General features: G+C 46.6%; 1 protein-coding gene and 1 long non-coding RNA gene across 7 annotated transcripts; one reads left to right on the top strand and one right to left on the bottom strand.

The window, feature by feature from the left end:
- Window positions 1-38,689: 38,689 nt before the first annotated feature.
- MFSD2A (major facilitator superfamily domain containing 2A) lies at window positions 38,690-52,986 on the bottom strand. 5 transcript variants are annotated; one of them, XM_044237914.1, is made up of 14 exons: window positions 52,978-52,986; window positions 50,477-50,608; window positions 48,412-48,536; window positions 43,385-43,508; window positions 43,169-43,247; window positions 42,658-42,815; window positions 42,129-42,219; window positions 41,889-42,010; window positions 41,595-41,678; window positions 41,036-41,119; window positions 40,825-40,937; window positions 40,250-40,393; window positions 39,982-40,158; window positions 38,690-39,156 (listed from the first exon to the last, which is right to left on the bottom strand). In XM_044237914.1, the coding sequence occupies exons 3-14, from the start codon at window positions 48,417-48,419 to the stop codon at window positions 39,093-39,095; spliced, it is 1,248 nt and encodes a 415-aa protein (XP_044093849.1). In that variant the 5' UTR covers window positions 48,420-48,536; window positions 50,477-50,608; window positions 52,978-52,986; the 3' UTR covers window positions 38,690-39,092. The 5 variants fall into 5 exon arrangements, with proteins under 5 accessions (XP_044093849.1, XP_044093845.1, XP_044093848.1 ...); XM_044237910.1 differs by lacking the exon at window positions 52,978-52,986 and adding an exon at window positions 52,054-52,184; XM_044237913.1 differs by lacking the exon at window positions 52,978-52,986 and adding an exon at window positions 52,054-52,184 and having other exon boundaries at window positions 39,982-40,057.
- Window positions 52,497-67,090, top strand: LOC122899806. 2 transcript variants are annotated; one of them, XR_006383147.1, is made up of 3 exons: window positions 52,497-52,581; window positions 62,383-62,506; window positions 66,503-67,090. It is a non-coding gene; the product is annotated as an uncharacterized LOC122899806 (long non-coding RNA). The 2 variants fall into 2 exon arrangements; XR_006383146.1 differs by lacking the exon at window positions 52,497-52,581 and adding an exon at window positions 61,193-61,418.
- The last annotated feature ends 3,832 nt before the right edge of the window (window positions 67,091-70,922 follow it).

Raw genomic sequence — 70,922 nt, 5'->3', positions numbered from 1 at the left:
ATGTAACCATCGAACCAACATGGCAAGAAACCTTTCTATAGCAATCGCAGGTCTTAGTTGATAGTTTTGACTTCATCACTTTACATATCCATTATCCATTCCATATTCTCTGTCTTCAACCAGTGCCTCAGTTCATCAAGGTCACAGCAATTGGAAAAGAAAGAGGGCATGAAGGAAACATGCATGAAGGAAACTGCCTTAAAGAATCTGATCAAGAAGTGGCATATATCGGGGCACCTGGGTGGCTCAGTGGGTTAAGCCGCTGCCTTCGGCTCAGGTCATGATCTCAGGGTCCTGGGATCGAGCCCCGCATCGGGCTCTCTGCTCGGCGGGGAATCTGCTTCCCTCTCTCTCTCTGCCTGCCTCTCTACCTACTTGTGATCTCTCTCTGTGTCAAATAAATAAAATCTTAAAAAAAAAGAAGTGGCATCTATCACTTGCACTACATTGCATGAACTAGAATATAATCACATAGCTTGTAGTTGGTGTTATGAGGTTTTTCTTCTTCTCCTTCTCCTCCTCTTCCTCCTCTTTCTCCCCCTCCTCCTCCTCCTTCCTCTTACTCTTTCTCTTCCTCCTCTTCTCCTTCTTCAAGTTAAGCCCATCATGGAGCTTGAACTCAGAACCCTGAGATCAAGACCTGAGCTAAGATCAAGAGTCAGATGTTTAACCAGCTGAGCCACCCAGGTGCCCCAGGGCTATGAGTTTTCTATAAGTGACTCAAACCTCTCTTGAGGGATTGAAGATCTTACCTGTCCTGCCTATAAAATATTCCTGTAACTTTCTGCACTAAACATGGCAGGAGTAAGAAGACCTCTAAGGATCCCCTGGATTATACCCATTATCCTCCCTTCCTATAGCATAGTAACAGTTCTTGATAATAGGCTCATTCACCCCAGCCACCCATCATAATCCAAGACATGCAGGTAAAGTTTAACAATAGGCTCTCCAAGCCCTGATTTGTAGCATTTGCCCATTTCTGTAGTATAAATACTCCCATCGTGGCCAACTTTGAACTAACAATATCTCACTAAATGTAGAGTTGAGAAAAAAGCACTGTGGTATATGGAATAATGGCTCTCCAAAGATACCATATTCTAATCTCTGGAACCTGTGAATATACAACCTTTCATGGCAAAGAGACTTAGCAGATGAAATTAAGGGTACTGAGATGGGGAGATGTCCAGGTAGGCCCAATACAATCAACATGGAACCTTATGAGGAAAGAAGGAAGCAGGAAGTCAGTGTTAGAAAAAGAGATGTGACAATGAAAGCAGAAGTCTTAGTGATATGACCAAGGAATATAGGCAGCCTTCAGAAACTGGAAAAGGTATGCAACCAATTTTCCTCAGAGCTTCTAGCAGGAACACACCTGTGCTAACACCTTGATCTTAGCCCTAGAAGACACACGTTCGATTTCGGATCTTCTGAGCTCTAATAAATTTGTGTGAAGCCACTAAACTTGTGGTAGTTTGTTACAGCAACAGTAGGAAACTGACATGGGCACCCAGTCAACTCCTGCAAGCCTGTGTGAGCTGCCTCTAGAACACGATCGAATTCACTTTTTTTCTTTTTTATCTCTTACCTAGTAACAAGACAAGCCCAAATTGGCAAATGGCAGCCTTAATGTGCAATCCAGTGGTACTATTTTCATGTCCTCTGGTGGAAGCATGCCTCCCTTGAGTAATAGAACTTGTGAAGAGCCATGCTCAGAATCTCAGAGACATGAAGATCAACATTTAAGAGTCAGGTAGGACAGAATTGCCACTCCATATTTACCCTCTCTTCCTATGTTCCATCTATTTTGGCTCTATGCGAAAGGCTACTGCACATTTGCTTACCAGTTCACAACGTACAGTGCTTCCTGTAGAACTTAAGCCTCACAAGGTGTTGTCTCTTATTTATGGCCATGTATTAGGCACCTTTTGTGCCTGTCAGTGCACCTTCCTACTCCTGCCATTGCTGTGGCTACCAGGTGCTTGTAGGTGTGACCTGACAGCCCACAGCTTCCACTGCTTTCTCCAGATATCTCGCTTTCTGCCCCAGGGCTTCTTTCATGGAATTTGCCTTATGGGTTGTCTGTGGGAACCTGCGCCATGATTTTGATGCTCATATCAACCTGAAAGTGCCAACTTGAGAGCTCAAAGGAGTTAATCAGCAATTGGGAAACCCTTTGACCAAGGAAGGACCCGAGCTGGTGATTAAATATTCCCTCTTCCTTCCCTGGTTGGATAGTTATGAGGCACATTCTACAGTGCTGAAGAATATCTCCAGCAGAATCAAGACCCACATGCCCAAAGCAGTGACCTTCTGGATCAGTTGTCTTTGTATTGGCTTTCCTGCTTTGTCTGTTTTACCCTTCCTAGTCTCTGACTCCTGCTCATTAGAATCTCTCCTGAAAATAAACCACTTGTTTGCAAGTTCTTGTCTCAGACTCTGCTTTTGAGGGAAACTAAGTCTAAAAGATTTGGTAGTAGAAGTGACCCTAGAAAGCAGATTCTCAGCATAGGATTCTAGAACTGGATCAGACCTCAATGAGAATCCCATTCCTAGAGATTCGTGCAGTAGTGATAACCCTTGACAGTGCAGTAGTCTCATAATTACTAAAATTCTTACCTGTGGCATACTGTAATAAGGTGTACAAGAAAAGTGAAGCATTGACTTAAGAGACAGAGGTAACATTTGAATGGCTTGTGGCAATGGTATTATAAGGATTATCGTGTCAGCTGGCTTTAGTTAATGGCTTTTGAAGTCTGGGGGAAAGGTAACAGGTTAGCTATCAACATAAATATCTACAACTAGAGCTATATATCTGTATATTTCAACCCTGGCTTGATTGTTACACTGAACTGAACTTACTCACTTCTTCAACAGTCATTTCTTTCTGTCCCTTCCCTAACTTCTCTGCTGCATGTGATAGTTCCTAAAAGTTCATTCTTAGGTTCTTTATTCCTTATTCTTTCCATTGATGAATTACCCTTGTCTCGTGTCTTTAGTTATTATGTAGTTTCTTTTCAGTGTCCCTCTGGTGTGTTTGCCATCCTTTTATTTTGCTTTAGGTTCTTGAACATCTTGCTGCAAATACACTAAATGACATTGGACAGTGTGTCAGTAAATTGCCACAAGATGGCAGCCTTGCTAATTTTGGCTGCGTTGAAGAGTTACCAACTCCTTTAAGTTGGAGGGAATAGGAGTGACTTCTAAAAAGACTTTAATCTTATTTATTTAGTCAGAGAGAGTGACCACAGGCAGATAGAGTGGCAGGCAGAGGCAGAGGGAGAAGCAGGCTCCCTGCTGAGCAAGGAGTGCGATGTGGGACTCTATCCCAGGACCCTGGGATCATGACCTGAGCCGAAGGCAGCTGCTTAACCAACTGAGCCACCCAGGCATCCCTAATCTTACTTATTTAACATTTGTTAAAAGTCTGCTCAATACCTGGTCTTTTAATATATTAGTATTGGGTTTTTTAAAAATTTCACCGAAGTTAAGATAATCCCCTTTGCAGATGAGAAAATCGAGTTAAAAATGGTTAAATTGCCCAAAGTCAGGACCTAGATTTTAAACCAGTTTTCTGACTCCAAACCCAATTCTCTTTCCATTCCGTAAGTGAATCTCAAGCTGCAACAGTATTATTTAGAGGTTTCTGTTTTTGTTTTTGTTTTAATTACAACTAACTGAAAACCACCTTGAGCCAGTTTAACAACACAATAAAGCTTTTGGGAATGCCTCATGGAAGCCTAAAAGGAAATGATGTCCTGGCTTTAAAAGAGAGAATAGAGCCAGGAATTGGAAAGCCTTCAAGATTTAGGGGAGGAAGGACAGAAAAATGGGGGGAGAGGAAGAGAAAGGGAAAGCTGGTGTGGCCTCAGAGACTAAACTCTGCCCCATTCCTCATTCAACTAGAATAGTCCCATTTTTAATACATTTTATATATTGGGGTCCCCATGTCAGATTCTGTTTGAAAAATAAGGATGAGGTATATTAGTACTTTTAAACCACTGGTGTAATATATGAAGCCATTCCCACATTATTGGACATTTAAGGCTATTGAGGTTTTCCTAATTTTTCACTCTAGTAAGTTAAATTGTGATGTATATTCTTTCATATTGTACTAGACAGTGCATGAAGCCATCTAGTATGTCCATTTCTCCTGGCCCTTATAACTTCCCTTAAGGGAGGAAAGGTGAGGAGTGTAGCCTTGGGCGATTTTAGCCTGTGCCCAAAGGGCTTTGCTGCTTCGGCCTTCCCTGATGGTCAGCCAGTCCAGAAACATTTAGTGCACATCTAATGCCAGGTACTACTGAGCACTGTGGACAAAATAGTGGATAAAATAGGTCCCGTCTGTCATCATGGAACCTAGTAGGGAAGTCGGACAAGAAACAGTCCAGTAATTACAAGAATCAGAAGCTAAGTGCTGCATCAGAGAAATTCAGAAGGTTAAGGAAATACACAACATAGGGAGCTAACCTAATCTGGGGGTGGGGGGTTATGGAAGACTGCCCTGAGGAAATGTTATTAAATCTGAGACTTGTGGTTTATGAGATTGAGCCCCATGTCCAGCTCCCCACTGGGGTGGAGGCTGCTTCAGATTTTTTCTCTCTCCTTCTTCTGCCCCTCTCCGCTCACACATGTGCTCTCGCTCTCTCTCTTAAAAAAAAAAAAAAAAAGATAAAGAGGATATGGAAGGTACACAAAAGAGCCAATATGAAATCCAACAAGCATATGTTGATTAGAGCTTGGTCCAATTGCTTGCAACTCATTCTTGTTCACTGTGGTTTTTAGCTCCAGTGTCTAGGCTCTTGGTTCCAGCCCCTGAATCATCCTTTCTTTCTCCTAAGAAAATGCAGTGAGCAACTGGGTAGCCTCAAGGCCTTTCCAGCCCTCTGCCATGCAGTTCCAAAGTCAATGCCAATGTTTTAGGCTTTTGTTATGGCAACATCCATACCAAAGTGTTTCATTATGGCTACATAGTGAATCACCCCCAAATTTAGAAGCTGTATAAATTTGAGTCCTCTCAGAAGCAGATGCCAAGGATGGAATCAGAAGTCCAAGGAGGCAATGCCTGTGAAAGATAAAGATAAGAGGAAGCCAGAGTAGACAGGGACAATCTTCAGCCATGATATGGGACTGACACCTGTAACACGAAGATTGGGTAGAAAATGGTTCAGAGTTGCATTTTCTGAAGCAGAGTAGGGAACCTCTGAAGGAGCATTGGCCAGGCTAATTTCGCATTACAGTCCCACAGGAGGGAGAAACAGCCCAGCTTCAGTATGCCCACTGGGCTTACTCATCAGCTGGGACTAATCCAGGGAGAGTGTGCCTTGGCATGAATGCTGTGGCAAACCCCAAAAGTATGACATTTGGCAAATGACAGCTGCCTATGCTCTTCACAGCAGTTCCTTTCTGAAAGGTAAATCTAAGAGCTCATGCACACAGTCCATCCCTTGCCCTGCTTGGGATTCAGTCTTCTATACATCTTTGGAAAGCAGCTCCTCCTTCCAGGCCTCTCTTATTGAAGGAAAACTTAGAAGAGGGAGGTTAATTGGTTGAACTATAGCCCCCATTGCTGCAGATGGTTGAATTGTCTTTTTTTTTAATTAGAGACTCTCATTATATATTACAGGTAGTAATCCCTTTTCAATTCTATGCATTGCAAACATTTTTCCAATTCATCCTTTGACTTATTTTCCCTTATTAAAAAAATGGAGTTTTTGAGGTCTAATAAACCTAACTTTTCCTTGGTCTTCTGAGTTTTTCTCCTGTTTGAAATGTCTTTCTAAATCTTAAATTGTATGATTAGACAGCAAAATATTTTCTTAAAATTTAATTTTTTTAACTTTTTAAATTTAATGTACCCAGAAGTTATTTCTGAATGTAGTGAGTTTGGGAGTCCAATCTTATTTTCTTGCTGGTGGATGGCTAATTGTGCCAGGGCCATTTATTAAATTTACTAAATAAACCACACCTTCCTCACTGAATTAGCATACCATTTTGTCATTCCTAAAATCTTCGTGTACACATGTACACATGTCTGAACTCAGTCTATTTTTATGCTAACATTCACTTTTTCATTATCAGTATTTTATTATTTTTTGATGATCAGAATACAGATACTATGAACAATTTTTTTTAAAGATTTTTTATTTATTTGACAAAGATCATAAGTAGGCAGAGAGGCAGGCAGAAAGAGAGGGGGAAGCAAGCAGGCTCCCTGCTGGGCAGAGAGCCCACTGCAGGACCTAATCCAGGGACCCTGAGATCATGACCTGAGCTGAAGGCAGAGACTTAACCCACTAAACCACCCAGGCGCCCCGCAATGCACAATTTATGCATAATTCTAAATATTGAAAATCTCTAAAAGTGACCTGGCTGTAATAATTTTTTTATGGCGGTAATAATTTTCTGAACAACTTTGCAATGTTCTAGCTTTAAAAATTACAATTAATTTGTTCATAGAAAGAGGATATCAAATACCAGTATCTTAAAACACTGATGAACTATTAGGTGTAAAACTTCACAGATTTATAGTTAAAATCAAGCATAATGCCTACACCATAAAATTTTCAAAACTTTGTATCCTATTAGCAAAGAATGAAAAAACTAGATCATACCATGCAAAAGATGTCACAGATGGCATACAGGGATCCAACACTAAGAAACAGTAGTTGTTTTGCTTTGTTTTAAGGTTTGATTCAATATATTCCTATTTAGAAAACTTTACCCAATATTAGAGAGTTAATATTTTCATCAAACATTTCCATGGAGCTTTTGTAAATATTGTCCATACTCTAGACCATGCTCTACCTTTGTTGAAAACAAATATCAAGTACCAAAGAATTAGTATTTTATTTACCACATTGTATGTATACCTCATAATTGGAGGACAATAATAGCAACACCTTGAAATATTCTATATGTTTGGAAATATTAAAACATATTCTTAAACTGATCAAATAAGACAGCTTATAGGAAATCAGAAAATACTTAGAACTGACTTAAAAAATACCATATATTGGATGCCTGGGTGACTCAGTTGGTTAACTGTCTGCCTTCAGCTCAGGTCACGATCCTGGGGTCCTGAGATAGAATCCTGCATCAGGCTCCCTGTTCAGTGGGGAGTCTGCTTCTCTCTCTGCCCCTCCCCACTGCTTGTGATCTCTCGCTTTCTCACACTGTCTCTCTCTTTCAAATAAATAAAATCTATTTTAAAAACACAATATATTGGGGCACCTGGGTGGCTCAGTGGGTTAAGCTGCTGCCTTCGGCTCAGGTCGTGATCTCGGGGTCCTGGGATCGAGCCCTGTGTCGGGCTCTCTGCTCAGCAGGGAGCCTGCTTCCTCCTCTCTCTCTGCCTGCCTCTCTGCCTGCCTCTCTGCCTGCTTGTGATCTCTCTCTGTCAAATAAATAAATAAAATCTTAAAAAAAAAAACCACCACAATATATTAAACCTTGTGGGATGTGCTTAATGCATATCCTTGAGTGTTCATATTAGAAGATAAATCAATTAGTTAAAAAGCTGAGTGTTGGATACTTGGCTGGCTCATTCCATATAACACACAACTGACTCTTAATCTTGGGGTCGTGAATTCAAGCCTCAAATTGGGTATACAGTTTGCTTAAAAATAAAATCTTAAAAAATATTGTAAATAAATAAATAACCAAGTGTTAAATTCAAGAAGTTAGACAAAGAACAACATAATTGACCCAAACAAATAGAAGTAATGAGATATAAAATAAGAGGAGAAACTAAATAAATAGGAAACAAATACATGTGATTAAAAAAAAGATTAGCATAGGCAAAAAGCTGATTCTTTGGGGAAAGTCACAAAATAGACAAAACTCTGGTGAAATGATGAAGGAAAGACACAAAAACAATTTAAGTAAAAAAGAAGACATAACAGATACAACAGAGACTGATGGAATAACATATTTTAAAACTATTTCCAAAAAAAACCCCAAACAAACTATTTACCATGGTTAAGCTCTAGCCAACATACCTCACATCCATCAAATATGCAGAAGACATTCAACCTCCTGCCAGAACATTTTCATCACATTATGGTGTCAGCTCAATGTACAGGGCCTCATCCTCTGAATGTGGTCAAGTTGTAGAGGAGGCTCATCAGATGTGGCTCCTTGGATGTGGTTCCTCTTGATCTGGAGATCTGTGAAATGAATAATCGAGTCATCTGTAACACAAACATGGTTTACATCAGTATTATGGGGTTAGGATAATTGCAATAAACATTAAAAGAGGTGGGGGGGTAGATAGGATACAGTCAGTGTTTCATAGCAATTCTGAAACTCCACACAATTTTGAAATCCCCAAACCCCATGAATATGTGTGTATTTCCTTGATTATGACCCAGTCCTGCTTCCTGGGAATGATTCTTTGTAGCGCTGAGCTGCTTTGTGGACCCGTGATTCTTCACTTTGAGTCATCCTTCCTTTCCTTTTTTTTTTTTTTTTTAAAAAAGACGTTATTTATTCATTTGAAAGAGAGAGGGAGAGGGAGAGAGAGAGAGAGCATGAGCAAGGTGGGGGCGGAGTGTTTGGGCAGAGGGAGAGGGAGAAATATTCCCTGCTAAGAAGGGAGCCTGATACAGGCTTATCCCAGGATTCTGGGAAAATGACTTGAGCCAAAGGCAGATGCTTAAACCGCTGAACCACCCAGGTACACTTCATCCTTCCTTTCTCATAAGAAGTGGCTCATAGTCCACTGGGTGATGTATGGAATTGTTGAGTCACTATATTGTACACCTGAAGTGAATATAACCCTGTATGCTAACTATACTGGAATTAACATTTTAAAAAGGATGTGGCTCATATTTGCTGCTGTGTAGACTTCACAGACTGCTTCTTGACCATGAAAGTGGGGAGTTTCCAGGGCTCTTTTCATTTTGAATTGGCCTTTTCACTTGAAGCTGGTGGTGTTTCCACCAGCTTCAAGGAACGTAGTTCTCTTACATTTTTATGGATTTTTTTTATGTTTTCTGTGAATTTTATTTATTTATTTCTTTCTTCAAGAAAGTCCACTTTCTACCTTGGTCTAAGATTCAGTATACAAAGGAAAAATACCCTTAAGCTTTCTTTTTAAAGGTTTATTTTATTTATTTGGTGAGAGGGCACACATGCATGCTGGGGGAGGGGCGGAGGGCGAGAATCTCAAGCAGACTCCTTGCTGAGCCCAGACCTATCACAGAGCTTGATCCCACTACCTGGAGATCATGACCTGGGCCAAAATCAAGCATCGAACTCTCAATCAACTGAGCCACCCTGTGCCCCAACACCCTTAAGATTTTTAAAAGTTCTCGGGCACCTGGGTGGCTCAGTGGGTTAAGCCACTGCCTTTGGCTCGGGTCGTGATCTCAGGGTCCTGAGATCGAGTCCTGCGTCGGGCTCTCTGCTCAGCAGGGAGCCTGCTTTCCTCTCTCTCTCTCTGCCTGCCTCTCTGTCTACTGTGATCTCTCTCTGTCAAATAAATAAATAAAAAATAAAATCTTTTTTAAAAAAAAGACTTTTAAAAGTTCTCTTGTCTAGTAAGTAAAAGAGTAAGGGGGATTTTATTTATTTTTTTTAATATTTATTTACATAATCTATACACCTAACATGGGACTCAAATTCACAACTTCAAGACCAAGAGTTGTACACTCCAGAGGCTGAGGGAGGCCTCCGACTTAGCCAGCCAGGAGCCCCAGGGAGAGTTATTTTAACATTCTTAGAGGCCACTTCGTTTACTTGAGAGGATCTATGAAACATCCACTTAAAACTTTCTAAAATCTTAACAAAAAGTCTTAAAACTGCACTCTCCACTCGATCTTTATCTTTTTTTTTAACTCCATCATTATCTTAAGAGTAGTCTTCCTTTGAGAAAATTTTGATAGCTAGAAAAGCTGTCCTGAGCCCTTCACATACCCTCTCAATTCTTTGAAGCTAAACAGTTCCCCTTTTAGCTTATCTCTCTCTTTCTGTACCTTATCATAGACAACTAAAAGAAACCAGTTGGCACTTAGAACATTCTTCCTAGAGATCTCCTTAGCCAAATTCACCCATACATTAAGTGTACTACTTTCTATTTGTGTTCCATCGCAGAGGATGGAATTTATTTATTTATTTATTTATTTATTGAGAGAGACAGAGAGAGAGTGCAAGGGGGCTGGGGGCAGAGGGGAAGAGGGAGACAGAATCTTAGATCTCAGGCAGGCTCCATAGTTCAGCAGTGGAACCTGACATGGGGCTTGATCTCATGACCCTGAGATCACGACCTGAGCCAAAACTAAGAGTCAGACACTTAACCTGCTATGCCACTGGACCCCCCAGGTGACATCGTTCTGAATGTCAGAACTGTATAACAGGAGTTGCCTTTCTCCCACTACAATGACAATTTCCTTTTTTTTTTCCTTCAAATTGTCACTAACAGTCTCCTTGAGGCCCTTCCTGTTTCAACCACTATTGATCCCAAGCCATTGGCACATGGTTTAGGTTTTTGTCACAGCAGCATAATACTTCTGGTATCAATTTCTATTCTAGTTATCTATTAATAAGAAACCACACCAAAGCTTATTAATTAAAACAATAACTTATTATCCCTTATGCTTTGGTAGGTTGAGTGGGCTCAGTTGGGCAGTCCTCACTTGGGGTGTCTCATATGATTACCATCAGATGGTAGCTGGGACAGGAGCCAGCTGAAGTCTTTACTGGGCTGGATATCCAAGCTGACTCATTCACATGACTAGAAGTGGATCCTGGCTCTCTGCTGGGAGCTTAGTTGGGTCTGTTAATCAAAGTGCCTACAGGTAGCCCATACACAGGGTCTGGGATTCTCACACTATGATGTCTGGATTCTGAGAGAGACTATCTTAAGAAAAAACATTCTAAGATTCCAGATGAAAGCTGCAATGTTTCTTATGATGGGGGGAAGTCCCAGAACAGTACTTCCTCTGGGTTCTACTGATTAAGCAAGTCAGCATTATGTTGAATATGTGAGTCATTAAATCCATTCCAGGTTCAAGGGGATGGATAATGCCAGAGAGGGAATGAATTAATCATGTTCATCCCTGGAGACTATCTCAAAATCAACTTTTATAACCTAAAGGCAGGGAGAAAAATTTTTTAACTCCAAGAAGTGTAACCTGAGTTGATTAGGTTATGTTAATATCAAAACCTTTGGTTCAATGAAGGACTGTGTGGGCAAAGTAAAAAGACAGATGACAAAATGAGAAAAGATACTTTCAATGTCTAATGCCAATAAGAGATTTTTATCTAGAGCAGAGTTCAGCAAATTCTTTCCATAAACAACCAAACAATGAATACTTTAGCCTGGTTTTGTGATCCAGTTCGTTCTCTGACACAGCTATTCAACTCTACTGTTGTAGCTGGAAAGTGGCCATAGGCAGAAAGTGAATGGGTGTGACTGTGTTCTAATAAAATTTTATTTACCAAAACTGGAAGTAGGCCAGATGGAGTCTGTGAGCCATAGTTTGCTGATCCCTGATCTAGAAAAAACAAGGAACTCCTGAGTATCAACAAGAAAAATACATCAAGTCCAATTTTAAAAATAGAAAGGGGGGGGCGCCTGGTTGGCTCAGTGGTTTAAGCCTCTGACTTCAGCTCAGGTCATGATCTCAGGGTCCTGGGATCGAGCCCCACATGGGGTTCTCTGCTCAGGAGGGAGCCTGCTTCCCTGCCTCTCTCTGCCTACCTCTCTGCCTGCTTGTGATCTCTCTCTGTCAAATAAATAAATAAAATCTTTTTTAAAAAATAGAAAGGGGTATAAGTAGGCAATACACAGAAGAGGAAACTCAGGAAGGTAATAAGCATGTGAAGAGACATTTAAACTAAATTATAATCAGAGAAATATAAATTAACAATGAGACATTGCTTTACATCTAATCAGACAGCAAAAATTAGGGAGATGATGGTGAGTTTTGTTGAAATAGGGACTCTTCATGATGGGAATAAAGACAGATGCAACTATTCTAGAGTGCAGTACGGTGGCCCATAGTTTAATAGTGTATGCGTATACCTAATGACCCAGCAAATCTGCTCCCATGTCTGTATCTCAATGAAATTCCCACTCAAGTCCTTAAGGGGTCATGAACTAGAATGTTCACTGCAGCATTATTTGTGGTGCAGAGGAGTGGAGAGACCATGTGAATTTTTGTCATCTGAAGAGTAAATACATAAAATGTAGAGAGTGTATGCCAAAGAGTACCGTATAGCAGTTGGGAGCAATGGCTTAGAGATACAGTGCTGGTTTTAACAAGTCAGAGTAAGTTATAAACATAAACAAACCACTTATGCAAATGTAAAATACATGGGCACAAAACAATATCTGTTTTGCAAGAACACAAACACAAAGATATATATCAAAAACAAACAAAAACTACAGTGGTTGTCTATGGAGTAGGAAAGGAAGTGATTATGGAATGAAAGGGAATAGATAGATAGATAGAGAGGAGCACATTACATGCACCAATGATGTTAATGTGCCATGAGATGAGGAAAATGATTAACTGCATCTGAAGTTAAAAATAACAGATAATATAAAAAGCCAGAGTGTCAGTTTGTCTTTTGAAGGAGTAAAGAAGGCAACTGCATAGAAAGATGAACCTGAGCTGTGAATGCCCCCATTCAATTATTTTTCCTTGGAATTAGCCACATATAGGCTAGCATGTGAAAGAATGTGCTGGGGAGCATCGGAACCAGCATGAGAAACATCTGAATAATAGTGTGCAATGTCTGTTTGAGGTTACCAAGGTTTGAATTTTATATTCCAAATTCTGAATGTATACTGATGACAGTGAAAGAAGTGTAGGTTATTTCTGAATCCACCTACCCATGCATAGTATCCAATGCATAATATGACTCCATTTTCATTAAAAAATACCATTACAGGGGTGGCTGATTGGCTCAGTCAGTAGAGCATGTGACTCTTCATCTTAGGATTGTAAGTCGAGCCCCATATTGGGTGTTGAGATTATTTTTAAAAATAAAATGAGGGTGCCTGGGTGGCTCAGTCGTTAAGCATCTGCCTTTGACTCAGGACATGATCTGAGGGTCCTGGGATGGAGCCTTGCATCAGGCTCCCTGCTCAGCAGGAAGCCTGCCTCTCCCTCTCCCCTTCCTCTCTCTCGCTGTACCTCTCTCGGTCAAATAAATAAATAAAATCTAAAAATAAACAAAATTTAAAAATCATTAAAAAATGTACCATTATGTATTTATACATATATACATACAAAAGAAGTTGGAGGGCTTTGCTCTAAACTGTTGACAGAGTTACCCACGGAGTGGGTGTGTCAGAGATTGGTCAGTAATTCACCAAATCTTTCCTCTTCCTTGCGGGCACTCATTAGCTTATGTCTCTCAGCCACCCTACAGATAGGAATGGCAATGTGCCTGAGATCTGGCCAATAGAATTAACAATTCTCTATGTTCTTTCTCCTTCTCTGGCTACTTTGGAAGGTCTGTGTTCAATATGGAAATACAAGATGAAAGGAGCCTGGGCCCCTGAATCATTTCCTAGAAGAGAGCAGTTTTTCTTTTTTTTTTTTTAAGATTTTATTTATTTATTTGCCAGACAGAGATCACAAGTAGACAGAGAGGTGGGCAGAGAGAGAGGGGGAAGCAGGCTCCCCGCTGAGCAGAGAGCCCTATGCTGGGGCTCGATCCCAGGACCCTGGGATCGTGACCTAAGCTGAAGGCAGACGCTTAACTACTGAGCCACCCAGGTGCCCCAAATATGGATTTTTTAAAAATTAATGTTTCACAATTTATTTATTTATTTATGTATTTATTTTTTTTAAAGATTTTATTTATTTATTTGCCAGACAGAGATCACAAGCAGGCAGAGAGGCAGGCTGAGAGAGAGAGGGAAGCAGGCTCCCTGCTGAGCAAAGAGACAGATTCGGGGCTTGATTCCAGGACCCTGGGATCATGACCCAGCTGAAGGCAGAGGCTTCAACCCACTGTGCCACCCAGGTGCCCCTGTTTCACAATTTATAATCAACTCTTTTTCCTTGTTCTCTGAGTAATTCCTTCTTACTTAACATTTTTGTAGTAAATGCAAATTTGAATGGTGTTACCAGATAGCTGATTGTCCAAGGTGCAGAAGTATAGAAGTCAGCTTGCTATCCTTTTTGGTTTTCTTTTTTTCCTTTTTTTAAAAAGATTTATTTATTTATTTATTTATTTATTTATTTATTTATTTGAGAGTGCATGGGGGAGGGGCAGAAGGCGAGGGAGAGAGAATCCCAAGCTGGCTCTGTCCTGAGCACAGAGACTGAAGTAGGGCTGGATCCCACGACCCTGAGATCACAACTTGAGCCCAAAATCAATAGCTGGATGCCACCCAGGTGCCTCTCTTTTTTGTTTTCTTAATTAAGATATGATTCACAGGGGCACCTGGGTGGCTCAGTGGGTTAAGCCTCTGCCTTCGGCTCAGGTCATGCTCTCAGGGTCCTGGGATCGAGCCCCGCATTGAGCTCCCTGCTCAGCAGAGAGCCTGCTTCCCCGCCTCTCTCTGCCTGCCTCTCTGCCAACTTGTGATCTCTCTCTATCAAATAAATAAAATCTTTTTTAAAAAGATATAATTCACACACTATAAAATTCATCCTTCTAAGCATATAAAATTCAGTAATTTTAAATGTATTTATCAGTCCTTGCAACCACCACCACACACCCAGAACATTTTCCTCATCTCAAAAATTAACCCCATGGTCTTTAGCAGTCATCATTACCCATGGCCCCCACCCAGCATGACAACCACTGATCTATTTTCTGTCTCTATGAATTTTCCTATTCTGTGCATTTCATATAAATGGAATCTATAGTATGTGGCCTTTGGGGCCTGGCTTCTTTCACTAAGCACAGTATTTTCAAGGTCTATCCATGTTGCATCATATATCACTATTTTAATCATTTTATGTGTGAATTTCATTTATGGATATGCCATATTTTGTTTATTTATTCATCAGTTGATAGACATTTGAGTTGTTTCCACTTTCTGACTATTATGCATAGTGATGTTATGTACAAGTTTTTGTGTGAACATATGTTTTCTCAGTTTCCTGGGGTATATACCTGGGAGTAAAATTTCTGGGTCATATGGGGACTCTATGTTTAACTTTTTGAGCAACTGTTAAACTATTTTCAGCAGTAGCTGTATCATTTTGTATTCCCACCAACAGTGTATCAGGGTTCCAATTTCTCAACATTCTCTCTAAAGCTTGTTACTGTCTGTCTTTGATTATGGCAATCCTAGTGGGTCCGAAGTGGTATTTCATTGTGGTTTCAATTTGCATTTCCCTAATGATTAATTTCTTTCTATTTTAATGTGTGTGTGTGTGTGGTGGTGGTGTTGCAAAATCACTTTTTTTTTTAAGATTTTATCTATTTATTTGACAGACAGAGATCACAAGCAGGCAGAGCAGCAGGCAGAGAGAGAGGGGGAAGCAGGCTCCCCGCTGAGCCGAGAGCCCGATGCAGGGCTCGATCCCAGGACCCTGAGATCATGACCTGAGCTGAAGGCAGAGGCTTTAACCCACTGAGCCACCCAGGCACCCCGGAAATTACTTTTCTATAGTGATGAGGTATTTTTGGATTATATGTTGAAGAAAACATAAAATATAGAGTTGGTTCTATTCTCTCCCATGTTTTTCATTCATCTCTTCTCCCCCAAAAGAAACAAAAAGACAGTCAATTCATTTTAACTTCTTTATGTAGCAAGGTGACTAGGTGGGATACAGTTTGGGAGTCAGCACTCCTCCTGATGAAATTCACTAATACCCTTCTCTCCACCTCCACTCATTTATTTAAAGCTTAGTCAGCTCAGGCTGCCTTAACAAAATACCATAGATGGGGTGGCTTGAAAAACAGAAATTAATTTTCTCACGGTTCTGGAGGCTGAAACATCTAAGTTGAAGGTGCCAACTGATTCGGTTTCCATTGAGACTCTCTTCTTGGCTTGCAGACAGCCACCCTCTTGCTGCGTCCTCACATGGCCTTTCCTCAGTGCATGCTGTTTTGGTTGCTGGGGCCGGGAGAGAATGCGAGTACTCTGATGTCTCTTCTTAGAAGGACACTAATCCTAACAGGTCAGAAAACCATCCTCCTGACCTCATTTAACTTTAGTGATTTCCTTAAAGGGTCTGTCTCCAAATACAGCCACACTGGGGATTAGGGGTTCAACATATGAAGAGGGGGCAGGGGACACAAACATTCCGTAGATCCATTGATTTCTTTTTTTTTTTTTTTTAAAGATTTTTATTTATTTATTTGACAGACAGAGATCACAAGTAGCAGAGAGGCAGGCAGAGAGAGAGGAGGAAGCAGGCTCCCTGCAGAGCAGAGAGCCCGATGCGGGCCTCGATCCCAGGACCCTGGGATCATGACCTGAGCCGAAAGCAGAGGCTTTAACCCACTGAGCCACCCAGGTGCCCAGATCCATTGATTTCTTAAGAACCTCCCGAGAAACAGTGTTGATTTCTGTCCACTATTTGATACAGACACATCTGAATGCTAGCTAATGGATACGTATGGCCCTAACCGACTGCAGAGAAGCTCATCTGTGCACTTGAGGGGAATTTGAGAAGAGGGCTGCATGAGGCTGGCACAAAAAGCCGAATCCAGCAACGGGGACCATGAGCGGGGAGTACCAGGTCACCCAACTGTGCCACACCAAGGGCACCATTCATTTCATAATCAATTAGAATGGCACTCCGTGGAGGTTTTTTGTTTTTGTTTTTGTTTTTGTAGTGCAAAACCCGTAAGGCTATGCCCTAGGTCATGGTTCTGAATATGAGGTCTCAGTAACTACTGGTACTCTTCCTGGGACCATTCCCATCCAGATACTATAGAAGTAGTGTGGGGAGAAAATTACTCTATGCATGTGATGAAAAAGCTAGATCACTAAATATCACCTCGGTCGGGGGTTCTCTTTGCTATCTTTGGTACTCTTTCAGAGGTTAGAGCCCTTTTGCTATGGGTCCTTCCCAATTGAGCTTAATGCTAAGGGATTAACTACTAACTAAAGTCCTTTGTCTACAAGCAACTGCGACTGCCTCTGGTTAACTTAAGGGGAAACATATAGGAACTTATTGAAAGAAAATGTGGAAAGACAGTCTGGGGAACCAGGTATCAAGAAACTTAGAAATCAGGGCAATTCTGGATATGCAGTTAATAGAATGCCTATTGAGGATGCTGCCCCAGAATGAATCAGCTCTAAGAGTTTTCTGTCCTTCCTGTCTCCCACTAAAATATCCTTCCAGAGAAAGCACTTCCCAGTGGCCTAGTTGGGATTTGATGCCATCCTCTGACTAGGGAAGGGTAGAAAACCGTGACTGACAGCCCACCAAGCCAGCAAGCAGTGGGGGAGGAGACAGTCTCCAAAAGAAGGAGCTAGAATGCTGATAGAGAAAAACAACAGATGTCCTTGCATTCCAACCAGGGGTTGCCAAGCAACGTCCTCCCACTTTTTTTCATACCATACACAATTTTTTAAATGCCTCTGCCTAACATAATATAATTATCTCACATGCAGGCAAACACACACACACACACACACGCACGCACGCACGCACTCAGTTCCTTTTGGATATAACCCATGTCCAGTTATGGCATCCATTCCTTCCCTGGTTCCATCAAGATCCCCCTCCATACTTTGAAACTCGTGGACCAAATGACAAATTTAAACACTGCCAATGAACACCATACACAATTCTAGGGGAAGGGAACAGGGAAGAGAAGGATAACTACTTTTAAATATATCTGACTTTCTGTATATTACTGGATGTCAGTTGATGTAAGTTAAAGGAAAAACCTCATCTTCTTCCTGTGTTTCCCCCTTTACTCTCACATGACTACCATACTCAAAGCACTTCTGACACCAGATGGGGGGTTTTTCTGCAACACTAGCCGAGGATCTTCCAATTTAACTCTATTCTGATGCTTCCTACCCGAAAATAGTGTCAGATCCCACAAGTTAAGTGCTCAGTCCTACAAGACTGCCTCCCACCTTTACTTCAGATGCTAACAGCAAACCCAGGTTGTCACCTTGGGTCTCACCAACTGGCTATGAACCAAAGGTTCCATGATTCCCCTCCTCGGGTTTGGTTAATTTGCTAGAGTGGCTCACAGGACTCAGGAAAATCATCTACTTGCTGTGCAATAGTTTATTTTAAAAGGTGTGGTAAAGGACACAGATGAACATCCAGATGGAAGAGATGTGTGGGGTAGGGTATATGGGAAGGAGTACAGAGCTTCCATGCCTCTCTGGACACGCCACTGTCCCCACACCTCCACCTGTTCACCAACCTGAAAGCTCTTGGAACCCTACACTATTGGGATTTTTTGGAGGCTTCCTCACATAGGCATGATCAATTATCAACTCCATTCCTAGCCCCTCTCTCTCCTCTGGTAAAAATTCCAGTTTGTTTTTTTTTTTAGGATTTTATTTATTTAGTTAGTTAGTTAAAGATTTTATTTATTTATTTGACAAAAATCACAAGTAGGCAGAGAGGCAGGCAGAAGGGTGTAGGGGAAGCAGGCTCCCTGCTGAGCAGAGATCCAGATGCGGGTCTCGATCCCAGGACTCTGGGATCATGACCTGAGCTGAAGGCAGAGGCTTAACCCACTGAGCCACCCAGGTGCCCCAAGATTGTATTTATTTATTTAAGAGAGAGACAGAGAGGGCAAGTGAGTGCAGGAGCAGGAGAGAGGGGCAGAAGGAGAGGAAGAAGCAGGCTGAGCAGGGAGCTCAATGTGGAGCTTGATCACCAGACCCTGGGATCATGACCTGAGCTGAAGGTGGATGCTTAACGGACTGAGCCACACAGACACTCCAAATTCCAAGCTTCTAATCATGACTCGGTTTTTCTGGTGGGCTGGCAGCCAAGAGCCCACCAGAGTCACCTCATTAGAACAAAAGATGCTGCTATCACCCACAAAATTCTAAGGGATTTAGGGACTTTGCATCAGGACTTGAGTTAAAGACAAAATGCTAGAAAAGATGTTTCTAGTGCTCTTATCACTAAGAAAATTAGGAAGGTTTTAGGGGCTCTGTGCCAGGAACCAGGAGCAGAGACAGAATATATATATATATAATATATTTTATTTATATATATATATGGCCTGCAAACATGGTTGCCATTTGAGTTTTACTTCTTCTTATATTTATTTATTTATTATTTATTATTTATTTATTTATTCTTATTTATTTATTTATTTTCTCAAACCTTGAAAGTCTCTAGAGGAAGTAGAATTTGGTTATGCTGACCTAGTGTTAACACCGACACACATAGACTTCTCCATGTCAGTCTAAAAGAAACAACATTTATTTATATAAACACAAATTTTGCATTGGTATTTGTAGAACTGTTTATTAATGGATGGATATTTCAGTAATTGAAAATTTGTGTTGTTTAGAATAGGTGTCCCCTAGTCTGTAGAGTTTGACTTGGTCAATTTCATGATCAAAAGAGAATTCTTGATTCTTTTTTTCCCAACCTGCGCTTGTCCTCATATTTCCCTTTTCTGGATTTTATCTCGTACTCGGGCCAAAACCTTAAGAAACAACTGTGAATCCTCTTTCTCTTCCTATTCCCCAGCTCTCACACTCCAATTCATTAGAGTCTTATTGGCTCTCCTTTCAAAAATTTCAAGGAGGGCATGGGTGGCTCAGTCGGTTAAGTGTCCAACTCTTGAGCTCAGCTCAAGTCTTGATCTCAGGGTCATGAGTTCAAGCCCTGCATTGGACTATATGCCTGTGGAGCCTACTTTAAAAAAATTCAAGAATCCAATCTCTTCTCTGAAGCCCTGCCTACCAAGTCTAACGTCCCATCATCTGTTACCTAGCCTACTGTGATAGCGCCCTAACTCATCTGCCTCTTTTCACTCTTGCCCCACTATCAGTTCTCCACTCAACAGCCAGAGGGAACTTTTCCAAAATATAAACCAGATTCCGTTAGATGTGTATATATTCATGGGCTAATGTAAAAGATTTCCGGAAAATTTAGCCTCTTGTGTCATCCCTGGCCACATTGTAGGTAGCCAGGTACCATGTCATAAAAATGATGTGATGTTCCATTCCTAGGAAATTAAAAAAAAGAAGAAGAAGGGAGGTGTTGCTGCTATAGGAAGTTATAAATAGCAGAGTTTGACCTAATCATCTTGGCTCTTGCCCACACTTTACCGGGCAGCCAGTGCAAACAACCTCTGAGCAATCAGCATGAGAATGTTGGAAAAATTGTCATAATAACCTGATGTTTTTCAGATAGATTCCTGCTGTTCTACTTGCTTCTCTCATTACAAAGTTGACCTTTGATGAACTAGTGAAAAGCTTGTTCCTATCATGAACCTGGGTTGCTGCTCTAATGTTATGCCGTCACTTAGCAGGAATGAATATGGTGGATTTTGATGCTCTTCCATGATGCCTTCCAGAAGGACCAATGATCAGAAATATAGTGGGCAAAAAAGTTTTCTAAATCTCAGGTAGATAGGCATAATTATCATGAAGCTGATAAAGCTTAAGATTTAGGATGCCTTCCTTGCACGAGACCCTTCCAAGGGTGTTCATACTTACATATTATTTTTCTTTATTTTTTTTAAAGATTTTATTTATTTATTTGACAGACAGCGATCACAAGTAGGCAGAGAGACAGGCAGAGAGAAAGAGGAGAGAGCAGGCTCCCCAAGGAGCAGAGAGCCTGATGTGGGACTCGACCCCAGGACCCTGGGATCATGCCCTGAGCCAAAGGCAGAGGCTTTAACCCACTGAGCCACCCAGGCGCCCCACATATTATTTTTCTTAAAAAGAACTCCTCCTTTGGAGTTTAAAGCCTCTGCCTTCGGCTCAGGTCATGATCTCGGGGTCCTGGGATCAAGCCCCACATTGGGCTCTCTGCTCAGTAGGGAGCCTGCTTCCTGCCTCTCTCTCTCTCTGCCTGCCTTTCTGCCTACTTGTGATCTCTATCTGTCAAATAAATGAATAAAAACAAAACAAAACAAAACAAAACAACAACAACAACAACAAAAACCCCGCCACCTTTGCAATCAAGTTTATAACACCTCTTCCCAGGTTTTGTGACAGCTCCCAGAAAAAAGGAGATTCAGGATTTGGATAACATGAGGAGCTGGGGGAAAAGAGCAGCAAATGCTATGTCCCTGGGACTTTCTATTTTGCTAACCCTCTGAGAAACCTTCTGAAACCTACTCATTCCAAGTCACTCAACACCCACACCCTTGACTCAACTTTAACTGCTTTTTGCCCTTCTGTAGAATTCTGGCAAACTGCCAATTGCATGGACCTTCATGAGACCCTACTGAAAGAGATGATCTTAAGTATCTTAACTGTGAAACTATATATCAGCTTAATCATCTCTTCTCCACGAAATAGCAAGAGACTAGTTAGTTTGTAGTAGGTAGTTCCACTTGGCCCATCTCTGTACCATCTAACATAAGAGCTGAGACTCCCCAAAGTCCTGGCAGGATGTATTTGAACTTCTTGGAGCACAGTAGACTCTCTGACTTATTCAATACATTGAACTAAAAGTAAGACTCGTTGCTTTGATCTCTGCCCCCAAGTCATGGATGATCAAAACACTCTGGATCTGCACTGACTTAGGTAGCTACATCTTGAGGCAAAATTGCACAAAGTAACTGAACGAGTGTTAGCACTTCCCAGGTGTTGCACCCTTCTGCTTCATCATCTCCAAAGTAGGACATTGAAGTCTTGCTGAGTTAATCTTTAATGATAATTTTTTAAGTGTTTAAGAACCACCATTTTAATAGCACCCCATAAAACAATATGATCCTCAGACCCCACAAAACCCAACTCTATCTCTTCCATTCTTCAGGGAGTAGCAAATCAAAAATTTCATTACTCTCTATTTATTTATTTATTTTAAAAGATTTTATTTATTTATTTGAGAGAGAGTGCATGAGAGAGAGATAGAGCATGAGTGGGAAAGGAGGGGCAGATTCCTGCTGAGCAGGGAACCTGACTCTGGTCATGAGCTGAGGGGAAGGCAGACACTTAATCAACTCAGCTATCCAGGCACCCCTCATTACTTTCTATTTAAAGATCCAGTTAATTTAAGATCAATATATTCCTAACTATACTTAATGAGAATATTCTGCACTTCCCAGCAATGTGGAGTTCAAGGTAACAACTCAAGTTTTCAATCTGGCTAAAAAATCACTTTGCTTCTAACTTTACTTAATGTTCTATGCCTCCTGTTTTTAAAGTATCACATTGTCCAGGGGGTTCACCAGGAAACTGCATAGTCAAATAAAGCTACTATTCCCCCTCCTGGTTCTTATAATTGTATCATATGTAATGGTATTATAAGAAAGATGGATCCAGGGTACCTGGCTGGCTCGATCAGTAGAGTGTGTGACTCTTGATCTTGGGGTCGTGAGTTCGAGCACCATGTTGGGTGGAGAGATTACTTAAAAATAAAATCTTAAAAAAAAAAGAAAGAAAGAAAGATGGATTCCATTAACTATAAGACTCCCACTCAATGGATCTAGATATCCATATTGCATATTCAAAATTGAGGAGAACGAAATTGCTCTGCATAAGAGAGAAAGACAAATTTGGAGAATCAAAGGCAATTCTAGAGGAAAGAGGAGATAGGAAAAGAGAGGTGGGAACCAACAAAATTCTGGAGGATTGGGCGTACGGGGATTAAAGGTCACTAATCCTTTAATCCTTATCAGCAGGAGAACTGATAAGAATTTTCTTCATGAGTTTATTGTTTTTTTCATTTTGCAATCTTTATTTCTATATTTACTTTATTTATTTCTATAATTACTATATTTTCTAATAACTAATTAATCAACCAAATTGTTTTTTAAATATTTTATTTATTTATTTATTTGACAGATAGAGATCACAAGCAGGCCAAGGCAGGCAGAGAGAGGAGGAAGCAGGCTCCCTGCTGAGCAGAGAGCCCAATGTGGGGCTTGATCCCAGAACCCTGGGATCATGACCTGAGCCGAAGGCAGAGGCTTTAACCCACTGAGCCACCCAGGTGCCCCTCAACCAAATAATTTTTTAACTTCTAATGAGGTTGCAAGCATATAAATTTCATCAAAGGTTAAAAACAAAAAACCAATCAGAACTCCCTAGTCACGGGGTGCCTGAGTGGCTCTATCAGCTCTCCCTTATCTGGGAACTGTACCCTTCCCAGGCCCACCTTCTGGTTCCAGGGGCAGGTATGGTTGATATTGTGTGGTCTCCCTTCTCTGGCTGCAGCCAGTAATAGAGATTTGATCTGAACTTGGACATCATCCCTTCCCCAAGAATCTGGATTGGGACTGAAAGATTCCAGCCTTGCTTGAGATAATATCCTAAGCAGAAACAAGAGCCTGAAAGCTGGGGGCGCCTAGGTGGCTCTGTCTGTTGAACATCAGTCTCTTGGTTTTGGCTTAGCTCATGATCTTGGGGTCCTGAGATCGAGCCCCACATCTGTCTCTGCACTTGGAGGAGTCTGCTTGAGATTCTCTCTCTCCCTCTCCCTCTGCCCCTCTCCTCCTCTCTTTTTCTCTCTCTGAAATAAATAAATAAATCTTTAAAGTAAATGAATGAATGAATGAATGAATGAATCTATCTCCCTAGTCATTCAATTGGCTTCTTTTAAACACTACCTAAAGAAATAACTGAAAAGAATTACAACATTAGATCTTTCCCTTATACAAAGTTTAAGCGTACATCACTTCAGTGTAAACACTTCTTCATCATTTCCCTGCTCCCCAGCACCCTTAATCTTCTGTAACACCTGACACTCAAATACTTAACATGACTAGTTTTTGTGATACTTGGAACCCAGAGAGATAGCATGAGAACGTAATCCCTGGGAATTCACAGGATTCTTCAGGAGTCTGTGGATTTCCACCAGAGGGTGTGGGATTGGAGGGTGGAAGCCATTCTAAGTAATTTCAGAAGGCAGGGATCTGGACTACATACAAAACCTGTGTGCAGGGTGCCTGGGTGGCTCAGTGGGTTGAGCCACTGCCTTCGGCTCAGGTCATGATCTCAGGGTCCTGGGATCGAGTCCCGCATCAGGCTCTCTGCTCAGCAGGGGGCCTGCTTCCCTTCCTCTCTATCTGCCTGCTTTTCTGCCTACTTGTGATCTCTGTCTGTCAAATAAATAAATAAAATCTTTAAAAAAAAAAAAAAAACCTGTGTGCATGGCTTTTCTTTTTCTCATCTCACCAGATTTGTCACGAGATGGGGACAGTACTGGGCATCTCTTGTTCTGTCTCTGTTTGGGTCCACTCCTCTTAGTAGATGTTCCTCTCAGCCTCCTAGTCTACAGTGAGGGCTGGCACTCCGGGCCACTGAGCATAGCCTTAGAGATCATTCAGGGCATAAGGGACCCAGTCCAAGCTCCAGTCACCAAACCCGGCACACTGGCACAGAGCTGCAACCACGCAGAAGGGGCACCATTTACTTATTTCCTCTGAGAGGCCCTGTGGGCTAGAGAGGGCCCTCACGCCCTGGGCTGTGTCTCAACAGGAAGGAAAAACTGACCCCTCCCATACCTGTCCTATATAACATTTCCTCACCTACCTCCCCCTGGAGGTTTATACAGTTCTGCACTCTTCTTCTTTGCTTTCACTCATTGTTCCTGCCTTGGCTACCTCTCTCCCTCTACCCCCATAATTTACAAAGCTGCCTCTCTCGCAATGGAGTGAGGACTTCTATTTGCAATGCAGAACAGTTTTGTTTCTTTCTTTGATCCTTGGCCTTCCAAACCATGTTCTCTTAGGCCTGCTGGGAATAATGAGCTGGCCCATTGAAGAGTCAGGTACCTCTTCATAGCTTCTCCCTTTTCTGCACAAAAACACAAAGGCCCTGCCAAAGCTTTGAAACTAAACCCTTAGTCTCCTCCAATCTGTGCTTGTGCGCATTACATAAAAAGGAGCCTGGTGAAAGAAAGAAGGGACAAAGAGTGTGGTTTTCTTTTCCCAGTCACAATTGTTTGCACTTTCTGATTTTTCTGCAATGAATACACAGAGACTCAAGGAGGTTATATAACTCGCCTGAAGTCATGCAGCTAGTTAAATGGGGGCTGAAAAGTCCAGCCTGTCCCAGGACTTCACAGGGCAGAGGGCTCTTTCCACCACAGCCAAGCTATCCCTGGAAGGCTGAGACTGGCTGCCATGCCTGGGGAAGGAAGAGGTTTTTTCATAAGGAGAGAGACATGTTACTGTCCTTCAACCAGTGAAAAATATGATCTAGGAAATAAATATGTCTATGGTCAAGAGAACTAAAGTATCTCCCCCTGTGGTCCCGCCACCTCACCGCTAAGTGCACAGTTCTGTGTACCTAGTTTGTGCTACAATCACTCCCTGATTCTAGCCGGGCTAATAGGATCTCTCTCGCGCGCGCGAATCTATAATTAGAATCAGGAGGTATCCTATTTAATCTGGGAAGATCTTTTTTTTGTGGGGGGGAGATCTTTTGAATAGAGGAGAAGTATGCTTGAGTTGTGTGTTGGCCATTTTTTTTTTTTTAAGATTTTATTTATTTATTTCACAGAGAGAAAGAGAGAGCATAAGCAGGGGGTGTGCAGGCAGAGGAAGAGGGAGAAGCAGGCTCCCCACAGAGCAGGGAATCCGTCGTGGGCCTCGATCTCAGGACCCAGGGATCATGACATGAGCCGAAGGCTGTCGCCCAACTAACTGAGCCACTCAGGCACCGGCCGTCTTCTACCGGCTATGTGGAACAAAAAGCTGAGCAATGATGCTGAGAGAGAGGAAGAATGACCTATGTGAGGAAGAAATAGAAAGAGATTCCTAATGCTCTTAGTTCCTGGATCCAGTAAATTCCTACTTTGTTTAAGGAGTCTAAAGAACTTGAGGCAGAGGAGGGTACCACATCCCAACCAGTCATTTCCAAACTATAGGAACTATAAATAAATTATCATTTATCACATATTTTCATGTAACAAGAGGCCAATAGTTTAATGGCCAAAACCCCAACAAGGACACAGACTTCCTGGGTGACTTCGACAAGTTTCTCAATATCTGTTTTCCCCATTATAAGATAGAAATAGTACCTTTCTGGTATGATTTTTTTGATGATTAAATGAGTGGTTATTATGAAAAGTCCTCAGAAATAACGACTGGAGGGGCACCTAGGTGGCTCAGTCATTAAGCATCTGCCTTCAACTCAGGTCATGATCCCAGAGTCCTGGGATCGAGCCCCACATTGGGCTCCCTGCTCAGCGGAAAGCCTGCTTATCCCTCTCCCACTCTTTCTGCTTGTGTTCCCTCTCTCTCTCTCTGTCTCTCTGTCAAATAAATAAATAAAATCCTAAAAAAAGAAAAAAGAAAGAATGACTGGAACATAGAAAACAGTGTATAAATGTTAGCTATTATTCATCTTTGTTTTCGTCTCCTCCTTTCTCTTGTGTTATACATGGGGAAACTAAGACCCAAGAAGTCAAGGGTATTGCCCAAGGCCATGGTGCAATTAGAGAGTAAGGCTGGGCCTAGAACTGAAGTCTTCTGATCCTAAGTTCAGTGTTTGGTCCATCACCCCAAATGTCCCTCAATCAACCACCTGTTACAGTTTCCTTGGAGAAAGTGTTAGAACCCAAGCCCTGAGGGTATTACGAGATCTAATTAAGAAGCAGCTCCCTGCATCTGCTCCTGGTTGGAGAACAAGGCTACTCCAACTTGGCCTACCCAGATGGGCCGCCATGCCTGTACAACTGAGGAAGAGGAGGGTTTAGTAATGATAATGTAAGACAAGGTCATACATTATCTCAAGAGAAGTGTTTTGCAAAGAATCATGCAGCCAAAAATGTCTGCTAATATTTAGGAAATCATAAGGAACCAACATCAGTGATCTCAGTTACCAGAGACACCAAAGTGGGTGATTCACAGGAGGATTCCTAAAGCCACACCCCAAACCTCTGTCTGGTGTCTGCCAAAGCCCTAGGCCTGTTTGCCACTGATAGAGTAATAATGGCCTTTCCTTTCCTTCTGCCTTCCAAACTCGCATGAGCACCTCTTATTTTCAAGACAAAACCTAGAACCCTACTGGCGAGGGAATCTGGGAAATGTAGTTTTGAGGCTTCCAGCCCCCAAAATATAGGGAAAATCATAGAAGGTAGTGAGAATGGAGCTGAGCTGACAGTATGGTAAGGCCCACCCTTTTGCAACTCATATGCATTCTTCTATCCGTATTTAACTTTCAAACAACATTGCTGTTCCCCTAAACATAAGGGAACTATCCCTCAGATAAATAAAGATGTTGTTATGGGCTGAATTGTGTTCCCCTCAAATTCATATGTTGAAGCCCACCTCCCAGTACCTCAGAATGAGACTGTATTTGGAGATAAAAAGAGGCATGATGATTAGGGTGGGGACCACTACAAGGCTTCTGTGTGTGGGACCAGGGCTCTGAGGCCTCCTGCAATAAACAGAACAATCCGGCACAGCAGAAATTTTTCCACATAATTTTCAAATGGCCTATCAGATATTCATTTGATGGAAATGATATTTATTATTTATCTCAACCTAGAAGCTAAACCTCTCTTCCACATGTATGGTTTTAATAATTATGGAGTTTCCCAGGAACACCACTCCTTTGTAATTAACTGATGGAAGAAGGGGCTTTGTCTTGTTTAGAAAATCAACTGCAGGGGCGCCTGGGTGGCTCAGTGGGTTAAAGCCTCTGCCTTCAGCTCAGGTCATGATCCCAGGATCCTGGGATCGAGCCCTGCATCGGGCTCTCTGCTCAGCAGGGAGCCTTCTCTCTCTTTCTGCCTCCCTCTCTGCCTACTTGTGATCTCAGTCTGTCAAATAAATAAATAAAGTCTTAAAAAAAAAAGAAGAAGAAGAAAGAAAGAAAATCGACTGCAAAAAACAGCTGCTGTCTGTATTCGAGATGGATGGCAGTCCAGTTCTCCCTGATCAGTCTGCACGCGCAGCTTTGGCAGGCAGTGTTTCTAGGAATGGCTGCAAGCATCTGATAGTTACATGAGGGCTTCTGGTGAAGTTGTGCATAATTTGTATGTGTTCAAATATATAACACTTTTATGCACTACTTTTGTCTTGCTTCTTTCTATAATACAGGGAGTTAGGTTCATTACTTTGAAACGATGTGTAGATTGGTGTGAAGGGGAGTATTCTCCACTTGCCACTCCAGACCTGATCCACTCTCTGCTCTTCTGTTGCTTGCTTCCTGCCCCAGGAGGCAGACTTCAATGAATGGTATCAATCAGCTCTGTTACCCAGTGGCTTCCTGTTGAGTTCAGCCAAAGGGAAATACTACTCCCTCATCTTGGCCCTTCAGACCTAGGAATGGCAGACAAATCCTTCCAGTGCTTCCTCATTCCTTGTTGGTTCCTTTAACTTTGCCCACATCTTTTTCAATAATCCCTTCATTAAATTGGCTTCAGTTGGACTCAGCTTGAGTGTACCATCTGTTTCCTGCCAGGCCCTAACAAATACACTAGTTACATTATTTCTGAATTTCATTTTAGGACAGTAAAGGGCAAATTACAAAAGATTTGTTATAAAAAGGAGTAAATCCAGAATGTGGAACATTCTTGAGGACAATTGAGCTGGTTTCTGCAATAAGTCAGCAGAATGAAAAAATAGAGGGAGGGGGAGGATTGCTAGAGATTACAAGGACTGAAAGGGTACGACAACAAAATGTAATGTGTAGACCTTGTTTGGATCCAAATCTGGACAAACCCTGTGTAATAAGGCATATCTGAGACACAAGGGAAAGTGTAATTATGGACTGGATTTTAAATGATACGGAAGAAAGATTTTAAATTTTGTTAAGTATGGTGATGGCATCATGGTTAAGTGAGAAAATGGCCCATGTCTTTAAGAATGCATACTGAAGCATATAGGCATGAAATGACATGGTGTCCGGGATTTGCTTTAAAATACTTCTGCAAGGAAAAAAGAAAAAGAGAAAGGGGGATAGACAAAGCACCTGGGGGAGAAGGGGATAGATAAAGCAAATTCAGTATTATTAAATGCTGAATCCTGGTAATAGATATAAGGGGATGCATTGTACTGTTTTCTCTACATTGTTTGTATGTTTGACATTCTTTTTTTTTTTTTAAAGATTTTATTTATTTATTTGACAGAGAGAAAGATCACAAGCAGGCGGAGAGTCAGGCAGAGAGAGAGAGAGAGAGAAGCAGGCTCCCGCCAAGCAAAGAGCCCGATGCAGAGCTCGATCCCAGGACACTGAGATCATGACCTGAGCCGAAGGCAGCGGCTTAATCCACTGAGCCACCCAGGCGCCCCTGTTTGACATTCTTTATGATAAACCATTCCGAAACTAAATTAGATTAAAATCAAAAGGGACATTTTGTCTAATAGGGGGCATTAACCAAGAAAGGACGTGAAGACAAGAGAAGAGATTTGGATTGAAATAGGAATATATCCAGGGGTGCCTGCGTGGCTCAGTCGTTAAACGGCTGCGTCTGGCTTAGGTCATGATCCCAGGGTTGTGGGATCGAGCCCCGAGTGGGACTCCCTGCTCCGGGGGGAGCCTGCTTCTTACTCTCCCACTCCCTCTGCTTGTGTTCCCTCTCTCAGTGTGTGTGTCTCTCTGTGTCAAATAAATAAATAAAATCTTTAAAAAAAAGAAATAGGAATATATCCAGGCAAGATCTATAAAGGAGAAAGGGAGCAAGAAAGTAATGATAATAATGAGACCATGGACCCTAAGGTAAATAGACAAGGTGAAGGGTAACAAAAAGGTAGGTAGTAGGGTCAATGGGCTGGATGAACTGAAGAAATTGAAAAGTTACTGGATTCAGAATACCAAAGAGAGTGAGCCACAAAGATAAGTGATGATGGACAAAGAATGGAATGCTTAAAGATACAGTACTGGGCTCCTGATTGGCTCAATTCGTTAAGCATTTGACTCTTGATTTTAGCTCACGTCATGATCTCAGGAATTGAGCTCTGAGGCAGGCTCACTGTTCAGTGGGGAGCCTGCTTCTCCCTTTCCCTCTCCCTGCAGCTGCCCTGTTTGTGCTCTTTCAAAAAAACAAATAAAATCTTAAAAAAAAAAAACACATACAAAAAGAATGCAGCTAGGAAAGGTATAGGCTGACGAATCATAACCAGAACATAGAAAGAACTCCCACAAATCAATACAAAACAAAACCCATTCAATTAAAAAATGAACAAAAGAAAAAAAAAATGAACAAAAGATATAAACAAGCATTTCACAAAAGAACATGTTCAAGTGGCCAATAAACATATGAAAGGATATTTAAAATAATATCTCATAATAAACTAAGATGATATCTCATCCAAAATATGCAAACTAAAACCAGGAGATTTTTTTTTAAAGATTTTATTTATTTATTTGACAGAGATTACAAGTAGAGAAGCAGGCAGAGAGAGAGGAAGGGAAGCAGGCTCCCTGCTGAGCAGAGAGTTGGATGTGGGGCTTGATCCCAGGGGCTTGATCCCAGGGCCCTGAGACCATGACCTGAGCTGAAGGCAGAGGCTTACCCCACCGAGCCACCCAGGCACCCCTCTTAGATGACTTTTTAAAAAACTATCATTATCAAGGACTGCTGGAGATGTGGAGCAATTGGAACTCTCATACGTTGCTATTTGGCAGTTTCTTATGGGCCAAACATAAACTACCATGATGCACCAATTCCACATCCAGACATGTATCCAAGAACAATTAGTTTAAATGGCCATCAGAAGACTTGTACAAGAATGTTCACAGCAACTTTATTCATAATAGCCAAGAATTGGACAAACTCCAAACATACAAAAGGAGAATACAACAGTTTGTGATATATTTGTAAAATGGAATTTTACCAGCAATAATCAAGATGAAAAAGATGCTAATCTACAGAACAATTTAGATGAATCTCAAAAACACTGTGCTAAGACAAAGAAGCCAGACACAAAAGAATACACAAATGATTCCCTTCATAAGAAGTTCAAGAATAAGCAAAACTAATCTATGGTAATAGAAATCAGAATAGTGGTTACCTCTGGTGAATTGGGTATTGATTGAACAGGACACAGGGAACCTTCAAAGGAGATAGAAATGTTCTCTATCTTCATCTGGGTGTAGGTTTTATGGGTTTAGACATATGGGAAAATTGAGCAATACAATTAGATTTATCCATCTTCCTATATGAAATTATACCTTAATACACATTTTTAATATAAGGAGTTTATTTTTAAAAATTATAAAAGCAAAATAAATACATAATTTTTATAGGAAATTCAAACCAAATATAACTAGGAGTGCCTGGGTGGCTTAGTAGGTTGGGTGTCTGCCTTCAGTTCAGGTCATGATCCCAGGATCCTGGGATTGAGTCCCACATAGGGCTCCCTGCTCAGCAGGGAGTCTGCCTCTCCCTCTCCCTCTGCCCTCCCTCCCATTTGTCTCTCTCTCTCTCAAATAGATAAATAAAATCTTTAAAAAATAAAATAAAATAAGTAAAACAATTATAACTAGAGGAATGAAACCAAGACTTGAATCCATTTCTGGGGACATGGCTCTATCTTCAACTCCCTGCACGTCTAAGTTAGAATTGAGAGAAGGCGTGTTTTGTGTAGATGATAAAGAACAGATCCAGGATCTGTGGGGGCAAGGCACAAGGACATAGTTTCCAATCAAGATGAAGAAGATCTTTTTTACACCTTACTCCAGAAATGAAACAGGCGGACTTGAAACAGTCGGCTAATGGTAGTGTGTGGGAACAGAAGGTGGCCAGCCAGCCACAAGGCAGAAATATTGTAGAGGGCATCCAACACCAGGTGGGGGTTGGATTAGACAACATAGGTCTCTTTCCTTGTGGCCTCTATTGCTGGGTCCCTTTAAGAAATAGCAGTGAGTTGAACAGCTCCTCCCACACACTGCATTGCCCCTACTGTTAATAGAGATGACCAAGACCATCTGCTGGCCGCCATAGAATGCTAGGGAACTAGATCTGGAGTCTGGGCCCTGGTGGAAGTGAAGGGGCAGTGAAGGACACAGGACAAGAGTATCAGTCCTCGGGACACCTGGGTAGCACAGTCAGTAAAGCGCCAGACTCTTGATTTCAGCTCAGGTCACAATCTCAGGGTTTTGAGAGCGAACACCACACCCTGCATGCATAGGGCTCCTCACTCAGCAGGATCTGCTTGAGATCCTTTCTCCCTCTCCCTTTGCCCCTTGTCCCGCTGGCGAGTGCACTTTCTCTTTCTCTCAAATAAATATATCTTTAAAAAAAAAAAAAAGTGTTGTTCCTTAAGAAACTGACAGTGTGGTGGGAAAACAAAAAATAACTTTGAGTGGGGAGTGAAACCTGGATTCTGATGGAGTTCAAGGCAGGCTGGCTCCAAAATATGCTATTTTGGCATACTGATTATTTTGAATTAAAGTTATTTAAGAAACAGCCAGTACAAAAAGGACACTCTGACCTTGCTTTGTACCCGTGTAAGCCAGAGATAAATCTCTTAAGTGAAAGATTATCGGGAGGTGAAGAGACATCCTTATCACCAGAGAATGGAATTCCGGGCCAAAGCCTATATAAACACACCTTGTTACTTTTACTAATTTACTACCAAGCCCAGATTCTCTTTAGAATTCCTTACTAACTGAAGCTCCGAAACATGTTTTCTTTGTCCTACCAATTCCTCACAGATTTATGTTTCTTTGTCTAAAAGGTATAAAAGCTGCCTACTTTGGTCACTTCTCTGAGATTCATATTTCTACAAACTCCCATAAGTATGAATTAAATTTGTTTTTCTCTTGTTAATCTTGCTCATGTCAATTTAATTCTTAGACCAACCCAAAGAACCTTGAAGGGTAGAGTAAAATTCCTGCCCCCTCCAATAATTCCATCTTGCTTCTGCTTCTGGCTGGTTGTGTGACCTTGTGCAACTCCTTTGCCATCACTGAGCCTGGGGGCCAGGCAGGGCAGTTCCCCTGCCTTCCTCTGTGCATTGTTTGAGGCTGCCTGGGAGTCCTAAAGTGGAAGATGCTGGGATGAGTGACTGCTGTGACTCTGTTGGGAAACCGAGAGATTTCCAGGCTTCATTCCCCATTTCTTAAGCTACTGTGAAAGCAGACAGTCCTGCCCCCCTCCCTGCTTTCCTGGTCCTAGGACACGGGTAGGACATCCCTGACTCTCCCACAAGCTGTCCAGCCCCTGTTAGATCACCTAGGGGTGGGGACCCAGGCTTCCCATCCTAGGCCAGTTTCAGCAGGATCTCTGCAAGAAGGAGGGCAATTTCCTGGATGATGAGTAATCAGAGCTCACTCTGGGCTTGGTTACTCTAGGGTTTGGGCCTCACCCCGGAAAGGGCCTTAGGCCACAGCAGTTAGGGACTTCTTTGATTGCCCTAGAGATGTGAGACCCACCCATCTCTGCCCAGCTGCCCTGTAAGAAAAGGGGGAAAGTCTGGATCTAATTGAAAATACCCAGACCTAAACCTTTCCTCACTCTCCACATCCTCTGGTATTGCTGCTGCTTTCTTCTCCCCTCCCTGTCCTGCCTCTCTCCCTGGGGTTACAAATAAATTTTAGCAAGTAGGCAAATTTCAAATACAGAATCTTCAGATAATGAGAATCAACTGTATGTTGTCATGGGGGAGCCTCTAGGAACCTCTGACTCAGCTGGAAGACTCACAAAGAGATGCTACTTTGGCTATTCCTGTAATACAGAGAGATCCAGACAGGGGGACTGTGATCACAAGCTAAGTTATGTGGTTTGACAAAGGACGGTTCTTTCCTATTCATCTATAGGTATTTTGTTGCCCTCATAGATGTGGTCTTCTCTTTCACTCTATCTTCTAACTCAGCATTGAACAATAAAACTCTCTCTAATGATGGACTCATTCTATAACTATACTAAAACAATAGCCACTAATCACATGTGGCTATTGAGAACTTCAAGTGTAACTAGGATGATTGAGAAACTGAATTTTAAATTTTACTTAATTTTAGCTATTTTAAATTTAATTCAAATAGCCCCATGGTTATCATGTTGAATAATGCAGTTTTAACTTATTGTGATTTGTATATATAAAGGAAAGGATATTGATTTTTATATATTAATTTCATACCCCATTTCCTTACTGAATGTTGTTTGTGGCAGTTTTTCAGTTGATTCAATTGGATTGTCTTGTAATATGAACATATTATTGACAAATAAAGATAATTTTACCTGCTCTTTTCCAATTTTTATTTCTTTTTCTTGTCTAATTGCATCAGCTAGTACCTCCAGTTAAAGGTTATATAGTAATATTGGTGAAAGTGTGTATTCTTGTTCCTGACCTAATGAAATATGTGTGTTTTTTTTCTTTTTTATATATATAAAAATGATACCAGCAGGTGACAAACAAATTGTTCTGCCCCCCCTAGCTTGCTCCTCCTCCTGTGTTCCCTGCACTACTGAGTTGAGGTGCTGCTGTTTTCCAAGTTAGAAATCTAGCAATCACCTTTTCTTCTTCACCCTCTTCTCTCCCTTGCCTTGTTCTCACCTTGTCCCTCCTTCCCACTATTATCCAGGCCAACTACCTGCCAAATCTATCTTCTTTCCATTTCCACTGCCACTACCCATCTGGTACTTTTCTCATTGCCTAGAAACATGAGAAGGGTGCCCTGGAGGCTCAGCTGGCTGAATGTCCAGCTCCTGATTTCAGCTCAGGTCATGATCTTAGAGTCACTAGATCAGGCTCTGTGCTCAGCAGGGAGTCTGCTTCTCTCCTTTCTTTCCCTCCATCCCTCCCCTGCATGCACACATGCACTCACTCTCTCTCTCTCAACAAAAAGGAAGGAGGGAGGGGAGGGAAGAAGGGAAGGAGGAAGGAAAAGAGGGAAAGAGGGAAGGAGGAAGGGAGAGAGGAGATGAAGGAAAGAAGGAAGGGAAGGAAGAAAGGAAGGGAGGGAGAGAGGGGAGATTAGAAGAGCATCTACTACAGGGGCACCTGGGTGGCTTAGTTGTTAAGTGTCTGCCTTCAGCTCAGGTCATGATCCCGGGTCCTGGGATCCTGGGATCAAGCCCCGCCTTGGGTTCCCTGCTTGGTGGGAAGCCTGCTTCTCCCTCTCCCACTCCCCCTGCTTGTATTTTCTCTCTCTGTCAAATGAATAAGTAAAATCTTAAAAAAAGAAGAAGAAGAGCATCTGCTGCCTTAGTCACCTTGTTTCCACTTTCACTTCCTTCAATCCTTTCTCCATAAAGCAGATAATACAATCTTTCCAAACAGTTCATCTGTCAGATGGCTTCCCTACTTAAAACTTGTCAGTTGGCTTTTTGGCTGTTCTCAAAATAAAATTCAAACTTTCACTGTGGGCTACAAGGCCGGGTTGGTTTAATTCCTAGACCTCTCCAAATACACTTCGTACCACCTGCCCTCTCATTTGCTACACTTGGGTTGTGCTGTTTCCTTTCAGTACTTCAAATACACCAAGCTCTTTCCTACCTTGGAGTCTTTGCATTAGCTGATTCCTCTAGCTACAGTTCTTTCCCCCCAAGCTCTTTGAATGTCTGCTAATTCTCCTTCTTCATGATTCAAGTCAAAAGGCATTTTCTCAGAACATTCTTTCCTGAGCACTCCATTGAAAATAGTCTCCATAGGGGAGCCTGACTAGCTCAGTCGGTAGAGCAGGTGACTCTGTATCTTGGGGTTGTGATTTGAGGCCCTTGTTGGGTGTAGAGATTAGTTAAAAATAAACACTTTAAAAAAGATAAGGTCTCCACCAATTCCCTCTGTAACATCCCCCTGCTTCTTTCATGATGCTTATTACAATCCAAAATTATTTATATGCCCACTTATTTGTCACTGATCCTCACTGAACATGTAAGCTCTACTTTATTCACCACTCTATCCTCAGAGGCTAGCCAGTGCACCTAGTAGGCCCAATACAAATATTTGTTCCATAAATGGATAACCAACCTCATAGAGTCAAGGACAGATCAGGAATTCCTTCTTTGAAATGTTGGAAAGTATTGCTCCTTTCTTCCAGCAGGTGGAGCCAAAGCCACACCTGTGCCATAGCAGGAGTTATGGGTAGTGTATGGTTAACGTGTCCGAGGACCGTAGGACAGTCAGAGGGCAGGCAGGGTTTCTCGTACTAATGCTAGACGCAAGCATAGGGAAAGTCAAGATGGCACTTTTCCCAAAGGTTGGGTAGGTGAGCTGTCCAGGAAGCACGCGGAATCACTGGTGACCAAAGGAGTTTCTGGGATCCCAGGTTGTTTTTCTGCTCACCGCCACCCACCCACCCTCCCCACCGCCGTCCCCGCCCTATCATCCCCCAAGAAATCAGCAGGGGATCTTTGAGGAGGAGAGCGTAAAACTGAAGAGAAGGGTTTCCATTCCAAATCCTTCATTGTACATTTGGGGGAAACTGAGGGCAAGAGAGAAGCATCATGATGGGTCAGTGCCAGTTGAGTGTGGCTCACAAAATCTTGTTATAGCTCATGTTTAAAAACTCAGCCCCAACCCACCATACCGTGCCTGGCCCTGGGCTCGATATAGGAAGCCTCAGTGGAGGAGGGGCATGGACGGTCAAGAGCTGCCCCAAAGAACAGGCGGCAAGAATGGCTTTAGAGAGGCATTCTTGGAACCAAGGCACATTGGACCAGCGTCTGCCAGAAGGACCAGGGGCCAGGGGTATATTCCAGGGCTGGGCAGGTAGCCTGTGGGGGCTGGGGAGATCAGCAGGTGTCTCAGACTTCCTCCTGAAGGCAACAGAGACTCAGAGAAGGGCTTCTAAATAGGAGGGCTACTTTGGTCATCTTGGAGAGTTTGTGGAAAGAGTGTGAGGAGATCAAACCAAAGACAGAGACCAGGGCACCTGGGTGGCTCAGTTGCTTAAGCGACTGCCTTTGGCTTAGGTCATGATCCTGGAGTCCTGGGATGGAGCCCCGCATTGGGGCTCCCTGCTCAGCAGGGAGTCTGCTTCTCCCTCTGATCTCTTCCTCTCATGATCTCTCTCTCTTTCTTTCTCATTCTCTCCCAAATAAATAAAATCTTCAAAAAACCAAACCAAACAAAACAAAACACAAACAACAACAAAACAACAGAGACCAGGCAAGTAATTGCAGGGATGGGAAAGAAGCAAGCAAGCTTGAGTGGTTTAGGAAATTTAAAATAACATTTATTTTTTTAAAGACAGGATTTGGTGGTTATTGAAGTAGAGGGAGGGTGAGGTAGGAGTGGGCCTCTGCAAGCATTATCTGAGTTCCTGAGCCTTCCAGCTACAAAGGCCAGCCCAGAGCCCAGGGCTCCTGCCTTTCCCAGGCAGGCTGACCCTGAGACAGCAGGTCTAAAGGCAGCGAGACCTGGCTTGGTGTGGTAAGAAGACTGTCAGTTCCCATAATAGCCTAAAGTACTGGGTAAGAGCACTGGTCCTGGAGCCAGACAGCCTGGGTTCAAACATCAGCTCCTCCACTTACTGTCTGATGACCCTGGAAAAGTTATTTTTCTGTGCCTCAGTTTTCTTACCTGTAAAATGGGGGTAGTAATATACCTACCTCCTAGGGGAATCATGCATATAACTGTGCCTGATAGTAACACTTGATCAATTTATGAAAGTGGCTTGGTAGAACTTCAGAGCAACCCTGAAAATGGAGCCCTAAACCCAAAGTCTGTATGTCTATGCACTTTTCTTCTCTGGGCTTCGTTTATGCATCCATAAAATAGACAAGTTGGACGCATAGCCCCTGATCCTGCCAGCTTTGCTTTCCCAATATTTGGAGCTTGGCCGAAGTGTGTGAGCCCGGTGATGTGCTGGGGCACGTCCCTACCAGCTTGTGAGAGCCAACTGTTCAATTTTCAGGAATTTGGCCTTCGTACAACCGTTGGTAACTTGACATTGGCTATAGTAGAAGCAATTATGCCATGCCAACGGACAAGTGCTATAAATGAAGACTTCGCCTGCAACCTTCTCCCCACCCACGATGGTTTTGCACCAGCACACCAGTGCTGAGACCCCTCCTTAGCCCACACACAAGACCACCCAGCCAGATATGCTCTCACCTTCCAACACCGTCGTTAATAACTATGGGGAAAGAATCGCAGGTCTCTAGGACCTCACACAGCCACAATCACATAGTGTGTGTGCCAGCAGCACGCGTTTAAGCATGCCGAGGGCAGGAAGCACAGCGCGCAGGCCTGGGCAGACCAGTCGGCTGTCTGCCAGTCAGTGGGTCACTCAGATACAGGGGAGCGAAGGGTGGACATTCACAGACTTGGGATGGGATTCCAGCTAGGCAATTCTTGGCCATGTGACCTGAGCCAGGTCCCTCTCTATACAGGAGCTCAGTTTACCCGTCTTCAAAGTGGAACAGACCTGGGGCGCCTAGGTGACTCGGCTGGATAAGCGCCCGACTCTTGATCTCAGCTCAGGTCTTGATCTCAGGGTGGTGAGTTCAAGCCCCATGCTGGGCATGGACCCTACTTCAAAAATACTAATAAAGAAAAAATAAATAAATAAAGGGGAATAGTCCCAATGTAGCAAGACTGTTTTAAGGATTAAATTCGAGAACCAGCACAATGAAGGTAAAGCCTCCACACCGTGCCTGGTATAGACAGGTGTTTAGTGAACGTTAGCCGATGCTGTTATCCCACCTCCAGACACAGTCTTGCTGCCCAGGGCACCTGCAGCTTCATTTCCCTGTCTTAGCACAGAAGGGCTCAGTGAGTGGCTGAGGGCAAAGACAGAAACAAGCACTCTGGTTTCCAGCTTTTATCAAAATTAATAACATTAATAGCACACAAACACATACATACACACGTTGCTATATACACGGTCATTAAGTTATTAATTAGTCTCTGTATAAAACGTTTCTACATTAGTGTTTCGGGCTAGGCCTCATCAGTCCATGGCATATTCACAGTAGCAGCCCTGGGGTTTGGCCCCCGTGGGCAGGCAGATGAGAGGCAGGAGGCTGTCTGAACAGCGCCCCCCACGGTAGGCACAGGAGGTATCCTGGGCCACTTACTCTTCCAGTCTTTGGCTCCCTTTCTGGCACCTGGAGATCCGCTAGTCAGCGAACAGGCTGGCAGGCCCTGATTCCTCCTGTGGTCTGGGCCCCAGTCCCCGTGGATGGTGGCTTCGGGCAACACAGCAAGCCCTAGAGGATGCTGGCCAGCTCTGTAGAGTCTGTGTCTGAGCAGCCAGAGCTGCTGGCCTCTTCCCTGCAAGAGCCAGAGGAGATGGGCTGGAGGAAGCATCCTTCCCCTTCCCCAGCTGCCTTGCTCCTCACCGGACATCGGCCCTACAGCCAGCTGTCAGATGAGTCTAAACGACAGGTTTTAGACAGTTGGCTCACTCCCTCTCTCCATCCAGAAACCCCCAGTTGGTCTGTTTGCAGTTCTTGCTGCCCACAGGGCACCACAAGCCCCGGGACTACGTCTTGGCCTGGGCTTGCTAATGGACCATCATGAATTCACTTCCCCGTGCCTTCTGGTCTCCAGAAAGGCAGCCTCAGACCACTCCTGAGGTCCTGCCAGCCCAGAGAGCCGTGAAGAAGGCAGGCTCTGGAGTGAGAATGCCAAGGCTCAACCCCTAGTTCTACTCCTCCTCAGCTGGGCGGGTTACTCTTCCTGGTTAAGGCTGGGTTTCTTTATCAGCTGGGTGGGAATCTCGGGACTCTCCTGACGCCTAGGGTTCTCGAAGGACTGCAGGAGATCATGAATGCACATTCCCTAGTAAACTCGGTGAGGGCGGGGATTCTGTCTGTTTCATCCACTTAGAGCAGTACCTGGCCCCTAGTAGGTTTCCAGTAAGTAGCTGCTGAATGAAGAAATGCAAAACCAGCCGGCCCACTGCCTGGCACGCAGCTAAGTATCGAGGGATGTCAGCTGCCATTCTCCTCGATCAGTTGTGGGAAGGGGCAACAGAGGAGGAGCCTTCAAGGGAAGACGTCCATGTGCAGGAGGTAAGTCAGGACTTGGCCACAAGAGGCAGGGTCTGAGGGCCTAGATCGGACTTTCCCCCACTCCTTTCCTCCCCGCTCTCACCTCAGAGCCTGCAGGGCCTTCTTGTTCTGCCGCCGCTTCTCCTCATCGATGGGGTACAGCGTGAAGAGCAGCAGGCCTAGCAGGATGAGGACTATGGGAGCTATGGTCACCAGCATCTTCAGGGTGAATTTGACATGTGCCGGCTGGGAGCAGCCACGGGTCTGGTACCCGGCAAAGCTGTGGGACCCAGTGGTCAGGGGAGTGGTGAGCCCGGGGCCCCTGGGGCTCCGCCCTGCCCAGCCCTGCTCCCGGACCCCACCACACTCACTCAAGACTGAGGGTGGAGATGCCTAGGGAGACTCCGGAGGCGAACTTGGTGAAGAAGACGTAAAAGGAGAAGAAGATGGGCTCGGTTCCGTGAGACTGGGGCTGCTTCAGATGGAAGTCATCGATGACATCAGGCAGCATGGACCTGCAGTGTGGTGGTGGCCGTGAGGCCATGAAGACCTACCCGCCCAGTGCATCAGGGCCCCCACTAGCCCATGTGGCACCTCTGTGTCAGTAAGAAGAGGTGGCCCTCTGGGACTTTTGTAGCCCTGGGGCACACAGCTCTGTGAAGACATGGCAACTTCATGGTAACAAGAAGGCCCCCTTCTCTGAGACGGAGCCCCCCTCAGGTAGACAGCTTAGCGAATAGGGCACAGACCAGATTTAAGCCGCCCATCTCGCACCTCGATTGGGTCTTCTTACAAAGTTCACAACCAATACAACTGTACAGGAAGACCTGTCTCACTCCCAACCTAGACCCACAACCAGGAGAACCTCTGCAGAACTCCCAAGGAGCTTAAGAGGTAGGGGGAAAGGGGCTGGGGAACATAGCCAGGTGGGCCTCCATACACTTACCAGGGTAATAAGAAGGCCGCAGCTACACTGATGCCAGCTGCCACAGCTACCACGTAGGTGACAATCAGGTTGCTCTCCATGAAGGCCACCAAGATGAGAAATGGCACTGCTGACTAGAGGAAGGGGTGGGTTCAGGAAGATGAGTCAGCCTGGAGACTCCCACCAGCAACCCCCAACTATGCCCAGGCCCTACCCTTTCAGCCCCACTCACTGAGATCCCAATGTTTACGGCCGTCTTCTTGCCAAATCGGGTTAGGAACCACTGCCAGATGGGAATGGTGAATGTGGCCGAGAGCTGGGGATACACGGCGGAGGGGGAGGGCAGTGGCTTAGTCATGAACTCCTGCTGCCCTTCCTGAACCTCGAAGATATTTCTAGCCTTGCCGAAAGATATTCCTAACCTTGCCTGTGGGCAGCTAGATGACACCATCTGGGCCCTGAGGAAGTGGACAGGCACCTTGGATGGCTCCCCAGGGGAGCTGAGTGCTAGTCCCAGTCTAATCTCCTACCTTCTCTGAGCACAGCTGAGCACAAAGTCTCCAAGTTCCTGGTCTCCACGCCTTGGTTTTTGCTCTGTTCCCTACTGGAATATCTTGCCCCAAATCTTGCACAGTCTTGCCTAAGCAATTGTAGGTCAGATCTGAGCAGTGATTCGGAGATTCCTCCCTTATCTCTCCTAACCTTAGCCAGTCTAGGAAACATTCTCTGACTACGCAAAGAATCATCTCAAAGCACGGGCTGTCTACCCACCCTCAGGGCCCCACACACACCATGATGGCCAGGAGCAGATTCTGGAATTCGTTTCGGAAGCCCAGGGTGTAGGTGCAAAACAAGGCGAAGTTCCCCTCCACCAGCTGGGGGATGGGCAGGGTAGAGGGAAGGAAATGCAATGAAAGAAGTGATGTCAGGGCCCAGGCTTCCCCATGTTTCTGGAACCTCTGTTTACCCCGCCCCCATCCCTCTGTCCCTCCAGCTTCATCACAGCCCCAGTCCTTGTTTTACCCATCCCCCACCCTTGCACCCGTCCTACCCTCAAGGCTGAGCATGTCAGGCCCCCGACTCACCATAAAAGCCAGGGAGGTGAAGAGGAAGCCGGCAATAAGCTTGACGTAGGGGCCATGGCCCATGACCAGCCGGAGGCCCCGAAAAAAGGATATTGGCTCAGCCTGCTGAGTCTCATAGGGTTCTGGGGGCCAGAGGAGACAGTGAGGAAGGAGCGGAGACCCATCCCAAGCCTGCGGCCCAGGCAGAGGAACAAAGCCAGGCAGTGCTGGGGCCTACACCACTCCCCAGTGATCCCTCACCTCTCTGCTCCCTCACGCCCAGGGTCAGGATGACAGCACAGATGACATAGATGGAAGCAATGACCCCTGCCGCTAACAGGTACGCATTTTGCTACAAGGGAGATAAAGGTGACAGAAAATCAGTTCGATCTTATCCCAACTCTTGGCAGCTCTACTCCATGGAATAGGCCCTTCCCTGGGGCCTCACTGTCTCTACCTGTGAAATGGGAGAATCATTCTGGGCCAGCTGCCTCTTCCCACAGCTAAGCAAAGTCCAAAGAAATGGAATGTTAAGAAGCCAGGCTGTGGAGTGTGACAGCCCACCGTTCATCTCCCCAAATCTAGTTTCTGTAAATCACTAGTTCTGTGACCCAGGCCAAATTATTTAGCCTCTGTATGTGTTAGTTTCCTTATTGGAAAAGCGGGCCTGTTAACAATGTGTATAGATCAAACGCCCCACACTTAATAAACGTGGATGGCACTGAGGAGGCTTGCAGAGCGCCCTGCTGTGCCTCATCTCCCCACATCTCTGCACCACCAAGGGCCTCACCGTTTCTCTCAGTGAGGTGGTGCTCTGTGTCCGATTGGCACCTTCCGTGGCCACTGCGGAGTCAGCGGGGTCCTGGAGGCAAGGCGTATCCGCTTGTCCCACGATTTGCCCCTGGATCGCCGTGCCCAGCACTGTGCCCAGTACCTCCACAGTCATCCCTGAATGGTAAAAAGGTCCTTTGGAGGGGCCTCGTGACTTGTCGGCCTCCAGGGAGGAAGGTCGGCTGGATAGAGACCCAGTTCTAGCCCCAGGTGGTGGCAGCTGCTCCAGGAGGGTAGATATACAATGGTGGGACAGATGGCACCTTGGCCTACACTTAAGGCCTTGCTCTGTATGACCTCTGTCTAGTCCCTGAACCTCTCTGTTCTCACCAGAGCAATGAAAGGATCAAGTTATTTTTGAGACAGCTTTATACCCAGTCCCAGCAAGGGAAGAAATGTGGCATGAGGGTCAGGGAACAATCACCCCATGGTGCCTGGTGGGTGGGTCAGTGGGCCGGAGAGACACTTACGATATGCAGTGGCAGAATCCCGCTCACTCTGCTCTGTGCTGATGAACATCGTGAGAGCTGAGTAGGGAACGTGGAAACACTGGCATGGAAGAGAGGCCCTCGGCCAGTCAGATGATGGACAAGCAGATGTGGCTTCTGGCACCAACCCTACAGGCCCTGGGGACGGCCCTCATTCCTCCCCACCACCAGACACCCAGGGGAGGCACCCACACTCACCGTGACCAGTGTTTCAAACAGGCAATAGAAAAGCAGGTACCACAGGGCCTGGCCCTGTGGGAAGTCAGGCACGAACCAGATGAGGAAGTAAGCAATGATGGCCAAGGGTGTGGAGAAGATGATCCTGGGGGAAGGGGGGGGGGTGTCTGAGTAGGGGCTGGATGCCAAAACCCCAGGATCTGGGGTCAGCCCAGATTGCTCTGTAGACCCACAGGGTGCCTGCCGGGAAGGAAATTCCTCCCCTTGAATCCACCCAACCCAGGGTCCCTGGGAAGAGGCTGATGGCCAAGCCCGGAAGTGCAGACTGCCACAGGGCCCCTGGACTGAAATCCTGAGCACGGAGCATGAGGTCAGACACTGTGCCTTGCTTAGTCTCCCCAGTGGAGAGGGCTCAAGGCAGGGGCTTCCTATGGGCTGGGAAAGCCATGAATGGCAGTGAAACCTTGGGTGGTAGGGCAGGAAGGCAGGAAGAAGGAGCAACCCCAACACTGGTGTTCTTATATGTGCACACACACCCCTTGTGAGCTCACATATATACACACCATAGGCATACACATGAGTGGGGGAGGACAACTCTAGGTCTAAGACCAGGCCTAGTGAAATCACTCTAAGGGAGGGTAAATATCTGCCTTCTCAATGGTGCATCCCACAACATTACAAAAGTGGTTAGACCACAGGATGGACTGACTTTATGTCATCAGTATAAAAGGCAACAAAGGAGCATCTGGGTGGCTCAGTGGGTCAAAGCCTCTGCCTTCGGTTCGGGTCATGATCTCAGGGTCCTGGGATTGAGCCCCACGTCGGGCTCTCTGCTCTGCAGGGAGCCTGCTTCCCTTCCCCTCTCTCTCTGCCTGTCTCTCTGCCTACTTGTGATCTCTGTCTGTCAAATAAAATCTTTAAAAAAGTAAATAAAAAGGCAACAGAGAGCAATGGCTAAGAGAAAGACCTTTGGAGCCATTCTTCAGGAATGCAATTCTGCCTCTACCAATAACTATACATAGTTTGGTCTTGAGCAAGTCATTCAACTTCTCTAAGGTTCATTTTCTTATCTGTATAAAGAGAATAGTAATAGCACCTAATTACACTCAACCCTTACTCAAGAGATATTCAAGTGCTGACTCTGGGCTAAGCACTATTCTTACGACTTAGGATGCATCAGTGAGCGAAACAGACAAAAGTTACTGCCCCGGTGGAACTTGTATTCTAGTTGGCAAATGAAAAATAAATATAATTTAAAAGTTAAACATATAGGGCGCCTGGGTGGCTCAGTGGTTTAAGCCGCTGCCTTCGGCTCAGGTCATGATCTCAGGGTCCTGGGATCGAGTCCCGCATCGGGCTCTCTGCTCAGCAGGGAGCCTGCTTCCTCCTCTCTCTCTCTCTGCCTGCCTCTCTGCCCACTTGTAATCTCTCTCTGTCAAATAAATAAATAAAAAATCTTTAAAAAAAAAAAGTTAAACATATATTATTCAGCTTTCAAAAGGAATGAAAGTCTGACACGTTATAACAGAGATGAACCTTGAAGACATTACACTAAGTGAAATAAGCCAGTCACAAAATGACAAGTATTGCCTGATCCCACCTACTAGAGACCTAGAGATGTCAAATTCAGACACAGAAAGTAAAACGGTGGTTGTGAGTCACTGTGGGGAGGGAGGTATGGGGAGTTATTGTTTCTGGGTACAGAGTTTCAGTTTGGGAAGATGAAAAAGGTCTGGAGAGGGATGGTGGTGATGGGTGCACAATAAGAATATATTTAATGGGGGAGCCTGGGTGGCTCAGTGGGTTGGGACTCCGTCTTCAGCTCGCGTCATGATCTCCGGGTCCTGGGATCGAGTCCCACATTGTGCTCTCTGCTCAGCGGGGAGCCCATTTCCCCCCCTCTCTCTGCCTGCCTCTCTGCCTACTTGTGATTTCTCTCTCTCTGTCAAATAAATAAATAAGATCTTTAAAAAAAAAAAGAATATATTTCATGGCACTAAATTGTACAGTTAAAAATGCTTAAAATGGTGGGGTGCCTGGGTGGCTCAGTCAGTTAAGTGACCAACTCTTTTTTTTTTTTTTTAAAATATTTTATTTATTTATTTGACACAGAAAGAGAGATCACAAGCAGGCAGAGAGTCAGAGAGACTGGGGGAAGAAGGCTCCCTGCCGAGCAGAGAGCCCAATGCAGGGCCGGATCCCAGGACCCTGAGATCACGACCCGAGCGGAAGGCAGAGGCCCAACCCACTGAGCAACCCAGGTGCCCCAGTGACCAACTCTTGATTTAGGTTCAGGTCAGGATCTCAGGGTCCTGGGATCGAGCCCCGAGGCAGGCTCCATGCTCAGCGGGAAGTCTGCTTCAGGATCCTCCCTCTCTCTCTCTGCCCCTCTCCCTGCTCTCTCTTTCTCTCTCTCAAATAAATACATCTTTTTAAAGATGGTGGGGGAGTTTTGTGCCTGGGTGGCTTAGTTGGTTAAGCAGCTGCCTTTGGCTCAGGTCATGATCCTGGGGTCCTGGGATGGAACCCTATATCGGGCTCCCTGCTCAGTGGGGAGCCTGCTTCTCCCTCTCCCTCTGCCCCTCCCCCCTCCTACTTGTGCTCTCTCTTGCTCACTCACTCTATCTCAAATAAATTAAATCTTTTAAAAAAATCAAATAAATAAATAAATAGTTAAAATGACAAAATGTTTGTTATATATATTTTACCACAGTTTTTAAAAATTCTATAACATTAGAAGGTGATTAAGGGCTACAGAGAAAAGAAAGCTGGCTAAAGGGGACCAGGAGCTTGGGGTTACAACGGACAGCACAGTAGACAGGGGAGCCCTCATTGAGAAGCTGACGTCTGTGCCAAGACTTGCCTGAGAAAAAGCAGTTGGCCTTGCAGTTGCCTGAGGCCAAAGTGTGCTGGGCTGAGCAGTCAGGCTGAGTAGAGGGGACGGGCTTAGGAGACAGGGTTGGAGGACATGGAGTACCAGGTCATGTAAGGCCTTACAGGCCACTGGAAGGACTCTGGTTCTATTTCACAGAAAGGAAGGAGTTGATATTAAAATGTAGAACAGTGCTTGGGACACGGTAAGTGCTTGCTGTGACTTTCACACCAGGAGAGCTCAGCAGGAGAGTATGGGGTCTGCAGCCTGGGAATCAGGCCACAGGCCCAGCCCTGCTACACCCCCGCCTGCCCGCCTGCCCGCCTGCCCCTGGCCTCTCACCAGGTAGCCTCGGGAACTCCAGGGAAAGTGTCTGTCAAAGTCCTCCCGATCTGAAGGGTGCATTTGAGTGCTGGCTGAGGGCAGGGGCTGCTCTTGAGGGCTGGAAGGATGATTGGCCGCGGGGCTGATAGACCCTAAAGGCCCAGGCTCTTTTCACACTACAAGAAGGGGCCTAGGACCTTACTGGGGTAGGGACAGGAAAGAGGTCCCTTACCCTCATGGCAGGCCTTCAGTCCACGAGGGATCTAGTGTGCCCTCAGACACAGGGGTGGAGGTACCATTCAAGAGGTATCACTGGGATTATCACTGGAATTACCACTCAGGCAGGTGAGGACATGTACAGAGACACGGTGTTAAGTGAAAAAGGAGCCTGAAGGGCCCTCAGCAACTTCAGCAAGCTGGCTGCCACACCTGCCCAGCGTGAGGCCCTCAGATCCTACTTCCCACGGGGAGGGCCTCCTCTGCTCTCCCTCTCCGCCCTCCTCCCTTCAGCCCGAATCCACGTGTCTCCTCAGAGAACAAGGGCTCCTTCCTGCCGCCTTCGCTGAGAAACCAAGTGTGACTGGAAGTAACCCGGAGGCTGCCGCCGCCACCGCAAGGGGCTGTCCAGGGTAGCTGCCTGCCATTGGCTGTGCCTCATGAGGAGATGTGGCAGCAAAGCCCCACCTCCCACCGGCTGCCAGGGACTCAGATCCGGGGCCCAGCCTTGTGGCTGACTCCTACCTGGACAGCTTGTCCAGGTAAGGCAGGCTCTCCTGCCTTCCTGCTGCCGTCCTCCCTCCCCCCTCCCCCACCCCAGCCTTAAAGCCTGGATCAAAGGCCCCAATTTGGGCCTTAGCCAGAGGCTGGTGGGGATTGTGGTGGGAGGGGGGCCTCGTGGGAAAGGAAGTTGTGGGGGTGAGGTGGGGGCTGTGGGAAGAGCTTTGAAGGCCGGAGACCAGGTATGGGCACCCCTGGGGCAGGAAGGCGCCCACTTGAGCCTGGATGGGCTGGAGATGAAAGGGGTATGTCCACCCCCCTCCCTCCACGGAGCAGGATGTCCTGGAGGGAACCAGAGCTCCAGCCTGTCAGCCTGTCCCATGTGTCTCCCTTTGCTGTCTGATCTATAGTACTACCTCCCCCAACCTTGCCCTGTAGCCTGAGGCTGAGTAGTATAGGCTCTGTATCAAGAGAAAAGGTACTTTACATCACCCAAGGGGGCAGAGGTTATAGGTCTGCTATTCCATTCTGGGTATTACCCTCCACCCTTGCCCCACCAGGAGCTACTCTGAAGAGGTGCCAAATTATAGATTACTTAATAAGGGCCAAGACTGTTCTTGTTCTATATATTTCACATATAAAAAAGGTGTGACCTTCCCCATAAACCCAGGAGGCAGACATAATTATCATCTCCATTTTGCAGATGAAGAAACTTGAGGCTCAGAGATGTTAAGTGACTTGCCCGAGGTTGCACAGCTTGGGGGGTGTTGAAACTGAGGCAGGCTGGTTTCAGAGTGTAACCTCTCAACCGCTGTGCAGCACTGTCTCTGCCACTGTGGGAAATGACTTCCCTTCACTTGAAGGGAATGGACCGCAAGGGAGCAACAGGGCCTGGAGAAGGGGGAAAGCTCCTCAGTGTAGCAATTTGGCCAGCCTGGGAATGAATTGGCAGGGCATCGCAGTGCCCATGCCTGGGGCGGCTGAGGCCTCAGCCAGGGTTTCAACACTTGGGTTTTTTTCGTCATTTCTTCTCCTCACCCCACAGTCTGTGACAAGCCAGATGGAAAGATCAAGAGTTAGTAGACATGCCGGATGCCCTGCCTTCTGCCAGCTTGGAGAAGTCTCCTCTACTCACCAGGGCATGAGGCGGCCCAGGCGGGTCCAGGAAGATTTGCTAATGCAGAAGCCCACCAAGGGGTCTGTGAAGGCATCCCAAGCTCGGCCCACAAACAGGATGATGGAGGCAGAGAAAGGGTCCACCTGGAATGGGGAACACATGGAAGATGACCCCTTAATCCTTCTCCTCACCTCAACCCTCAATGGTAGGCAAAAGCAAGGGCTCCCTCCCCGTCCCAGCCAGGTCCTGGGGACTGTGCGCTGCTCTCACCCAGGCCTTAAGCATCTTTGCTTGCCTATTGACGGTGATAGTAACAGTTCTCTGATAGCGGTCAGTAGCAGCACGTGCCTTAGAAATTTTTCCAGATCTGCTCTCTTATGTCCTCCCTTCCACTGCCCTTGAAAACACTCCCACCCATTAGAATGAACCCAGAATCCTTTCCTTGCTTCGCTCTCACAGCCCTGAGCTCCACACCACCTGATAGCAGAATGAGCATTTGCTGGGTGACCACAGTGGGCCTCAATTTCCCCATCTGTATAATGGGAGTTATGATCCCTATCTTACAGAACCAGAGTCAAAATCCCTGTCTTGCAGGTCAAGCTCTATTTTGGATGTGGAAAAAGAAATCTTTAGATACTTTTAGAAAGTGGCCTGTCACTATCCAGTCAAACTACTCCCCTCTCCACAAATCTTTTAGCCTGAAAGAGACAGCTTATCTGGAAGGGAAGACTCTTCCTTATACCCATTAAGACTATACTTTTGCTTTTGTTCCAGGGAGTGGGGAAGCTAGTGGCCTCTCCCACACTGTAGCTTCCCCAATCCGACTTTCTCTACCCTCCCACTCCTGACAACAGTTCTACACTTGGAGTACAGGTTTCTCATATTTGCACCCCACTTAGGACCCAGCCCATGGGATTTGCTCCAAAACTAGCTGCTCGAATGAAGTTATTTGTCCTTCCTGGGGCTCAATGTTCCCCACCTAGACATGGATACAACTAAGATGCTTTGCTTGCAGAGCCAGATGCTACATAGAAAAGACAGCCAGGGGCGCCTGGATGGCTCAGTCGTTAAGTGTCTACCTTTAGCTCCGGTCATGATCCCTGGGTCCTGGGGTCAAGCCCTGCATTGGGGTCCCTGCTCGATGGAAAGCCACTTCTCCCTCTCCCATTACCTCTGCTTGTGTTCCCTCTCTCGCTGTCTCTCTGTCAGTTAAATGAATAAGATCTTTAAAAAAGAAAAGACAGGGACGCCTGGGTGGCTCAGTTGGTTAAGCAGCTGCCTTTGGCTCAGGTCATGATCCCGGCGTCCTGGGATCGAGTCCCACATTGGGCTCCTTACTCGGCGGGGAGCCTGCTTCTCCCTCTGCCTCTGCCCGCCTCTCTGTCTGCCTGTGCTCGCTCTCTCTCCCTCTCTCTCTGACAAATAAATAAATAAAATAAAATAAAAAGAAAAGACAGCCAGTGCAGTGTGTGAGCCCCAAAATCCATGGCTGTTGAGCTTCCCATTCTCCCACCCAGGCAAAGTGAATTCTCAGGATGCCAGCCTCCTGACCAAAGCTTCTCAAAACAAAGCGGAGCCCTGCTTCTCCCTAAGTACCTCTCCCAGTGAAAGACCCCATACACCAGGCACCTTCCCTGAGCCTGGCACTTGGGGGCCCCTCTGCCCACTGACATGCCTCTGCTTCTTAGGTGAAGGTGAGATATGCCTTATCTATAAGCCTGGCAACATCTAGCAAACCCTGAGCGGGGCCAGCTGACTATTGTCCAGATGGGGACACGGTGTGCCAATCTCTTCTTAGAACAGCGTCACTAGCAGGCTCCATTCGCCCTCACACCCTCGCCTACCCCCTCCAGGCTCTATTGCTCTTGCCAGGCAAGAAGTTGCCTGACCTTGCCAGCTGAGACTCCTGGAGCGGATAGATTCCCCCGGCTGGATACTTCCCAAAGCCTTCTTATTTCTTATCTGCTGCTGACTCTGAGAGGCAGCAAAGTAAGGATTCCAGTCCCATTTCACAGATGGAACAGTCCCTAATCCTTCCTACCTCAGGATGCTGGAGGAGCCCTGGCAGGCTCATTCCACTTACCTGAGCCACATCCAACAGGTAGATCTGCAGGAAGAACCCCAGGGCACAGCCTGTCACCTGGTAGGGGGCCCCCCCAACTGCATAGCAAAGCTTGTTGCAAATGGACAACTGTTGTTTCTTCTTGGGTTCCTTCTGAGAAGAAGAGGAAATGATGAAAAAGACCCAAGATCCTGGCCTCCATCCTAGAATGTTCCAGAGGCAGGACCATCCCTCCAGCCATCTCTGCCAGGAGGAACAAGTCTGCCTTGCCCAGTTCCCACCCAGGGAGAGCTCACTTCCCACAAGAAAAGAAAGGTATTCTCTATCTTAGGAACCCTGGAAAACGGGAATCCATACTGAGGAAGTTGCCCCTAAGCCACCCCATCCCCAGATTCTGAGTTATTTTAGCAGCCCGCCGTCCCAGGGGACTCCCACCAGGGTCTCAGCCATGCTCTTTTCAAGCTGGAAGGGAGCATGTTCCAGCAGTGGACCTGTCCCCACCCAGTACCAACCGCCACAACCTGAAAATCCTCTTGCTGCCAAGAGCCGCCTAAGCCCAGCCCCTGCTCCCGCCCTAGTTCAGAGGCCAGGACCCACCTGCCTACTGGGTTGAGGACTCTAGAGAGCCCGGGGCCCGGCTCAGCTGGCTGAGGGCACAGCTGTTCCTTCATCTGTCCCTGAGCCACCCTGGCCCCTGAACGCAGTCAGAGCTTCAGGCCAGCCCAGGAACTGTCCTGCCCTCCCTCTTGCTGTCCCCCATCTTCAGCTCCTAGGGAACCTTGGAGAGGAGAAGAAAGGACTCTGGGTGCTGGGGCCCTAACTGGGTGGGGCACCAGGAAGATTGAGGTTGCCAGGGGGAAAGTAGAGATTACTCAGATGCAGTAGCAACCTAACTCCTCACCCTGGCTGCTTGCAGGGACCAGTTAATAAAGCTAACAGGAAAAGGCAGTCACTTTCCAGGCAGATATCTGTTGCCTGGGATCCACTCCCCCTCGAGCCTCCCGATTTCGTTTGGCTCTTCATGAGGTCCAAGAGGGCTGGGGATGGGGTCGAAGGTCAAGACGCGCAAAGCACCGCGCGCGCCAACACCCACACTCACACAAATGCCTGGGGAGTAGCTCTTGTTCTAATGAATGAACTTGAGCGGCCCTCACCGCAGAGCGGAGGCGTAAGCGTGGGTCTGTGGGAGTGAGGAGTAGGGGGCTGAGAGATGGGGAACTAACGGGGTTTTTCCAGACCTCTGGGGTCTGCCTGGCTTCCAGGGCGGCAAACCTAAGCCACTCGTCACAGAAGAACGGAAACCGGCTCAGTAGAGCCGGGCACCACGTGAAGCTTCTGGCAGGGCCGCTCCTCAGAGATGCGGGGCGGCGGGCGGGGGGGCGGGGGTGAGAAAAGGGGGGCGCCGGGGCCTACAAACTTTCTTCTTCAGCCCCCGTCCCCAGGGCAACCCCCGGCCCTCCTCTGCAGCGGGGCCCGCAGGTCCCGGGCTAGCCCAAGGCGTCCCGGAACCAAGCCTCTCCCTCGACGTCCCCATCTAAGCTCGCCCCCAGCCCCCAGACCTCCGCCCGGGTTGGCGGGGTTCGGGGGCGAGCCCTCACCTTCACCTGGGCCGGCCGTTCAGCGGCTGGGAGGATGCCGGTGGGCAGCAGCCCCGCCGCGGAGCCGCCCTCGGCGCCCTCTCCTTTGGCCATGACCCGCGGGCCACGCCGCCTGGGACCGGGACGCCGGGATGCTCCTCTGCTCCGCGGGCCTCGGCTCCCGCCCGGGATCCCGTCGTGACCGCCGCCGCCACCGCCGCCGCGCGCGCTTCTAAACCCGGCCGGCGGGCGAGGCTCACACTCCCCTGCACGCCCCCTCGCGCCTCTTAAAGGCTCGGCCCCTGCCCTCTCTGAGATCCAATCCCTGAGCCAGAGCCCGCCGCAGCCAATCTCCGCGGCCCGCCGCCCGCGCTCCCGCCTGTCTCAGCCAGCCCAGCAGGCTCTGCCACACAGCCACGTTCTCAAAAGCCGGCATCCGGCTTGCGCGTGCTCTTCCGAACCCTGGGGGAGAAGACCGGGACACCCACCCGACGCGCACGAGGAAACTGAGGCCTAAGGCTGGAAGGGAGCTGCCCGAGGTCCCCCAGAGTGAGTTCTCCCCGAGTCTTGCCTGCAGCCCATGACTTCTGACCCCCGCGCCTAGGAACCGCTAGGAGCTGGGAAACCCACCGCCCCCTTTAAAACCAGGAGTCGGGTCGAGTGTCCCTCTCTTCCAAACCTGGATGGAGGATGTAGCGCCTGCCACTTTCAGTATCGATGCCCCTCTTAAATCCCCCAGGACTGATCATTCCCGCTTTCAAACACTGGATTCTCGGGGGTTCTGGGCGATGGAGTGGGGAGTGGGTGGGGTGGGGGGGGATGAGGCCACGCAGCCGCTGCCCCCCTGCTGGCGGGGGGCTCCCGAGTTGTGGGGAGGAGACAGGACCACAGCCGCCAGGACACCATGATCATAACAGTGACCTTTATGGAGAGGTTCCTCCATACCTGATGTGATCTCATTCAGTCCTCTGGGCAACGATGAGCTGGGGACTAACATCCCCATTTTATAGCTGAGGAAATGCAAACTCAGAGAAGCCAACCAGCTGTTACGTGGCAGAGCCAGGCCACCAGGTTTCCTCCCTTTCCAGAGCCTTCTCTCTTAGCAGCCTTGCTCTGTCCCCCTCAGCAAAAATTACCAGAAGGCTAATGGGTGTGTGTGTGTGTCTCCCCAACAAAAAGCCCTGGGAGATACAGAGCTGCGGTGGCACTCTGGGTTGAAACAATCAAGGAAAAGATGTGAGAAAGAGAGGACTGAGTAATCTGGTCCTTGAGAGAAGATGGACATTAATCTGGAACAGAGGCCAGACAGACACAGATCCAGAAAACATGCTTTTCTACCACCTCGGGGTCCCTTACGCACCCCCTGTCACCCCAGACTTCCCAGACACTCAAGAGGCCAGGTGGGGACCCATTTGCTCTAATTTGTGAGGAGGCTGCTGGGATTCTCAAGGTCCACTCACCTCTGTTTTTGTGATGGCTCAGCTTCCGGATCCTTCTTTTCTTACTTAAGATCTCTGATGGCAGGGAGGAGAGGTGAGGTCTGGCTACCCCAGGATGGCCACAACAAGCTTCCTCATATGCCCTAGCAGCTTCCATCTTGGCACACAGCTCTTGGTCACTGCTGAGCAGAAAGAGCCAAAGCTAGGCAGCTGAATACTGTGAAGACCGCCCAGACTGGCCCCCGTGGCTCCGCCACAAGCTGTCTGACTGTCTTCTGTCTCTTCCCTTTTCTGGGTTTGAGTCGGCTGCGGTGAGCTCTGTGAGCCCTCCAGCCCTAAAGCCTTCACTCTTGTAGCATCATGCCATGTTACAAGTGATTTCAACCCCCCCTCCCCTACCCCTGACCATGAACTCCAGGAAGACAGGAACCACATCTCTTCCACTGCTGTCCCCTTGAACTAGCTGGGACCTGATTCATAGTAGGAACCTCATAAATATGTGTTCAGTGATGCATGCTCTGTCTTCCTCCAGTACAAGCACAAGAGGAACCCATTAGGAAAAGCCCCAGGCTCCTCCATTTACTAGCTGTGTGGCTGGTCCCCAGCAGCTCAGTTACACTCCCTCCACCCGCCCCCCCCCCTCCACCAGCCCCAGTGTATAAAGTGGAGATATTAGTGGTGACTACCTGGTAGAGTTGTTTTGGGTATGAAACAAGAAAATGCACAGAAAGTGCTTAGCACGAGTACCTGGGAGCTGAAGCTGGCCTGGTCCCCCCTCCTGGCCTGATTCCAGCCTGTCAGTGTAGCAATGCAAGATTCCAGATATGGCCTGACCACGCCAGCACAATAGGCCTATTATTTCCCCCAGTCTGGACGCGACACACTGTTAATGCAGCCTAAGACTGCTGGGCTCCAGAGCCTTTCTCTCCCATGATTAGTTCCCATCAGGTTGTGATCAACTAAATCATTCAGATCCTTTTCACCAGAGCTGGGGTCAAGTCAGGTCTCTCCCTATCCTCTGCTTTGTTTGAGTGTCTTGAAGCTCACAGAAGGACAGTGTCATCTTGCTTATTCCAGCCTGGAGAAATCACTCTGAATGCTGGTTCTGTTGCTCACTGTTTTCTTTCTCTGTCTAAGTTTAGATCCAGGCTGCTCCTTGCAACTTCGACTCCACCATCCATACTGTCGATGGGAACAGAGCCCCATAAAATACCTCCAAAGACACTCATTCACCAGCAATAGAAGCAGAGCACTGCTAATACAAAAGCTCCCAATTATTGAGCACCCACTGTATGCCAGGCAAGCACAGTGCTAAATGCTTTGTATATGCCATCTCATTCACTCCTCACAACACCACTGGGGAGGGTAGTTTTTACTCCCCCCATTTTATAGATGATGAAGCCAAGGCTAAAGGAGGGGAAGCAGGGACTCATTTTATAAACCCAGAGTGAAGCCCCCTTTTCTGATGATGAGTATGGTTATAGGCTTGTCACTGAGAGGTGTCTTCTGATCCTGACCACGTATCTCCATTGGCCCTCTTGGCCACTCTCCTTCCTTCCCCTTTACCCCCACACCACCAAGCCTGGAGTCCAAGGGGCTGTGCTGAGGCTCTAGTCCACGATGGACAAAGGGCTCTATTAGACTCAGAAACCTGGAGCAGAGACCTGGCCCGATTCTCCCTAGCAACATTCTTTCCATGTAGGACAGCAATGAGGACAAGGGCTTCTCCCTGAAGGGCAGACAGACAGATTCCCCCTCTGGTAGGACTACTCTCCCAGCCATCCATGACCCCTTCTGTGTCTAGCCTGACCTCGCAGCCTAGGGCAAATGAACTTCAGAGTCCCCCTGCCCCTTGTTGCTCTCTACCTGTCCGTGCCCTCCTGGTCACCATGCCCAGCCTGGTAGTCTTCTTTGTATGCCTTTGCATAGTCCCCTGAGGACCTCTGGGGGAGGCAAGCAGGTTCCCAGAGCTTCTTGGGAGACAGAGCAGCAGAGTGAAATACAGAGATCCCCGAGACAGGTTACCTGGCTTCATATCTCTACCATTACAGTTTACTCTTGGGCAAATTATCAGATCTCTGATCCTCACTTTCCCCAACTGTCAAATGGGGATAATAATTGAATCTATCTCATAGGGTTGGCATGAAGATTAAGTGGGGTGCTTAAAACAGTGCTTGGCACAGAAGAAACACTTGAAAAGGATGATCATGATGATGAGGATGGTGATGGTTACCCCTATTGGTACCCTTGGCCAAACCTCACCAATTAAGACCACTTAAGTCAGAGGGAAGAGATTTTGATGTTAATAGCTAGGGGCTAGATTGATGTCTAGTTACACAAGGTGGCTTTTTCTAGCAAAACTGGATGCTGTCAGAACATGATTACCAGGCAGAGCGGTTGAGGTTTTGGTGCAAGGTAAAGGAGTTGTCAAGTGTGATAGCTTGTAGTTTGCTATCCAGTGGAAAATCTCTGCCATGCCTCACTGGTAGACTCACTACCCTGACTTCTGGGGAAAAAAAAAAAAATCAGCTCATACTTGAAAGTATACTTAGGTCGAGAGCCACTAGGAAGTTTACATTCTGGGTGGTAGTGCTCTGAGGCCAGGGAATGGTTAGAGGTAAGTACTGGGAAGGCCCTGGAGCAAGCATTTCCTGGAACAGCTGCTGTGACAGGGATGCCCCAGCCTGCTCTCCATGTAGCCCCTTTTGTTTGTTCTGTGGGGAGGAGGCAGGGCAGAAAGTAAGAAGGAGGGACTTTTGATGGTCCCAAGAGAGGTTCTTTGGGGAGGAAGTGCCTGAGGGCCCTTGAAGTCACCAGGGAGTCCACTGGTTCCTGCCTGGAGGTTGGTTGGGCAATTGTAGGACAAGAGAGGCCCCAAGACTGATCCATCTGACCACAAGAGGCTACAAACCACTCCCCAGGAAGGCCCCCTATCCTGGGTTTCAGGACTTAGGCTAGATGATGGGTCTGACTTCTAAGCCTCAGGTGTCAGGGGTGAGGGGCACAGAGAGTGCCCAGAGATTCCCTGGGACACCTGCTGCCTCCCCAAACCAACCAGCCAGTATCCCTGTATCTTCTCAGCCTGGACTCCCCAAAATTCAAGATTCTTCCCAGAAGAGAGAGACCTCCCTACTCTCCAGGAAGACTGTGCTGAGGAGAGATAGGAATGGTGGAGTAGAAGCAGAGCCTGCCTTGGGAAGCCCTAAGTCCCTGCCCTCTAGGCCTCCTTTTTACCCATCTGCATAAAAAAGCAGGTTGGACAACCTAGCACCCGCTAATAGCAGCTTTTACTTCCGCTATGGCGCACAGGAAATAGGCTTTTGGTGGCTCCCTTCAGACTGCAGGTAACCCCTATCTCATGCTGATAAGGAACAACAGAACGACATAGTTGGGGCCCTTAAAGACTGTGGCCTACAGTCAGTCTTGTCAGGGTTTGAATATAGTTCAGTCTCTATGCTAGTTCTGTGACTTTAGGCAGGTCACTTACTTCTCTGAACTTCATTTATTTGATCTGTAGTAATAGCTCCCAGCGTTATCCTGAGGATCAGGCGAGACAACGTGTGTGCGCAAAACTAACCTTACAGTTGGCTCTTCATCTATGTTCATGTCTTTCCTTGGTCCATTCCCTCTGATTGACAGGATATATTTGATTGAGAGGCAGTGGGAAAATACTTCTGTTCTGGGTTTAAAAACTTAAAATATGGGGCACCTGGGTGGCTCAGTGGGTTAAGCCTCTGCCTTCAACTCGTGTCATGCTCCCAGGGTCCTGGGATCGAGCCCCACATCAGGCTCTCTGCTCAGCGGGGAGCTTGCTTCCCTCTCTCTTTCTCTCTGCCTGCCTCTCTGCCTACTTGTGATCTCTGTCAAATAAATAAATAAATCTTTAAAAAAAACCTTAAAATATGAGGTAAAAACTTTTTTAAAAGTTAATAATACTGGAATTAAAAAATATAAATAAATAAATAAATAAATAAATTTTTAAAAAAGATTTTATTTATTTATTTGACAGACAGAGATCACAAGTAGGCAGAGAGGCAGGCAGAGAGAGAGGAGGAAGCAGGCTCCCTGCCGAGCAGAGAGCCCGATGCGGGGCTCCATCCCAGATCCCTGGGATCATGACCTGAGCCGAAGGCAGAGGCTTTAACCCACTGAGCCACCCAAGTGCCCCGAGCATGCAACTCTTGCTCTCAGGGTTGTAAGTGCAGAGATTGCATAAAAATAAAATCTTTAAAAAAATAATAAATAGAGGCATCTGGGTGGCTCAGTAGGTTAAGCGTCTGACTTCAGCTTGGGTGGTGATCTCAGGGTCCTGGGATAGAACCCTGGGCCAGGTTGGGCTTCCCGCTCAGCTGGGGTTGGGGGGAGTGGAAGGGAGTCTGCTTATCCCTCTCCCTCTGCTCCTCCTTCCAGTCTGTGTGCACACTCATGCTGTCTCTCTCTCTCTCTCTCTAATAAACAAAATCTTTTTACAAAATTAAAATTAAAAATTTTAAATAAATAAAAACTTAAAACATGAGACCCTTAAAAATTTTTTAAAGACTTTATTTATTTGAGAAAGCGAGAGAGAGCAAGGGGGAGGAGCAGAGGGAGAGGGAGAAAAAGAGGATCCCCAGCAGACTCCCTGCTGAGTGCAGAGCCCATCTCGGGACTTAATCCTAGGACCCTGAGATCATGACCTGAGCAGAAACCAAGAGTCAGGGGTGCCTGGGTGGCTCAGTGGGTTAAAGCCTCTGCCTTCGGCTCAGGTCATGATCCCAGGGTCCTGGGATCGAGCCCCACATCGGGCTCTCTGCTCAGCAGGGAGCCTGCTTCCCCCTCCCTCTCTCTCTGCCTGCCTCTCTGCCTACTTGTAATCTCTGTCTGTCAAATAAATAAATAAAATCTTAAAAAAAAAAAAAAGAAACCAAGAGTCAGATGCTTAACCAATTGAGCCACCCAGGTACCCCCAATTGTTTTTTAAAAGATTTTATGTATGTATGTATGTATGTATGTATGTATTTGAGAGAAAGAGCGTGCTCACATGCAAGCGAGGGGAGGGACAGAGGGAGAGAGACAGGCAGACTCTGTGCTGACATGGAGCCCAACATGAGGCTTGATCCCATGACCCTGAGTTTATGCCCCAGACCAAAATCAATAGTTGGTCACACAACTGACTGAGACACCCAGGTGCCCCAGGGTTTGAATTTTTTATTTTTTATTTTTTTTAAGTTAGGGACATCTGACTGGGTCAGTTGGTAGAGCAAGCACTCTTTACCTCAGGGTCGTGAGTTTGAGCCCCACATGTGATATAGAGTTTACTTAAAATTTAAAAAAAAAATTTTTTTTTAAGATTTTATTTATTTATTTGTCATAGAGAGAGAAGCGAGAGCGAGCACAGGCAGACAGAGTGGCAGAGGCAGAGGGAGAAGCAGGCTCCCCGCCAAGCAAGGAGCCCAATGTGGGACTCAATCCCAGGACGCTGGGATCATGACCTGAGCTAAAGGCAGCCACTTAACCAACTGAGCCACCCAGGCGTCCCCCCCAAATAAATTTTTTTTAATAAAAGCTACTTGGAGGAGGTATAAAGGGGGCCTTGTCAGTGGCTCACTGAGCCTACTCTGGGTTCACCAAGCAACACAGAGGTGAATAGGGCATGGATGATCTTGTCCTTTGAGGGAGTCACATCTAATCATGGGGACAAACCTATGCATACTAAGTTACACACTGTGGCAAAGACCTAATGGACATCTGTCAGAGTGCACAGACTTGATAATACCAGATTCTGTTTGAGGGATGGGAGTCTGGGAAGACTTCACAGAGGAGGTGATGATGGAGCCAAACCCTGAAGGATGAGAAAGAGTTCCTGAGATGGGAAAGGTCATGTCGGGCAAAGGGAACAGCACAGATGAAGAGAGATGGAGGATGGTGGGTACAGAAGCAAGGAGCCTGGGCCGGGCATTTGCTGGATGGGAAATTGATAAGCCCTGAAGCTGAGAAAGTGGAAGGAGGCCTTGCATCCTCATCCTGAAGGCAGTGGGGAACCATTAGAAGAATTCTGAGCAGAGGAGTAACAGGACCATATTTGTACTTCATAAAGATGGCACGGCCACTTACCATCTCCTGGGCTGTTGGAACAGTGCCCTAACCAGCCCCCTCTAATTCAGTCTTTAGTGGCAGACAAAAAGAAATCTGACCATTTAATCCCCCCTGTTTAAAGTTTCTTTATTATATGTGTTCAACAAATATCTGATCAATGAGAGGTTAAATGAATAAAGGGACTCTCTGTAGTAGATCTTTGTTTTGTGCTTCTGGGTCTGTGGGTCTAAATAAAACACTTTCAAATTTCCTTTCTGGGAAAGTAAGACCAGAGAAGGGAAGGAACTTGCTCAAAGTCCCATAGCAAGTCAACAGCAGTGGGACTGCTTCCCATCCCATTAGGATTCCAAGGGGTAGTCCTTGCACAGAAAGCCCCAGGCCATGTTTTGCCTGGTATCTGAGTCCCCAGGATGGACCTTCCAGACCAGGGCCTCCTACCCCACAGAACACTCCCTCATCACCACGTAAACACCAGCTCCATGTCCCCTCCTGCCAGGAGCAGGGGTGAAATCTGGAATTCCTCCTCCTCACCTTGCAGCCTTGATCTCTCCCTTTGCATCTGCCACTAAGAGGAACATCAGTGCTCCACTAGGCTGGGTGTGGAGTTCTAGGCCCCCTGTAACTATTAGGCTGGGTTTTGAGTCCTGGAGCTAAGATAGGTCTGTGTTGGGTTCTAGGCTTTGGGGTAGCTTCTGAGCTGGACTCTGGGCTGCTCAGTGCTCTAGACTTTGGGCTTAGCTTTAGTCTGAATTCTGGGCCCTGAGCTTCAGGCCCCCTGGCTCCAAGTTCTAGGCTGTGAACTGGGTTACAGGCCAGGACTTTGTTCTAAGTTCTGAGATCTGGTCTTTGGCTCTGGCTGGACTTTGTGTCTGAACTGAGGAACTGAATTGTGTTCTGGGCTCTGTGGTCTGAGTTCTGGGTTCTGGGCTTTAGTGCCACATTCTAAGCTGGACCTTGGACCTGGGCTGGCCTTGTTTGGGCTCTGGGTTCCATGCTTTGAGTTGGACTTTGGGGCTGGGATGGGCTGTATTCTAAACTCTAGGCAATAAACTATGATCTCTCTTCTGAATTCCAGGCTCTGGGCTTATGTTAGGTAGGAGCAAGAGGCCTCCAAAGGGAAAATAGCAAATTCTTAAGCCTCTCTGCTCACCCCACTCCTTTCTGGAGACTTTCAGCTCTGCTCTCTCCTCCTAGGCCAAAGTGAAGGTGGTAGTGATCTTCCTTGAGCTTTCCAAGGACTTCCCTGGCCATCAGTAAGAAATAAGAGGGGAAGGGTAAGGCTGGTGGCATGTGGAAGTGTCCTCACCTGGCCATGAGCCATCTCACTAGCTATCAAGGATCTTCCCACAGAGCAGAGAGCGGTGACGAGGCACAGGCACACCTCACAGCCTGACTCCCTGTGAGAAAGCAGGCTGCCACAGGGGCTGGGACTGACAGAGGGGTTCCCACCACCCACCTTTCCTACCTCATTCCTGAGATTCCCCCCACGCCAGGAGTTAGGCTTGAAGCTCTCAGTCCTCAGAAGAGGTCATTCCCAGGGCTCACCCTAAGCCATTGCTCAAAACCCTGACCCTTATTCTGACTGTCTTGTCCTGGACAGGGGACTGCTCTACGTTTTATTCCCCTCCAGGGAAGGTCCTCTTCCTCCCCTGTCTGCTCCAGAACCTTCCACCCTGCAGGACTCCTCCCTAGCCCCATTGCTGGATATGCTCACTCTGTGAGGCCGCCATGAAGGCAAAGCCTGCATCCATGTGACAGACTCCACTGAAGGGGCAGGAATTCCTGCGGGTAGAAGAAGTCATTCAAAATGATGCATGTCGCATGACTGCCCAAGGGAATAACAACCAAAACCTGTTAACAGGATGTCCCCTTGTGAGTACACTCAGTTCCTAACTTTATTCTCTTGTCTCAGATCTTCCTTCCCTTACAACCACTGAAAGAGACTACCTTTTCAGTTCTCCCCTGGGCAAAATCTCCATCAGCTTGTTCAGGAAACCTCACCCCCTAAGCCACAAGGGATAGGATCAACAGGATAAGAAACACTTAAAAGAACACTTCCCAGAGTCTGAATTATTCTGTCTAAAAGAATATTACAGCAGGAACATAGAGGGGCACAGGCAAATAGCCTTCACCAAGCAGCCCAGGATGCGCTTGGAAATTTTGACTCTTGGCGTCCTGTCTCTTTAAAATCTTTCCACTAGTGAGAAGTGACGAGCTATGCCTCCTCCTCATGGTTCAGATTTGGCCTTTTGGGGCGAGCGGTAGTGGCAGGAGAGTGGTAATGCGGGTCATATGCATACACAATCCTACCAAACACAAGTGTTTATTCTCAGCAATGACATAGTCGAACTCCATGTTGAGGAGGAGAAACACTCTCCTAGGAGCCCCATCATCTGGTCCCTGCCCGTGGTGGAGGTAACTCAAGTCATGAGTTACGTCAGACCCTCTGAGTACATTATCTTGCTTCAGGCCATGACCCAGCATAACAATGGGCCTGGCAAAGAGTTTCAACCTATGCTAGACCCTCTTGGATATGTAATGCCCTTGTAAGACCTTTGAAAAGACTATTTTCTTCAGTTTGAGCCTGATAAAATTCGTGGGAGGTGGAGGACTAGAATTCTTCTCACACCTGAGAAGAGCAACTCAAAAGTGTAGGGCATTGGGTTTCCCAGTTCACCCTCATTCTTTACATCGCAGCCCCAGTCCCCCACTCTGACCACTGTATCCTCCCTTGGAGCTCTGTTTGTCCATCCTGGGACAGCCTCTATCTGAAACACACAGGGCACGCTCTATTCTTGACCTGTTTCATATCTGTCCGTTCCATCTCCTCAGCCAGATTGGAAACCCCAGGACACAAGGAAGAGGCCAAGATGTCTTCTTTCAGATGACCATTCTCTGAACCCTGACTCAGTGGCCAGCAGAGTCCTTGAGGAGTTCAGAGTCTAGAGAGAGATCAACAGGTAAATAAATCAGTACAGTAAAAATCTGATAACAAAATATATGCGAGAGGTAAGCGGAGGAGTGACGGGGGCACGGCTGCCACGTTGCACAGCTCCAGCACATACATACGAGTCTGTATGACAGGTCCCCTGCTGGAGTTATGCAAAAGATAGCGCTGGTTGTTTGCAAGCCCGGAGGAGGCCTCGAACCCAGCGCAGGAGGTCTCAGCAAGTCCCTTAAGGATATGAGCTATTAGCTGAGGCTCGAAGGGCAAGCTTGCCAGGCAGATGGGGAGCAAAGAGCACTTCAAGCAGAGCAAACAGCATGTGTGAGGCCAAAGGGGTGAGGGAACATGGTACATGTTAGGAAATATCAGGAAATAAGAAATACATTTTGGCTGAAGCACTGGGCACATGTGAAGGAATGCCTAGAGCTGGTTTGTTAAGTGAGTTAATGAATGCAAGAAAGACTATAATAACAAAAATCATAACCACCCGCCTTTGTTAACCACTTGCTCCATGCCAAGCACTGTGCGAGGTGATTTATGTGACTTCTCTAATTTTGACTTCATAACAACCCCATGAGCTAAGTTCCTTATTAACCTGCCATCTGTAAATAAGGAAACCGAGGCCCAGAGAAGTTAGTTAACTTGCTCAAGGTCAGAGACCTAGTGAATGGCAGAGTCAGGATGGGAGCCCAGATGTCCTGGACTCTGGAACACGGAACCCTTGGCCACTGCTTCCCACACCACTAGTGCCCTTAACTTTGGGCGAAGGTGGCCTCAGCACGGACCCAGGTGGGCTTTTCTCAGCCTCATTCTAGGGCTTCTCCTCCTCGGTGTGAACTTCGATATTAGAGCTCTGAGGACCTTTTCCTTTAACCCTCTTTTGTCTTTACCACTCCTTTCCCACCTCAGTGACCACATTTATACCCATAACCCCCCGACCTACAGCTTCACCTGGTCTGAATGCCTGAATGTGTATTTCATACAGTTGTTAATACAATAGACATTTTTTGGTTTATTAGGCACCGTGCTTGATAGATTACATGGACCCTGCCCTCGTGAGCTCACAGTCAGGTGAGCAGATAGAACCAGGCAACTAGAATGGAGCATGTTGGCAGAGAGAGCTGATACCAGGAAGTATATCAGTTAGGCCTGGGTTTGGCTGCTGGTGACAAAAACCGCATATCACAGCCACATCACCTGGAAATAACCAGTCCAGAGCTGGTATGGTGGCTCCATGATCATCAGAGCCCAGTGCTTTCTGTTTAATGGCTCAGTCATCCTCTGTCATCCTTTTGGTTTTTTTGTTTTGTTTTGTTTTAATTTATCCCACAGAGACAGAGATCACAAGTAGGCAGAGAGGCAGGCAGAGAGAGAGGGGGAAGCAGGCTCCCCGCTGAGCACAGAGCCTGATGCGGGGCTCTATCCCAGGATCCAGAGATCATGACCCGAGCCAAAGGCAGAGGGTTAACCCACTGAGCCACCCAGGCGCCCCCATTCTCTGCCATCCTTAACACAATGCTCATTCCTCATTGGCCAGCATGGCTGCTCAAGCTCTCATTATCACGTTTGCATTCCAGTCAGCCGGAAGGAGGAAGGTATGAAAAATAGTACTCTCCCTTTGAAAACAATTCCTGTAAGTTGCACAAAATACTTCTGCCCATAGGCTGTTGACCAGCACCTAGTCACAGAATCACACCTAGCTGTAAGGAATTTGAGGAAATATGGTATTTACTCCAGGCCAGTTACGTGCCCAGCTGAAAATCAGGGGTTTGTGACTAAGAGCAAGCAGAATAATGGATAGTAGTTAGTATAGTTGTCGTTAGATAGTACTACTCAGAAAGTACCCCAAGGAGCTGACACTTAAACTTGAATTTTGAGGGATGAATCAGAGTTAGCCTGGCGGGGTAGCATGTTTTAGGCAGTGGGCTGCAAAGCACATTCTTGGAAATGCAAACAGTTCGAGGTGTCTCCGGCTTGGAGTGCATCTTGGGGAGTAAATGGGAGATACAGATAAGATCACATTCTCTAAGGAGTTTATTTTGGGAGTGAAGTGGCAAGTCCTGGCCCATTCTGAGAAAGAGTTACACCTGGAGGTGGGGCAGGGAGGAGCCAACCTGTGTTAAAATTAGATTTCTCCAGAGATTAACAGCCTAGGTGTGGCTTGGGTTTAGAAGTCCCTTAACTTTCCTTCTCCCGCCCGGAGTTCCAAGAGACGCCAATTTGCAGCCATGACACACGGTGCCACAAATACATCCAAACCTACACGTTCACTCACCTACACATCACACCCAGACCTCCCACTGATGTTTCTGTGTTTGGCCGGGGGGGGGTAGTACGCATGGGGTCAGGGTTCTCTCAGCCTTAGGAACCTGGGCTTGTGAACTTCGAAGGACAGAGATTTGCCAGGAAGGCTCTGGAAGTTCTAAAGGTAGGCTACAGTACTGAAGTAATCATTTGGAAGCAGTTAGTGGCCGCAAGGCCATTGGCCTCACGAGCCTCCAGTGCTGGTCAAAGGCAGGATATTGCCCACATGAACTTCCAGCTGTGGCACCCTCCCCAGACACATCACCAGGACTTCCAAAGGTTGTGTTTATTTCCCTGGGTTGGTTTTGGGGTTTTTTTTTGGGTTGTTTTTTTTTTTTTTTCCCCCAACATCAGGCCAAGATAGTCAGCAGGGTGTGGAACATCTGGCCCTCTGGAGAATAGACCCAAATCCCTTAACTCTGCCCCTACTGCCCTTCTCTGCTCTTGCAGCAAGTAGACAATGACCTTGGCCAGTCCACCTCAGAGAGTTCAGCCAGGAATCCTGAGTACACCAACCCTTCCCCACTGCCCACAGAGCTCTCCAGTTCATACTCTCTTCCTCTTCCTATTCCCATAAGACACACATGTCCAATACAGACACACCAACACACGTTGCTCAGACCACGGACCCAGATCTCCATCTATCGCCCCACATACAGTTCTTCACATGCCAAAGTCACATATACACACACTACATACCAGCTACATGTGGACGCAGCCCTCCAGCTGCCCACATCACTTAGAGCCCCACACCCACTGCATTCATGTACGTGTGACATGTGGTATTCTAACATGCCTATACTTAGCATACACCATGCCACAAATACATTCGTCCCTCCACAATCACTTACCTTTTTACACATCACACCCAGACCTCTATTGATGTCAGTTCCTATGTTTGAGGTACAGGGCCCCTCAGGTTCCCTTATCCGTAGGAATCCTGACCTTCTGAGCTTTGGTGGACAGAACTCAGGAGGCAGTCAGAGGGGAGAAGGAAGCACCTACCTCCCCAACCCAAGTACATATACTCAGTCCACAGCGAAGTAGGAAGACCAACCTTTCCCCCAGTACCCCGTGGACCCATGTTTGCCCCTGACGTCAGGGACATGGAGTTCTGGGCAGGGGATCCAGTATGGTGCCCTGTCTCTGCCCTCACTGCCCAAGATGTCCTGGGAACAAGAGCTGCAGCCAGAAGCCTGGAAGCAAGGCTGTGCCAGGCCCACCAGTGTCATAGTGGCAGGACGGCCCTTATGCAATGGGAACCATGGAATGCGCAGGGCGCCTACAGGAGCTGACTCAGGGGACTTGGGGAACCAGTGGAGAGGAAAGGCCCTGGCGGTTATTGACATCCAGCTGGTGCCAAGCGCCCTGTCTAGACCCCCGCAGCCTTATCTCCTATCATTCATACATCTTCTGTTGTCCTTTATAGACAAGAGAAGGGGGGCCCAAGTTGTTGCTCGAAGCCTCACAGCCGGTAAGTGGTTGGGTCTTCCCTCAAACCTGGGACTCTATGTCCCCTTAGCACCAGGGCCCTGAGGTGGGGCTGGTACAGAGCTCTAGGAAAGGGGTAATCCAAGAAGCCGATGGGCCACATGGGGCTCTGTTCTCATCTTTTCCCAGTCTCTCACTCTCCTTCTCACTGGAGGTACAGATTCCTCCTGTTTTTCAAAAGTCTGCATTAAACACCATTTTCCTTTAACAAAAGATACGTTAGTACCTGTTTTTGCTAACCGAAGAAATCTGAAGAGGATTTTCGCTTTTATGAAAGATGACAAACGGCGAAAAGAGAGCTCTGCGCTTGTTTCACGTCAAGCTGTCAGAGAAGCAGCGCGCACTCCTGGTGGCCAGAGTGGGCCCACCAAGCTCCTTCCTGGGAACCTCGCTCAGCAGCTCAGCATCAGGCCGCCAGAGACTTGAACTGTGGCCGTAAGTGCCTGTGCTTTCTCGCGATTTATTTTACATATACATGAGCAAGATGTGTCCTAAAGCAAGCATATCAGAAAAGCCTAACAGGCTTTTTTGGGCGTCTGGGAATGCTGAAGAATTTTTCCATATCAACGAATGGCAATTGCTTCTTTATACAACTTCAGCTTATGAAAGATTTCATAGGAACGCAGGGGAAACCTGTAACCAAGGTGGGAGACTTCAGCCCAGGAAAGGGGAGCTGGGGACTGGGAAGGTAGGAAACCTGGAGCAGCTGTCCTGCTGGCTCAGATGGTAGAGCATACAACTCTTGATCTCAGGGTCATGAGTTTGAGCTCCACTTTGGGAATAGAGTTTACTTAAAAAATAATAATAATAACAAAGGGCGCCTCAGTGGCTCAGTCATTAAGCCTCTGCCTTCAGCTCAGGTCATGATCCCAGATCATGATCCCAGCGCTCTGGGATCAAGCCCCACATCGGGCTCCCTGTTCAGCCGGAAGCCTGCTTCTCCCTCCCCCACTCCCCCTGCTTGTTTCCCCTCTCCCGCTGTGTTTCTCTGTCAAATAAATAAAAGCTTAAAAAAAACACAAAACCTTAAAAATAATAATAAAAGTTTTTTAAAAGGGTCAGTAGGATTTTTTAAAAGGGCGAGTAGGAAACAGGTGAATGGGTCGTGAGTTTGGACCCAAGTCCATAGACTAAGCCCGTATGAGTCCTGGATTTTGAGCCAAAGCTGGTGCTAGGCCTGGAGCTGGAGCTTCAGCTTGCAGCAGGTCAGAGCTAGAATCAGAGATGGGTCTGAGCCAGGAGGCTGGACCTGGAGCAGCTGTGGTCACTGGAGTGAATCCAGGCCAGGCCAGAACCAGGACAGAGGGATGCGAGGTGGAGGCTAAGGTGCTCCCACCGCACACTTGTAGAATCTCTGCACTATGTTAAGTACCAGGCTGGGCCCCAAGGGAGTGATGCATAGAAGCTCATGCCATTCAGTAGGAAAAAGAGACAGGGACACAAAAACTTTAATCTAGGGCACACTAGGCGTTGGCTAAAGGACTCTCCATGCAGCCGGGCTTTCAAGGGTGGCCAGTACTTCCCTCAGCAGAGGTAGACGAGGGAGGTTGCGGTAGGCCAAGTCAGCATTGGGAACCCAGGTCCAGAGGTGAGAAACTCCAGTCCAGGGCTTGTTCAGAGGAGGGTGAGCTGGCATTCTGTTTCACTGGAATGGGCCAGGAAACAGTGAGCTGAGGCTGGCCAGGCTAGCGACTAGAGCCCAGGGGGCCTGACGAATGTGTGGGAATGTGTGCTTTATCTAGAGGGCACTGGGACATCACTGGCAGGTTTTAGGGACAATGATGAGGTCAAACTTGTGTTTGAGAAGAGCCCTTTGGCTGCTGGTGTGGGCAAGGGCCCTCAAGATGGGAATGGGAGAGCTGGAAGGCAAGGAGACCAAGGGGGAAGCTGATGATATAGCCAGGGCAGGAGATGGTAAGGCCCAAACTGGGCAGTCACTCCAGGACTGGAGGGAAGAGGACAGATGCTAGGTCTGTAGAGAGGTTATGATTAATGGGATTTGGTGATCGATTTGGTTGAGTATGAGGGAGACGGGGAAGCCTAGGAGAACACTCAGGGCAGAGCTCAAGTGTCAGGGAGGTTGAGAGGCCATTGCCATAGTGGGGTCACCCCAGGAGAAACTGTAGGGACAGAACCTGTACTCCAACCTGTCCTCCCAACTTGGCCTCTCATCAGCTGCATGTCCCTGGTGTGTTATTTATGCCTTCTGAGCCTCAGTATTTTTCTTTTATAGAATGGGGAAATTTTTATTTCCTTCACAGAGTTTTTATGAAGATTAGACAAAATACATATGATGGTATAGGGTACAATTCATTTTTCAAAGCTCAGCCATGCCCCAGCTCCGATCTCTGGCTCCCAAGAAAGATCGCTGGCTTCTCTCAGTGATAGTTGCAATACCTCCTGGTCACAAGGGGTGACTTAGCCTGATCAGAAGGTATCCTACCAAGTGACAGGCAACTCCGGGTACCTCCGGTCTCCCAATTGCCGTGCCACTGAGAAGACTATCCTGGGTACTCTGCTTATTCTCCAGCCAGCGGAGCCCAGCTGCTCTCCTGCTCTGAGTTCCTCTTCCCAGTGGAGTCCCAGAGGCCCACCAAGTGACTCTGGGGGAATGAAGGAACTTCTGGAGGATACTTAGATGTCCTGAACCAGACTGGGGTCTTGCCCCACCTCACCCTCCGTTGGGCTACAGCAGGTTCCAGTCAGACTGCCTCCTCCCCACCTATCCCTCTGTCCACCTGTGCAGGGAGGTCTTGAGGAGGGGTCCTATCCTGCAAGACAGAGGCAAAGTCCACCCAGGGAGGCACCTGGCCCCTGCACAGTCTCCCAGGCTCCTCTCCTTTTCCTCTAACATCCTTCTAATTAGGGCACCTGGGTGGCTCAGATGGTTAAGCGTCTGCCTTCCGCTCAGGTCATGATTCCAGGGTCCTGGGATCAAGCCCCATGTCAGGCTCCCTGCTCAGCAGAGAGCCTGCTTCTCTTTCTCCTTCTGCTGCTCCCAGCTATACCGCCCCCCACCCCAGCACACAAGGTTTGTGCTTGCTCTCCCTCTCTTTCTCTCTTTATCTCAAATAAATAAATAACATCTTAAACAAAACAAAACATCCTTCTAATCCCTTAAATATTCTTAATCTCTTAATGTTAACAGGTCCTCAGGGGCCATCCTGGGCCTCCTGCTCTCCCCACATATCCATAGGCCTCCTGTGTCACCAACATTGCACCCTAAGGTCACCTCTTTCTCCTGAGCACCGGACCTCCTTTATCCCACTGATCTAATGGCGAACCCAGACTCTTAGACCCCATGTGGCTAAAACAAACTCATTCTCCCCCACTGGACCCTCAGCTCACTGAATGGGTCTTCCTTCCACCCTTTCTCCTAGGCCTCGTCTCCTCTTTCGCCTCCACATCCCACATCCCATCAGTTCTAAACACCTGTCACCCGTCTGCTCCTCCTGTCCATCTCTGCCCTATTTCCTGCTAAGGTGTCCACATCTTACACCCCATCACTTGCGGCCTCTAGCCCAGCCGAGAAAACTCAAAGACCCACAGATCTTATCCTTGATTCAGGGGACTCGAATGGCATAAACTGCCTCATTCTGCCATGTTTGAGAAATCTTTTAGAAGAAGAACATGTTCCAGAAGGCAACATTTTAAAATCAATCAATAATCACAGCTTAAATATAATATCTGCCTTTCAAAATAAACTTGTCTTGAAGACCTTTGCAACAGTGGAATTGCCTAAGAGATTTTTTTTTCCTGGTACAATAATTAACACCACTTTGCAAAAGGCATGCAAAAATACAATATAAAAAAGACTACTGCCTCTAGCATAATACAATAACAGCTTATGAAACACAAGCTTCCAAAGGGAGGAAAAAAGAGAGAGAGAGAAAGAGAAGAAAAAAGAAACACAAGCTTCCCAGACCTTCAGTCTTTTTAAAAGAAGCCAAAATCTGAGTTTTAGATAAAATCTCACAATTTTAAATGTTAGCAATCAGTTTTCAAAAAAAATTAAAACCAACATTCAGCCTCCAGTATGCAACTTTGGGCCCTTCTAAGCGTGTCTTCCACACTGCTCTTGAAATGATCTTTTGCAACAATAAAAATTATTTTTTAAAAAAATCCTGCACTTGGGCGCCTGCCTGGCTCAGTTGGAAGATTATGCCATTCTGGATCTCAGGGTTCTGAGTTGGAGCCCCACTCGAACTCAGAGTGTAGAGATTACTTAAAAATAAAATCTTTAGGGACACCTGGGTGGCTCAGTGGGTTAAGCCTCTGCCTTTGGTTCAGGTCATGATCCCAGAGTCCTGGATCCAGCCCAGCATCGGGCTCTCTGCTCAGGAGGGAGCCTGCTTCCACCTCTCTCACTCTGCCAGCCTCTCTGCCTATTGTGATCTCTGCCTGTCAAATAAATGAATAAAATCTTAAAATAAAAATAAACAAAATCTTTAAAAAAATCCTACACTTAATGAATGCTTACCCGTTCCAGACTGGTTCCAAATACTTCATATGCACTCATTTAATCCCACACTCCACACGCTAGAGCCCAGAGGGGTCAAGTAATTTGCTCGAGTTACACAGCTAATAAGTGTAGGAGCCCGGATTCCAACCCAGCCACCTGACCACAGAGCCAC

This window comes from Neovison vison, chromosome 2 (assembly GCF_020171115.1).
Source record: "Neovison vison isolate M4711 chromosome 2, ASM_NN_V1, whole genome shotgun sequence".
In the NCBI taxonomy this organism is placed as follows: Eukaryota; Metazoa; Chordata; class Mammalia; order Carnivora; family Mustelidae; genus Neogale; species Neogale vison.
Note: the sequence above shows the minus strand (reverse complement) of the source record. Positions and strands in the feature narration are given on the sequence as shown.

What these genes read in the sequence shown, in the direction of transcription:
- MFSD2A (XM_044237910.1), bottom strand. Translation starts at nt 52,146, where the DNA reads ATGGCCAAAGGAGAGGGCGCCGAGGGCGGCTCCGCGGCGGGGCTGCTG. An exon ending in CCACCTCACTGAGAGAAACG is followed by an intron (nt 42,220 to 42,657) that starts GTGAGGCCCTTG and finishes TCTCCCTTGTAG; the next exon opens with CAAAATGCGTACCTGTTAGC. An exon ending in TCACCTCCCTGGCTTTTATG is followed by an intron (nt 41,679 to 41,888) that starts GTGAGTCGGGGG and finishes CCCATCCCCCAG; the next exon opens with CTGGTGGAGGGGAACTTCGC.